Source organism: Antrostomus carolinensis, unplaced genomic scaffold, assembly GCF_000700745.2.
Source record: "Antrostomus carolinensis isolate BGI_N321 unplaced genomic scaffold, ASM70074v2 scaffold13021, whole genome shotgun sequence".
Classification (NCBI taxonomy): domain Eukaryota; kingdom Metazoa; phylum Chordata; class Aves; order Caprimulgiformes; family Caprimulgidae; genus Antrostomus; species Antrostomus carolinensis.
In genome coordinates this window covers 1-57,815 of record NW_010294873.1, presented here as the reverse complement: position 1 = coordinate 57,815, position 57,815 = coordinate 1, and the positions used below count along the sequence as shown (strand labels likewise).

General features: G+C 40.0%; 1 protein-coding gene across 1 annotated transcript; it reads left to right on the top strand.

Moving 5' to 3' along the window:
* Positions 1-3,497: 3,497 nt before the first annotated feature.
* Positions 3,498-55,431, top strand: LOC104517492 (MNAT1 component of CDK activating kinase; the record flags this gene model as incomplete). The annotated part of the gene is given in 8 exon segments (XM_010177788.2): positions 3,498-3,650; positions 5,714-5,787; positions 14,490-14,593; positions 18,797-18,937; positions 24,081-24,206; positions 53,980-54,101; positions 55,251-55,347; positions 55,349-55,431. Coding segments are annotated over 8 exon segments (900 nt in total), but the record flags the coding sequence as incomplete, so codon positions are not given.
* Positions 55,432-57,815: the final 2,384 nt, after the last annotated feature.

The following is a 57,815-nucleotide window of genomic DNA, read 5'->3' as shown; positions in this document are numbered from 1 at the left end:
TGTGTCCTTTTTGCTACCCCCATCAATTAGCAAAGCAGGTATTTGTTTAATATTTCATGGGGATGAAAGAGAAGAACGAGACAGATCAAACCAGTGTCCATGGAAATGAAAATGAGCATACTGATGTTTATTGTCCTGGTTTGGAAGACCAGGAGACTTCATTGTTCCTGGAGGTGTTGTGCTTGCTTTTGTTGGTGACATTACTAATAGTCTTCCCATGTTATCTGTGCACATGTAACTCCCTGGGCATTTTCTATTGATATCTTAATCCAGATTACAGGATACAAACTTAAATCGAAAAGATAATGAAAAACTTTAGTGAATGTGTGAAATAGAATACAGATCACAGAGGCCGTACAACCTCGGTGTGAAGAGTTGGCAATATCACACCCTGAGTGTTAGTTAAGACCTCATGTGAAGCTCTTGTCTTCAGACATACTCATTTTTGAACAAATGTATAGACTTGTTTTTTAAACATGAACATTTGTCATCATTAGTCTATGTATGCAGCATATTAAAAATTGCATTTAATATGTGTATATACACATATTAAAAATTGCTGATATAAGGCTCCTAATTTAAGAAAACAAGTGGCCACCTGTTTGGCCATGATTTGAAGGGGAGTTAAGCAAGTGTTTTGGTGCTTTGCTCACTTGGGGAAAGCCATGTATGATGTGTTGGCCAATAAAAAATGCACTGAATGATGTCCTGCTTCCCTGTCAGACTGCCCTTGCACTAAGGCAAGTGGAAAAGAGTTGGACTTGCAAAGAAATGAAAGGATCACCTGGATTTATGTGGCCTGTGTGCCATGAGGGAGCTCTGCAATGCCAGCTGTGGTGTTGGGGTGTCTCCCTGTGCTGCCTGGAGTGTCTGACTCTGCCTGGGTTGGGTACCTTTGGTGAAGTCACAAAATTTTTAATTTTTTTTTAAAGTCATGCTGTATTTTTAAATTTTACAGTACAAAAAATTTTTTTCAACTCACGTTTTGAAATCTTTATTTCAAGACATGAAATAATTGATTAAATCCACCTTTATTGAAATCTGTGTCCCTGGTGTTTGTAGATGCTCTGACTTCAGCGATCTACAGCGTTTCGAAACCAAAAGGAACTCGTTAGAGAGGGATTTGGGAGATGGCTTTTTTCCTTCCTCAAGAATCATATGGAAATGTGTGACCAAGCATGCTTGCCATTGATGGGAAAGCAGTTGCAGTTTGTGGGGGCAAGAATGACAGACTTGCCAGGAAGTGAGCTGGGATCTAACTGTGTATATTAAATCTGTCCAGAGATGGGGAGGAGGCAAGATTTGGTCAGAGTTCAGGTCTGCCCTTGACTTGTTCCATGTAACCCCTTTTGAATTCAGAAGGAATTATCTGTGAATAAATATAAGGGTGCATGTGCATGAGTGAGTGAGAATGTGATCACCCGATATGGATTCCCATAGTGAGGTGTTGACTCATCTTTTTTTTGTACAGAAAGCTATTTTCCAGCCTTAGAAACACTGATTCCAGTTTGGGAAGGCATTGAAGCATGAAACTGTCTTCCAAGGAGGAATTTTTTTCTGTGGTCAAGTCCTGTGTAAACTTGAAATGTCTTTGATTTAGGGAAAGGATGGGGTGTGTGTGTGTGTGTGTGAAAAGTGAAGTAGTTTCAGGTGCTACTGTCTGTGTATAATATCCTGCACATGGAGACCCTGTTCTGTTGGTCCTTAGGCAATACCGTGATAAAAAACCCCATACAAACACCTGCACTTGGATCCACCTGCCAAGTTCTGTAGCTTTACACTCCCTTTCCTATAGCTTAAAAATAGGAAAAAGAGGAGGCAGGGTTTTTTTTTTTGCTGTGCTTTGGCTGCTGTGTTGAGCGAGAGACACATAAACAGCCCGAGCTGCCAAAATGAAGGAGACAGTGAAACTGTCCTTATGTACGGGGCTGGTGCATGCACAGACAGGTTGGAGGAGGAAGGAGAAAACCCTTTCCCTGCCTTACCTTCTCTCTCACTTTTAGTGTTGCTTCTCCCATAGCGGCGAACTGATTTTGTTTTTTTCCAGCCCATAAAGAAGCATTCTTCTTGAGTTGATGGCCCAGTAACTTCTGAATTTCAGGCTTAGTGTGCTAAAAGGTTTGATCATTCCCTTCCTAGATAAATTGTATTTAAATGCGCTTGGTTTTCTAACTAAAGGAATTCTGGAGCAGGAAAATGTCCAAATAAATTCAAGGTTTGCTCTTTAATATTGGCAGCTGCTGTGCAAGATGCATTTTGAAACTGTAGTTCTACTTGTGTTAACAACAACAACAACAACAAAAATTGCTCTATTTTTTTTTTTTTTTTTAATTGTAAGATACAATTGCATTTGTTTTGCACTTTCTAATCTTGAAAACAGAAGCTGGGTAAAACTGGTTGGCTCTAGCCAGCTCTGCCTCTGTCAGTACTGGAACCAGTTTAGTTGGGGGTAGGTCAGCAGAGCAAAAGTTTTGTTTAAGGTCCTTCACAACCAGGTCAGTATTGTTTCTCTTAACTTGTTTAGCTTTTGTGCTGGGTTTGTGAAGGTACAATACAACTTAGCCCTTAACATACAACTGTTTTGGCTTTAATATAGCAAAGCTATAAATAGACACCCCCTTGCCTCCCCAGCAGTGGGAAATGACTGCAGCAGGTGTTGTCCTCTGCTAGAAACTTGCACATTATTAGCACCCAAGTACTTTTTTAAAAAAATTGATTTTCTTGTTGTGTGTTCTTCCTGTATTAAACGCCAACTGACTAGTCTGCAAGCATCTTGTTAAAATCTGAAATCTTCATTAAGACAAAAGAAATAAAATCAGAAAGGTATTTTTGGTTTCTTTCTGTGGAGCCTCTGTGTAAAGTATATTTTATATGCAATTTTAAAAGTATTAACAGAAGGCACAGGAGAGCTGCATAATGCTGGTCCCTGGTTGAAATGGTATTTTGGTTCTTTTACCTGGGTTGGGCTGGAGTTTAGCTCAGATTTGTTACAGCAGCTCCTCCATGGTGGTTCTGATGGATGCATGGAAGACTGCGGGCAGGACTTGTATCCCGGCTTGTGCAGAACAGGACTTTGCACTGTGAATGGCATCAAGAAAATAAACGGGGCTTTTTGTGCAACAAGATAATGATCAGAGTAAATAAGGATATTGCAGTTTGGTCCATGCAAAATGAGTTTGATGGTGTCAATAAACAAGCTTCCCCTTGACACAAACCCCATCATTGTGTTTGGATTAACTTTCAGTCTCAGCAAAGAGGCTGAGTTGTTTGGGCAGGGAGAATAAATGCATTTGTGCTGCTGAGATTGTTTCCTTTCAGCCATGGTGGAGAGCCCTTGCCTCGTCATCGCTGTTGGGTGCTGAAGAAATAGTGAAATCAAGGGGAGATGCACTGGTTACTTATAGTGTGTGTGTAAACAACAGAAAAGGGGGACAATCCTGTGTTTCAGTTACTCTTTAACATTTATATGCCTTTATACCCCTTCCTTTCTCCCGCAGATGTGAGAGCTGTGTGGAACTGCTGTTTGTGAGAGGGGCTGGGAACTGCCAGGAGTGTGATACCCCCCTGCGGAAGAGTAACTTCAGGGTACAGCTCTTTGAGGATCCTGCTGTTGACAAGGAAGTGGAAATTCGGAAGAAAGTGCTGAAAATGTGAGTTTCACCAGTTAAAAGAACAGAAGGTGGATGTGTTTAATGGATCATAGAATCACAGAATGGTTAGGATTGGAAGGGACCTTAAAGATCATCCAGTTCCAACCCCCCTGCCATCAGCAGGGACACCTTCCACTAGACCAGGTTGCTCAAAGCCTCATCCAACCTGGCCTTGAACACTTCCAGGGAGGAGCAGCCACAGCTTCTCTGGTCAACCTGTTCCAGTGTCTCACCACCCTCACAGTGAAGAACTTCTTCCTAATATCTAATCTAAACCTCCCCTCTTTCAGCTTAAACCCATTTCCCCTTGTCTTGTCATTAACTGCCCTTATGAAAAGTCCTTCCCCAGCTTTCTTGTAGCCCCTTCGGGTACTGGGAGACCGCTATAAGATCTCCCCGGAGCCTTCTCTTCTCCAGGCTGAACAACCCCAACTCTTGGGGATCACCATTTACAAAAAATTTACTTACTCCTCCAGTAGTACAGAGGAGACAATTTTTTTTTTTTTTTTTTAAGTGACAACCCATAAAACATTTAACATGGAGGGATTTCAGAGAATCTGATTTTACGCAACAACTGAGGCCTGAAATCTCAATTTAGCCCTGAGGGGTTCCTGCTTAGCATTAGAAAATGTTGGGTGTTTCTATGTGGTCTCCTTTGGTGAAGATTTGCCTCCTAAATGGAGATGATTAGATATTGAGGGCTACAGCTGCTTTCCCTTTGAGGGGTTGGACATGGGAGTGGGGCAATAAACAAGACCTTGATTGCTTTGTTCCCTGGGGACCTGTTCTGAGAGTGGGAGGCTAGTTCTCTTAAAAATGAAAATTGACAAAAGAGAAGCTATGTTCACATTGTTTTCCACTTCACACAGCAGTTGTTAGTGGAAATGTTACTAGGCTGTCATGAAAATTTGAGAGCTCTTGGTATTGAGATAAATGAGGTCTAAAATTCCATCTCGCTCCTTGTGGCCAAGAAACAACATTTTATAAGGAAAATAAGTATTCCAGTTGATGTTCTGGTAGAAGAGGGTCTGACAGAATGAAACAAACCTGGAGAGAGTTGTGTATGCAAAAATGAACGTACAGGTAAATTGTAAGCTTGGCAGGCTTTTCCTGAGACTTAGTTCAATACTAGATGAATCATATGATGTTGCTGAGGTGCGGGGAAATTGAGTCATTGAATACCAAGATCCTGCTGTGGAAAGTAGTAATAATTTTGATGTTTGCTTATAAAGTCTACTGAAGTTAACAAAAGTAAAACTGTAATGAAGTCAGCTTAGTTGACTGAACACGGAATGAAGTGCAGTTAGAGCAGAAAACATTGTAAAATGCTTGTCCTACTTAGATTTGCCAGATTAGTTTTTAGTAGACAGAAAAAATTGTCCCCAAATTGTAATTTGGCCTGAGTTCTCAGGATTAGATTTTTATACTCCTCAGTGTCATGCATCTTCATCTACAGAGCAGGCAGAATCTCAGCTTTATATTTTCTTGGGAAGAAGGCCTGTGTGTCCTGACTTCCAGAGGTTGCTCACGTTCTAGCCAGTTGTCCCTTCATCGTTTTACTTTGCAGCTATCGAGTGTTGGATAAATGAGTTCTGGAATGGTCTATGGATATGAAATGAAATAATTGTGTAGCATTTTCAGTTTGCTGCTGACGTATGCTTTCTGCTGTTGGCACAAAACCAAACTCCCTTTTCTGATGCTTCTAGAAAAGCTTTTCTTGTGGGTGTTACTGTTGTCTCTTTTTAACAGTTTCTCATGCTGAAGGGCTGGCTTGAAATTAGCGTATCCGAGCCTCGGTGCTCCTGTTTACCTGTAACCCTGGAGAAGGAATCAGCAAACAGTAGGCAAACTTAACACTGATTTATGCCAGGCTGGCTCCTTTCCTTTGAAACAAGCACTACTGTCTCTTTTTAAAGATTCTGTACATTGGCCAGTTGTGGGAGCCACAAAGCACCTAGTTGCTAAAACTAGGTCGATAATTAATATGCTTGCAGCAAGAGTCTTGTTGAATTGAAATTGTATCTTTGTGTGTTATATAAATACTTGTTTCTCTTCTCTCAAAGATACAATAAAAGAGAGGATGACTTTCCCAGTCTAAGTGAATATAATGATTTCCTGGAAGAAATAGAAGAAATTGGTAAGTCTTAATGCTTGCATTTTTGATGTGCTGTGCTCATGAGACCATAGGCTTTTATCTTCTGACTCAGCTGTCTATGAGAATGTCTAAGTTGAGTTTCTGTAATAGGATTTATCATAGTATCAGATGTTTATCTAATTACTTTTTTTCCTGTACATTTTCAGTTGTGTTTGCTGAACTGTAGGACATTGTTAAGTAAAACGTTTTATCTGCCAGAGAAGATATGTGATTCAAAGAGGAAGTAGTTCTTTGTAGCTGGAAAAGGCAGGCTTGCAGGGGACTGTCGGTGCTGCACTGGGAAAGATTAAACAAAGAAAGGAGAAATTGAAATTTTCATTATATACCCCCATTAGCTTTATCTACCGTGACAGAAGCCATATGGCGTCTTTCATCGTTTTTGCTTCTGCAAGTACAGTAGTTGAAGCTGCTTTGAAGCTGATGACCTTACATACCACTGTGGTAGCATTTTATGTTGCTGTGCAGAAGGAGAAGGTTTAGGAACAGACGTTGATTTCTTTCTCTTTGGATTAGTTGAAGCAGAACTTTGCCCTTTGGGGAAGGGACTATGTTGTCAACAGAGTTTATTTTCTTCTTAGTTAGGGTGACTTGTGATTTATGGTGGAGTGATGGATTTTGCTTAGAAAAACAAGGATGTTTTCAAAGCAGTGACTCCTAAATGGATTGTTTCTTGGGTTTTATGAGCTTCTGAGGCTTTTCTTTTTTTGTTGTGGAGGAAGAAGAGGTGACTTAGAACATGCAGGAGGTGCAGTGAATGTCATCTGAAGGAAAACATGGAGATGCCACTCCTCTTTGGTTTCTCAAAGGAGCCCTTGCTCCTCTTGTCACTGTGGTCTTTTGTAGAAATGTATCCAGTACACTTAACTTCTGTGAGTAATGTATCATGTTTTTGTTGGCATCAAAAGGATGAGGCTGGAGAGTTAAAACACGTGGCTGGGAAATACCAAGCACGCTCATATGGGTCCAAATATCTGGAGGAGATGATGTGGGTGTAGTTCTGTTTGTATATTTTCTTGGATGTCGCAGAGGAAGTGTGGAATGAGTAGAGAGAATGGTTGCATCTCAGCTGGAGGATCCTGGAGGAATCTGTGTGCTCATCGAAAGGAAAACTGCATTTTATTTATGCGGCATTAAATACAGGTTTCCCACTTACTGCTGTTGCAGGGGTTTTCAGCATCTGCAACGAGGGAGTTGAAGTTTTGCCTGAAATTGCCTTAACCTCATCAATTTGTGCAGAATGTTAGGATTCTCTAGCTCATGGGATTAGGTTGTTAAATTTCAAGTGATTCCAGAGCCTACACTGTTAACTTGGTTTAGAAGCAGCAGAAATCATGGCTGGTCTTTGTAACCGTGTGAAGAAGAGTGAATTTGTGAATAATTTTGCTGGCCCTGCAAGCAAATAATAAAGAAGCTTGACAGATAGAGTTGTTAGGAATTGGAGTTAGTTGCCTGAAAGAGGCACCTAAAATAGTAAAAGGAATAGGAAGTCTGACTGCCTCCTAGTTTCTTCATGTAGCAACCAGGGTGATGAGAAGACAGACAGGGTGCAGTCGGAAGGCTCTTAATTTTCACTGACACGGGTCACTTGTGATCTACTAACTTCAGGCAGTTCCACAAGCTGGAGGACAGGTTAGAGTCAACAACAGGGTAAGAATTCAAGCCCTGTTCTCCTTTCCTGGTGACAAAGCTCATTGCACACATCTTGTTCTCCCTAAGCAGTTCCCTGCCTGTGCTCCTGGGCAGAGTTCTCCACCTGGCAGTTGCGTGGTGACAGTGTGACTTTTTCCAGTGTTTTTGCTGTGCCCGTTGTGTGTGGCAGAGCTGAACCATGTGTTAAAGGTGTCTTCGACTCTGTGTGGTTACTTCACATTTTACTGCTGAGAGTATTTATTTAATTTTTTGTGTGTATGTGTATTCTCTGCTTGTTTGTGCATGTGAAAAGCTAGGCTGCAAGATGAGAAAGAAAGGGTATAGCCATGCAGTGCCAAGTTTTCCCCTATGGAACCACTGTCCAGCAGGTTGGCAGTAGCTGGTGGTGGTTGTTCAAGCTGTGGGTTTAGGAAGCTAGGGAGCCAAAGAACTGGTTTTCCCCTTTCTCCCCCTGCCCCAAATTTTAAGTTTTTCTGGGAGAGGGTAGAATTGCTGCTTTACCCTGTTTTCTTTTTGCTGATAAGTTTTGTTTGCTAAATTGTTGTGGGGGATTAAATGGAGTAGTTGCTTGGCAGAGACAAAATGTAAACATCTTGTATAAGTGTTCTTCATGTGACCCTGGCACAATTCTGATAGCTTTTCCAAATGTTTCAGGTAGGTCAACTCCAACATGTGCAGCAATTGCACTGTCTTATTCCATTGATATGATATATGACCTCACTTGAAACACATTTTCCCCCTTCATATCAGGATTGTTATACATACAGACTTTTTCTATTTAAAGAAAAGAGTTGGGTGGTATAGCAAAACTGTGAGAGGGGAAGGTCAAACAAACATTAGGGTAGTCACCTCTTACAATTTCTATTATAAAAAACACATTTTTGAAGTGGTTTAGAATGTAGCTGCTAAATAATGCTTTGGGCTAAAATATGTTATACAAGGTTTTAAATAGAAACCACATTTTAAAGCAAGTTTTCCCCAGAAGAAAAATCAGTTGGACAATTTGAGAACATTGTAAACACAGTTTGTTGTCATTAACACTAGGAAGAAAAATAAAGTTGAAAGGGTTAAAACCTGCCTTTGGGAAAAGTATGGACAACATCTATTGGAATAAGTCAGGTCTATGCCCATGTGACTGGAGGGGCAAGGTTAAACCTTAGAGTGTTGCCACTAGTTACAATCTCTGGACATCATGCAAATTTTGCTCGCTCTTTCTACAAGGTTTTCTTCTTCCCCAGAGTATCTCCACAGCCAGATTTTCAAAATGTGGTGTGTAAGCTGTCGAGAGCAGGGCCCGCCTCCCAGCACGTGTATACACACTGCTTGGCACCATTCTCCTGGTACCTGGATGAGGCCTCTAGGCATTACCACAACACAATTGTTAATAGTAATTATTGCTTTTTAAAAACATTCAGTACATTCAGCTTGAAAGGAAGCTACTGTATTGGTGCCCTTTGGATTCTTGTATCTCATTGCTCCTCTAAGACTTGATGCAATACCAGCTGCCTGGTGACTTGTCTTGCTCAGGATGTTTATCTCGCGAGCGATCCTTGGGTAGAAAGGATTTTGGTATCTATGATCACTTGTGGGTTGTGTTGTTTATTGTTTTGTGGTTTTTTCTCTGTGTGTGTGCACGAGGATGGTGTTGCTGGTCCTGACAGTGGGAATAACCCAACTGGAAATCAGGCATCTTTATAAAAGATATATTTCAACCATCTCATCTGAACAAAGATTTCAGTACCACACTGTTCTAGCCAAAATGATCTTAGACTGATGGGGCTGAGTGATTTCAATATTTTTTTACTATACTAAGGTATCTTTCTGGAAAATTATTGGCCCAATAAAAGATAACTGAGGATAAACAGAAATAATTATTAATACCTACCTAGATTTTTCTGGCTTAGCTGTGGGTTTTCTTTTGTTTCTGATAATTATTCTGTTATAATCACAGAAATGTTGATGGGAAGGGACTTGTTAAAATCTATTCCATCTTTTCTCCCCCACACCCCTCTCCTACTCCTCTTAAAAGTACAGGGCCCAGGCACAGAAAGCACCAACAGAAGGTGCCACAGTAGGTTTGAACTGCCCGGGCAGGCTGAGCATGTGGTTGTGTTTCCCTTCAGAGCGCTCTGCTCGAAGCAGTAGCTGTTCTGCCATTCCTGATCTCTAGCTGGCGTTTTATGATGATGATAAGGAAGGAGTTGTTTGTAGTAGGGCGGGAGGAATATTGTTTATAATAAACTAACACTACTAATTTTTAAATTTGCAGCTGTCTCATGCCAGCAATGCAGATCACACACTGTTAGTAGAGTAATCAGCTGCTATCTTGCCAGAGAAGGAAATGTTCCTACTATTCGAATAGCAAATATTTTTTACACGGTAACATTACTGTCTCTTAAGGCACAAGGAGTAGAAGTCACAGAAAATTTTCAGTGTCTCGGACTAAATCAGGGAAATTTTGATGGACTTAAAAGTTCTGCAGTGGAGTGACGTTCATTCATACTGCTGCGTCTCTGGACAAGTTATTGTGCCATACAATTTAAATTTTCGTCTCATTTTATTTTTTATAACTAGGAAAATATTTTTCCATTTGTTGTAGAACTGCATAATAAATGTTGTTGTTTTGAAAAGCAATGAAAGTCTCCCTGTAGAGCCTGAATTTCAGAAGTAGGGAGTCTTACCTAAATAGAATGAAATGTTTCAGAGAAACACAATAGTCTTCCTGTTATACTTCAACAGATGTCTCAAGGCAAGTCATTTTATAAACCAACCAATGTGAGATGGATAAGTAGATAAATAATTGTTGCATACAAAACAGCTTCTGTTTCTTTTCCCTGAAGGGTTTCAGGCCTCTTATATCGGCTTATGCTATATTTCAACATGGACAAAAAATAAGTCTGGCTTCTCTTTGAAATCTTTTCAAACTAGCCATCTGCTTTGCCAGTCATATTCAGATCTTTACCAATATTTTTTCAGGGTAGGTGTAGCATAGGAGTTAGAATTTCTTTAACTCTTTCTGGCTCTTCTAGTTTTATAACTTGTTTTATTGTATTTTTTTAAAAAGGGAACACTTGGAAGAATGATATTTAAAATAAATTTCTGGCAAACCCAAAAGCAGACCAAATAAAAACCAGTATTGCACAGTCCTAGCTATGTGAAAGGTAAGGTGTTGAGTATTAGTGACTGTGTTCTTTGATTTGATACTTGTTGGTTTTTATATGCCAGGTAACTTGTGGAGGGGACAAGGCAGAAGAAAAAGAAATAATCCCTGAGCTATTTTTTGTAGCCTAATGCCCTTTATAAAATGGTCTTGTCAGCTGTAATTGCAAGGATACAATGGCAGGAATTTGTCTTCCCTGGATATTGATGAAAAGTCGTTTGAAGCTCATGAAAAATACATTAGAAAATATGTTGGAAGACTTTTTGGCTGTCTAGTTGGCCACTGATAACCATGCAGTGTCAAAGAGCGTGGTTTGTTTTGCTGCTACAGTGTTTATTGTAGGAGGGAAGTTACTCTCTTCATTTATTAAAGGACAACTATTGACCCTGATGTCCATATAGAGACATATGGTTTTAACACCGTTGCAGCAAAATTGAGCTCTTCAGTATTTTAAGTCTTGAGATGTGGACCGTTTAGTGTTGAGGAGCAGATGCTTAGGACCAAGATAATGTTCCTCTTCAATGACTATGAATCAATACTCAGTGGGAGAAATCTGCTCTGGTCTGGAGGGTGTTGGAAGTATGAATCTTTCTGATTGCTGATGTCCTACCGTATCCCCAGGTGACAGAGTAGAATAAGATGGACAGAGCAGAATCAGCATGGTGTGAGCAGATCTGACTATTGAGAGGGTTTTACCTGTAATTTGGTTCCAACCACAGCAGGAAAACAGAAGGAGAAATAAACCATCTTTTACCTTGCTGTGAGCAAAGCAGTAGGCATTTAAGGTGGCTATGCAGGTGGATATTGAAGATTTCTTAAACATTGGTGCAGAAAAATCTCTTGCATGGAAATGTTACTTCATATCAAGTTGCAAAATAAATCCACTTTTGTAAGTAGTTCTAAATAAAGGCAGGCATCTGCACACGTCTAAAATTTGCCTGTTTTCCCCAGTATGAGTTTTAAATGTTATGGTTTTTGTTTTACAAATTTAGGTTGTGACTGGTAGAACCTATTAAAGATAACTGAGAAGGGAGGAAAAAAAAAACCTTGAACATTTCAAGCAGCAATAGTTGCAAAACCTGGATCATCATCTTATTACTGGATTATTTTTAGAGAAATACCCAAGATGTTCAGGAGCCCAGAGGCATTTGGCATCTCATCTTGCTCCTCCTCTTGCACCTGAAGGTGGCATCTGGGCATCCTGCTAGCACAGCATGTCTCATATCCTATTTCTTTCTCGTGTCGTCATTGAAGAGTTGAGAGACCTGATGTGTGGATTTAAGCTGTAGGAAGTGCTGACATTCCCATGCAGCTGCTGTCATTGCAGGGCCCCGGTCTGATTGTATGCCAGCATTTTCACATGACAATTCTTCTCTACCATAATACTCAAATATTAAGCTGCTTGTCAGCAGGGAATTGTAGGATGGGAAGTTGGATGTCAAATCTCCATTGAAATACTCAAAATATTGACTAAAATAATGTGTTTTATGAAGGAGATGCTGGCATAACCGGGAAGTGTATGTATGCTGCAATATGAAACTGGAAAACGTTATGCCTTTTGGAGAGAAAAAAAATTAAATACATTTGAAACGGGTAACTTGCTTCCAAAAACCCAGAGCTGAACTTTGGAGGTCTTGTTTGGGTTATCGCAGTGCCCAGAAGTTCCACCTGAGGTGAGATCCAGACTACAGAGATAGGTGCTGCATGTGGCTGTAGTAAGGAGACACAGCAGACTGTGCATAGGAGAAAGGAAGCTTTATTTACAGGTAGGACATCTCTAGTCTGGGGGCCCAGCGATTGGCCCAGGAACAGTAGCAAAGTTGGAAGCAGAACCCAGGTTTTGTTTCCAAATCAAATGCTTAAACCACAAAACCAGCCTGCATCTCAGATCACTTCTGAAGTGAGGATGATGGGCTTGCAGTGGAAGAGTTCAGCTGATTTAGGAGCCAAGCTGAATTAAAATAGCAGTCCTCTTGATATTGCTCATTATTTGGAAAACAGGAGAAAAAGTTAAATACAACTTTTTTGTTTCTTTGCTTAAAGTTAGAAATTTCTTCAGCTGTATCTTGTGTAGCTCTTTTTTGCTGTAGTTCAAGGAAGGACTGAATACTTTTGATAAGAAGAAGAGGATGTGATGGTTCTGTACTCCCGGAAAGAGAATATTTGTATTCCTCTCTGTACATTTCTCTTACTTCCCTTGCACTGTCTCTGGCACTTGCCTGACCCCTTTGCTAAGCCAGTTCAAGTTACTGGAGGGTTTCTGTTGACACTGCAAAGCATCCAGGGAGTCCCGGGAGTCAGAGCAGGGGAAAGGGCAAGACATGCTGGGAAGAGGGATGTAAGAGCAGGGCTGCTGCTCTTTGGCTCTACATCTGGGTTTGTAGAACTGAACTCTGGCATTTTGGACCTTCTTTGTTTTCTCCCCCTGCCCTCATTTGCTCCCTGCTTTGATTTCCTGCTGTTTCCTTTGCTTCTGTCAACTGGTTTGCCAGTCTAGACTATTCATGGTTTGGTTTACCTAGAACTCTCCTAAAAGTTCATTTCTGGCAGGTTACCCGTGGAGAGGATGAAAGAAGGGATATAATCTTTACCAAACAGACGTATGTGCTGTTCTGATGAGTAACAACACAGTCTTCATTCGTGCTTCCTTCCATTTCTCTCTAGCAGCCTTACACAAATGATTGGCAGTGGTGTAGGTGCCCAGGGTTCATTTTGCCCAATCACTTGTGAACCTAGGAAGAGAGAACTGACCCAAAACCTGCCAATTTTTGTGTTGGTGTTTCTGCTAGAACTTCCTTCCCTTCCTTAGGGTTTGAGTTAGCGCAGTTGCTGTGCCATTGTTGTGAAGGATTTATCAATGGCAGTGCAAATTTCTCTGCTGCTCCTGTAAATTTACTGTAGCCACGTGACAAAGCTCTTTGAGGCTTTCAGGGCTGTACATGAGCACTACTGGATAGCTTTAAGGCCATGGGCATGAGCCCAGCATCCACTCTGGATGGTGATCACCAAGCAACTTCCCAGTGATAATGGCTTTCAGTTGGAATTCACTTGACCCACAGTTGAACCAGTGACCTAGAGGTGAAAGGCTCAGGCATTGTATCAAATTACTAATCATCCAAACCATCTACGTGTTTCAAGCTGTTGATTATAGAAACTGTTCAGTTTCTTGAGATATCTTCTGTGCCATGTGTAGATAATTGGGAATGTTGTGCTAAAGTATGGAGCTTGCTGGCTGGCCGGCCCTGCTTGCTCATAATTATGTGAGATATAGTCTGTCACTATTGAGAGACATCAAAAGAATGTCATTTAACCTATTAATCGAGGTGCATCTGCAGATTCCTCATAATAAAGGTAATTGTACATTGGTGCCTTTTAAGTTATAAAGTAATGTGAACATTTCTTGTGTACCTGAGAATTTATACCGTCTCTGTAGTCTTTGTGCATGAGATAATCTTACAAAATGAAATTACTTAATTTCTGACCTTGTCATACTATCTATGTGTTTAATTTAATTTTACAGGAATCACTGTGTTCTTAGCTGTAACTGCTACTTGAAAAGGTCAATGTTTTATGAATAGTATTATGATTATTCATGTGTATCATTATCAGTATCACAAAATAGGATGTAGTTCTCAAATTTTAATCTCCTACAGATATGTAAACCTACAGGAACTCTGATGACTTCTGTTGAAGTTTGCAGTGGTTTAGCAGATTGAGTGTGCCTTGCTTTACAAGGCATATTTAAATAAATTCTCTTATTGTGATGTTTATATCTGGTGCTAGAAGGGTTAGAGAACATGAGTAGTAGTTCTTTGTCATAGTCGTGTATGCTGACCTAATACTTTTGCTTTCTGTCTTTCTAATATTTATGCAGTATTTAACTTGACAAACAATGTGGATTTGGAGAACACCAAAAGGAAAATGGAGCTGTACCAGAAGGATAACAAAGAAGTCATTCAGAAAAATAAGTTAAAACTGGTTAGTTAACTTTTTCTCTCCCCTACAATTTTTATTCCTTAAAGAATTAAAGGATTTTTGAGTGGAGTACTTTCTGTAATGTCTTAAAAAAAAGCCAAAGCTGAAGGCAGTATGCTGATGTTCTCTGATACTGATATTTAGTGCCGTGTAAAGAGATTAAATTGATAGTTGAAATGTAGTTATGCTTTATTTAGGAAAGGGCTTGAAAAGAGGGACAGGCAGTAAAGTCTGCATCTAATACATCACCACCGCATCTGTGCTGGCAGTGTCGTTGGACAATATCCAGGAGAGACCAAGTTCATTTCTATACCAGGACAATCATTCCATTCTCATCCAAAGGAAAAAAAGAATCCAGACACAGACATGATGAAGCTCCCAGGAGAGAGTTGTAAAATTGAGGGAAAGCACAGGTCTGGTTTATGCAAAATTTAAAATGAAAGATGTTGAAACAAACATTAAAACTTTTGTTCAAGAGCTGATAACAGTAACATCATGAGTATCGTATATGTGATCTATATGCAAAACACATGGTTCTTTGAAAAATCCATTCATTAAAATATGTCTCAGATATAATTTGTTCTTTAAAAATAAATTTGTGTGCATTTCTTTCTGTAAGAAAAGTTTAATCTGTTAAATATTTTTTCAGTATAAAAATACACATTGTTATCGGTTCTTGAAGGAAAATGTCTGCCCAGAGTGTGGCATAACAAGGTTTTGTGTTTGTATTCCAGTTGCACTAAGGACTTGCTTTCAAATCAGTAGGGGTGAAATCCTCACTCCCCTGAAGTCTGTGGCAAAACTCCCAGTGATTTCTTTAGCTCTAGGATTTCACAGGAGGAGATTGGAATCTGAAAAATGTTTGTTTGAACCTCTTCCTTTTAAAGGCAAGGAAATTTCCCCAGGGGTCCATCTCTGATCTGTTATCCTGTCTCTGACACTGTGCAATATCCTATGCTTCAGAGCTTGAAGAGACCTGCCAAAGCTTTGGCTACATGTCTTATTTTACCATGTAGGTGCAACCTCTAGGGTGGGTCACCATGAGAATAGGGTGCTTTGCCTGCAGCCCACCTTCCGAAGGTTCACGTACGTGACTCACGGGCAGCTTGTGCACCAGCTGTGTGATCGTATCAAGCAGCACAGTATTACTCTGTACCCACCCAAGCCCCCTGGGCCTTCTGCTTTCTGTACTCTACGGTCTTGCTGTGCAAGAGGGTGTCTGCTGGAAGCTGGGGCAAGCCTGCGTGAATCCAGGCTTACTGGAGATCTGGAGACATTTATTCTTTATTTCTTTTTCAACCTTTGAAACATTCAACATTTATTTTTCAACAATTGAAACGTAATAATAGACTTGACGCAGTTGCTATTACAAAAACTGCGTGATCTTGCCCATAAATTTACCCCTCTCCCAAAAGCTGAAAGGGTAGTTTCTCTAGCTCTTTTTGGCAGGTTTTGGAGTGTCTTTAATCCTTAAATGGTAAAAGGAGTCCTCATTTCTTGCGTAAACTTCTTATGCTAGTCATTGTCCCATCATTCTTGGACTGACATAAATTTTCCTGTCCACTGTAACAGTTTGCTTCTGAGGAATATAGATGTTCTCTGTTCCCCTTGGTGTTTTTGTTACTCTTTGCCTGTTCCAGTTTGAATTTGTGTTTGGCAAGTAGAAGGGACCAGAACTGAATGCAGTATTGTAGCCAAAGATCTTAACAGCCTCTTATAAAATATCACCATTTTCCCTTCTCTTCTGGAAATATGTTGACATACGTGGTCCTAAGACTGTTCTTCTCTTGTAGCACTGTCATATGCGAGGTTCAGAAGCCATAGTGGTCAAACAGTGCATCGTGTTTTCTCCTCTTTGGTTTCTAACTGATGAATTAATGTCTCCAAATCTATGGCCTTGTAGTTCATTTTCATCTCACTTCTGCTACTTCTGTCCTTACGACAAATCTTTCTTATAAATCAAAATATTAAGTTACTGAAGCAGTCACCTTAGAATTTAAATAACTGTTTGTTCTTCTGTCAATAGAAGCCATATTCTTAATCTCTGTATCCAGTTCCTAATGACCTTGCTACTCATGTATTAACCCATCTGTTAGATGTGTAGATTTGATGCAGGACTGTGCAGAGAAGAAGCTGAAGTAGACAGGTTTGGATAAAAAGGTGAAGAACTCTTTGGAGAAAGGGTTCTTGTCATTATAAATTCAGATAGATACATGTATGCACACACATACTTTTTATATATTTAAAGCCTTGCAGACTGGGTCGGCTGCAGTTTCCCCAAATGTGCCATCTTCCTTAAAAACCTGCTATTCTGCAGTTGTAGGATGACCTGTTACTTCCTACTTTGTCACTAGATGTTTAATTTCGCTTGCTGCTTTGTTCAGTCTTGAAGCAGTTTTGTCTGGATTTAGTAGTGTGAATGTGTTTAAATTTTCTTGATTGTCCTTTCTTGAATGTGGTGAAACATTACACTTTCTATTTAGTTCTTACCATTTGCCATCTTGACTTTACTTCAGGCTTCACCATGATCATCACTATTTATTTAGATGTTGGGACTGTGTCTACATTACCTTTGACACAACCCCTGCTGCCTATTGAACACCTCTCTTCTGTTCTACTGCTCTTCCTTTCAGAAATAATTTGATCTGACTTGTGATAATTCTTCCTTTTTCCTCTGATCTGGTCTGGTTTAGGTCTGTATATCATTTTACTTATTTCTGGCTATAATTTTTGTGGACTGGTTCTTCAGTCTAGGTCTGTTGGGACTTTCCTACAAGTTTTCTGTTTCAGTGCAAATTCCAGGCAGTCTTTAGATATAAACTTGCAGAGGCTTGGAATATCCTAAAGACCCTGAGCTCTTCAGTTCTGTTGACTGAACTAACTAGATCCCTTAATTCTCAGAAATAACCGCAATTAGCAACTAGGGGATTTGTTTGTTTGTTTCCTTTCATTAAATGCAAAGAGAATCCGGTTTCAGGTGGTCACTGGTTGGAGAGCAGCTCTTTAACAGTGCTGCTGCTAGTTACAAAATGAAAGCAGCTTCTCTTGGCTTGGTGGCAGGTGATGAGATCTGTCAGTGCTTGTATCCAGAAGGAACTGGGCCTCACTAGGACCCATTGGCTTGATCTGCCTGCTAAAGGGATGTTTTTCAGCATATTCTGGCATATATCAGATTGCTGTGCTTTATGATATGAATTTAGGTCTTTTTGTTACAGGAACAGATTTTACTAAGCTGTTGGCTGCAGTAATGTTTTGCTGAAACTGCTTCCATGGATTAATCATCCATTTAAGTTTTATAAAGTTTTAATGATTTCTGCATTTTTACTTAATCTGCCTTTGCTGGGAGATTTTTGCTGGGAAACATTTGGAAAATGTTTTCTATATGTAATTGTCCTATACCTCCTTACCACCCTTCATCTGCATAAAGTTGTTTAGCTGTAATCCTTCCCATCCCCCCTTCCTGTCTTTGACCCCTCCTCTTTTTTTTTTTACCCCCCTTCCACTGTTATTTTCAAATACAGATGACTTAATAGTTTACAGGTTAAAAAAGACTTCTCAAGAAGTAAATCTTGAAACAACAAATAGTCACTAGGTACTAGTTATTTTTCTTTCCTTCTCTTGTGGCACATGACTTCAGTCCAAGTTATAGGAAAAATTCCTCATTTTCTGCGAATGTGACTTTTTTTACAGTTCATGCTTAAGTATGCTTTAGCTTATAAGTTTCTCTGTTAATATTCACAGATTTGTACTTTCTTATTTTTCTTCTACACACAGTGTACGTTGCACACAAGTTGCAGCTGATGGGGGGCAATCAGGAACAGCATTGTGGGATTATATTTTTGGTCACCCACTTACATCACTTGAGAAGATGTGTGGGAACTAAGAGGGGGTCATTTTAGGGCAAAGGTATAAGGAAAAGCCATTGTCATTCTCTAACATTTACAGAGCCACGATCCAGATGGTTGGTTTCTACTGCAGAGAGCAGCAAGGAAGAGAAAAAAAAAAATCTAGTTTTGTGCTGAACAATAAGAGGAGATAAAATCATAATCCATAATGTCCTTAAATTTTACCTTAAAAGGTAGAATTTGTCTGCTTCCTCATTGCTTGGTCTGTCCTCAGTCCTTTGGTAGGCAGCAGAGCTGTGGGTGAGCTCTGTCCACCCAAGGAAGAAGGTTGCTATGAGTTGATTCCTAATTTTCATTTCAGACACGGGAGCAGGAAGAGCTGGAGGAAGCTTTAGAAGTAGAGCGACAGGAAAACGAACAAAGGCGACTGCTCATACAGAAAGAAGACCAACTACAACAAATGATGAAAAGGAAGAATAAGCAGGCACTCCTGGATGATCTGGTGAGTAACAAAACCAGAGGCTTTGAATGTTCAGTAGCAGAGCAAACAGCAAGTACATTGACATTCATCTCCACCATGGTTAACTGTGTGGAATTAACACGTTTGCCCCATTGTTTCCCTGTCTTGCATGTTTTGTGTTACTGTTCTCTCACCTCTCATTCATTTCAATGTTACAAACAACTCTGGTTTTGGTAAGATAAGGTCTGGAGGAGGAGTGTTTCTGAGATTCATAGACTTAATTGGACTTATTGCCCAGAATGTCCAGTGCTGGTTAGAAATTAATTCTAGGAAAGCATTCTTGGCTGTTTCTACACAAAATTAATCCTAGATAAGATTCTAACAAAGAAAAATGCAGAAGCATTTGAGTATTTGACAAAGCTTATTTTCCTGGTTCTACCTACTTTAATTTTTTTGGTTCATTTCTTACTGAGCTTCCATTGAAAGCTCTCTTCTTGTTGCTAATTGACATGTGGAGGTATATTTCAGAAACTGCCTTAGTGAGTCCAGCCACTCTACCAGTTTACTTATTATTTAACATTTGACTTCGTACCTGAAGCAGAGCCAGTATAAAAGTCCATGTTTCTCTTTAATTCCTTGACAATATGAAAGCCATGGACTTTGACTGTGATCTAGGATGGCGTGCATTAGCATAGCTGATATGGTGACTACTCTACCCTGAGCCTGACGGGTGATGGTTGGGGTTCTGTCATGTTCGACAAGGCCATGTAACCTCCTGCCTGTTTTTCCTTCAGCTGATGACAGTTGCATCTGCTTTGGTGCATGGCTGATCATGCCATTTGTGAGGCGGGTAGAGAGAAGTTGCTGCGTTGGTTCAGCCTTAATGTGAACTCTTTACCACTGCTGGCTTGTTAAGCAGTTCTGAATAGTGGTTGACAACCCAGTGTGTTGAAGCAAAGTGGTAACCAGGAGCTACTTCATGAGTTCAGCCACCTCTGCAAGGGGGAGATGATGGAGAAGAGGGGACAGTAATCTCATGAGTTATTTGAGCATTGGTCAATCCTTTTTTGAGTCAGAGCACCTAGACGATAAGTGGTCTCTTTGTATTCAGAAACTACTAAAATAAAAAGATTTCTTGCCTTGAGTGTGTCATGTTCTCTTACTGCAAACTTTTTGTGTACGAGTTGCTCCTTTTGAAGTGAACAAAGCTTGGATTCATTTCAGGGGTGTATAGAGAACTGAAGAAGAACTCAGCTGCTTCTGGAAATTGTGTTAATCTTGTCTTTGTCTGAATTTACTACTGATTCTGCATCTGAAATGCAATGATGATCTCTGGGCATAGAGAAGCTTAATAAATGTTATTTAAACAAGATTCATGTCTCAATTTTTTAATACACCTATGTGTGTACAGACATGAGTAGTGGATCAATTAATAAAATCACCACTATGAAATTGAATTTAATGGCTCAGAATAGGAATTTTAAACTGGTTTCTGACTTACTTCAGTCCTGTTCTAAAGCACATTCTTAATTTACCGGAGACCAGTGTGGTTTTTTGGTGTTTGTTTGGTAGTTTGGGATTTTTGTTTGTTTTTTGGTGGTGTGTTTTGTTTTTTTTTTTACAGAGCAGTTGGTTTTACTGGAAAGCTACTTTACCAGATGACTTGAGGAAAGAATGATTATAAATAATCCTTGAAACATAACCAAAATAGGTAGTTTTAACTGTGATTGCATATGTATTGCTATTAAAACATATATTAATATTCTAATAACAACAGGTGATTTTTAAAGGCTGAGGAAGGAAACTGGGCAATTTTAAGTTGCGTCTCTGTTTATGAAGGGGCACTGTCAACTTAGATTTGAGCCCAAACTTGTTTTGTAATACTAAAGGTTTATAAAACCAGCACTGAAGTATTTGTATAATGACTTACAAAGTCTCTGGAAAAACCAGCAGTTGTTAAACAAATAAACATTTCCTATGGTCTCTGAAACCCCTCTAATGCTGCGCTGCAAATCTGAAAATGAAGGTGATCATAAGTGAAACTTAGCTGAGAAATGCAGCAGAAGCCAAGCATAAGCAGCAGCAGAGTAAAAAATTACATTACCAAAAAAAAAAATAATCTTCTATCTGTGGTTGGTGGTACTGTGCTAAAACAACAGGGATTTAGTTCTGACTACAGTGATACCAGTGGCAAAACTGCTGACTCGGCAGGATTGTGAGTGTGGAGGAAGGTGGGAAGCCGACATTTCACGTTGGTTTGGAATAGTCTCTTTTGGATACATCACCTGGTGCTGGGAACCTACAGCCCACTTGACCTGGGTCTTGGTCATTTTTTTCAAGATTTCTTTATTTTTTCTCCCATACTGGACAGCAAGAGAAAATTTAAGACAATTTTTTTGTGTGGTGTGGGTAGAGATGTTGGGTCTTTCCTCTTCCAAGAAGAGAATTTTACCTTTGTTGCTTAAATCCTAATGACTGAGGAGATTCACAGTTTCTTACATATATTATCGTGGTATCATTTTGAGTAAAGGTCTCAGTTGTTTACAAAAGTGTAAGAGAATGGTGTCTCTTCTTGAAAGAGCCTATAATTTAGATAGTCCAGAGGCAGGGAAAAAGGCACAGAAATGTTTGGTATTTAAAATGTCGTGCAGCTGGCTTGGTTCCTGGTTAGCCTGAGGAGTGTGGTGGCTCGTGCAGGAAGGACTGGCCCTGGGGCCAAGGCTCCCCGAGCCTGTCCTTGGTGGCATTAGGGATGGGAAGGCCAGTGTCACTTGCTGGAAAGCTGAATGAGGCATCGTGGGTGGCTGAGGCTCTGCAGGCTATGGGAAGAGCAGTCAAGTGCCTTGCCTAAGCTGTTACTTGTTGCCTGTTTTGCCTCCCAGTACTAAATTAGGTAGATTTTATATTACCTTTATTACAAATCACCTCTTTTACAATAAAACCTCTCACTTTAAAAGCACGAGACCTTGTTGTAAGTTAGACTTGTAGCCTCAAATGCATTTTACATATTCTTGGAAGGGTTGTGTGTGTGTTTTGTTTTGTTTTGGTTTTTTTTTTTTAATCTTCTAGACTTGGATAATCGAAGCTGAGTAAAATATTTACTGAATAAACTCTCTCACCTGTATACAGAGGATTGTAGATCTGCTCTTAGTCTGCTGTGTTGTACGACTTGCCTTTACTTCTTCAGGAGCCCGTACTTCCCAGACGTGAGCAGAATGGCATTGCAGCATGTGGCAGAGAGGCAGGTTTTCCCTGGGCTGTGGCATAGCTTGGAGCAAGGTGCCTTAAAGACCATAAAGTGTCCCCACTTTTACCAGAACCTCAGAGGTTTTGGAGACAAATCTTTCAGAAATTTTTGCATATAACTAGATTTGTTCATACTGTTAGACAGTTTGTTTTCCCATACAGAAAATGGCTACTATGGATAAATGCTTTCAGGATTGGACCTTTCATGTGTGTTAATGGTTAACAGAAGGGCTCTGTGCATATTGGAAGGGACAAACAATCACAGACGTGGTGGCTTGCTGGCACGGTGTGGGTTTCCCACAGTTGTGTAATCTGGTTACCGGTCATTGTGTGAACTCTTGAGAAGTTGGTACAAAAATTGGCTTCCTTTATTGTATTAGAAATGCAGTGAATGTTTAAGGAATACAAGGGGGCAAAATGAACTAGTGAGTGCTTCATGCTCTTCCCTTCTCCCCCAGCCTTTTAAATCTGGTGATTAAAAGAATCTAACTTCCTTGAACTGTACTGTCAGCTAGCAGCACATGCTGCTGGATGGTGCTTACAGATATGTACAGCGCTTCAAAGATACCAACTTCGATGTAAACTAATGCATTAGTTGTCCAGATTTTCTCCCAGTTGTGCAGAAATTAGATGTCTCTTATTGTTACAATTTAGACTTTTAACCTCTTCCCTCCTCTCCTCCTGGTTAATCACAAAAACGTGAGTAGGATCCTGTGCCTTAGTTGTTGTATTTGTGACTCTGGACCAGATCTTGTCATGTGAGATTTTTCTGCTTTTAGCAGAAGTTTTAGTTGTAAGACAAAGTGAGTGTAACAAAAAATAGAGAGTAAGAAGGACTGGAGGGTGATGTGAAAAGTCCATGTACAACATGACTGTTCTTCAGAAGACTTCTCTAGGATACCATGAACAGCAAGGCATCTCACAGCATTAAAAACTTCCAGTTTCTTACCCCAAAATGTTAGAAGTGAAAAATCACAGTACAGTTTATTAAAGCTTGTTTGGTTTTGTGAGTAAAAAATATGGTTCATATTTCAGTATTTGCTTGGTTCCATGAAACAGAAGTATAAGTGACATTTGAGGGCCTTAGGAAAAAAATACTGTGCTAGAGCCATCCAGGAAGAATCCGTCTGAACTTCTTCCCTGTTCTGTTCTCAGCTTTATGGTTGTTCTAGCTAGGAAGTCTCGAGGATTTTGGTGTGCATGTGGATAGTCACATTAGTTTATTAGAAAATTACTTGGCTGATAATTTTCTGACTCTCTCAAGAATGCAGTACGTATAGGTATGTTAATAATAATTCTGTTGTAGGATTGTTCTGTTCAGAGAGTTTAAGTAGTTCATTTGCTTAACTATTAATTTTATTACTTTTTATACATTTTTTAAGAATTGGCTGACTTCCCTAAAAATAAGTTGGTGAAGGAGAAAATAAATATGCTGTTGGTTGCAGTTACAATAGTGCCATTGTGCAGAGCAGAGCAAGGATCATTTCCAAACGGCCTCAGGTGAAATCTAATGGGAAACAATTTCAAACTGGTCTGAGTTCATTGGTAGAAAGAATGTGTCTTAGATAAACATCTGATCCAAGTTATACTACTTGGTATTATTCCTTCTCTGATTAAGTTCTAATTTTTTTTTTTATTAATTTTAATAAATATAGTTGCATTGGCCATTTGGAATAAGGAGCCTGTTATATTGTCTTTAATGTGGATTCTATAAAAATGGTTGTTTGCAGGTTACTCTGATTTATGGGTTTGCTGCAGCTTTTTCTTATTACTGAAAATGGTCGTTCTCTGTAAACTGTTTCTCGTAGGGAGGATACTCAGCGTTACACTGCTCTGCTAGCGATGGCCTTTCAGACACAGCTGGCAGTTTTGAAGAATATGTAGCATTAATTAATATTTGTTTTGTTTTAGCATTTAAATTTGTTCCTCATATTTATAGGAGAGCTCCAGTCTTCCTGCTTCGCTGCTTTTAGCTCAGCATAAGGACAGATCTACACAGCTAGAAATGCAACTGGAAAAACCCAAACCTGTCAAACCAGTCACGTTTTCCACTGGCATCAAAATGGTAAGACTTGCTTGTTTCTTTTTTTTTTTTTAATGCTTTTCAAAGATTTCAAAGATTTCCTCAAATGAAATTTTGAGATTATTTAAACTCGAGTTGCATATTATATGAAATAGACTGTTCTTTTCTGATTATATAAGTAATTAGGAATTAATCTAAGAATTTTATCATTCTGATAGTTGGAATACATGAAATATTTTCATCGTGTAGTTGTCAAAAAACAAGCTATACCTTTTTCCCTGCAATGTTGTGCTGTACTCCGAATTATTTTTTGTCTCTCATTTGTGTAACAGTTCTGGAAGTTGAAATTTTGGAGATTCAAGAAGAGGTTGTGCACTCTTCAGGTTTTAAGCACTGGAATAGTCTTAGAGTATGAGACAGGCAATTTAGAAAATTATACTTAGTGGTTAAGGATGCTGTTTTCATTGTTACTGGAATCTAGGAGGCAACAAGTATTTTTTCAAACGTGTTACTGCACGGTGACAAATAAAGATCTGTCAGCATTCCTGTTCTTCATCACAATCTGGTACAAGTACACATCAACCTGTGTGGAAATGCAAATTTTCGTGGAGGGGTTTTAGGGGTGAGAGCATGAGTTACAGATCTTTTTTGCACCTAACTCTGAACTTTGTTTAGATTTTTAGAATTGTATTTTAGAATTGATAATGGTAAATGATGTCTTGAAAATAACCAACATATTCTACACCCTCCTCAACAAACCAACAAGTCAGCAAAGCAAAAACCTTTGCATCAGACTAGTCTCCCATCCATTAAGCAATTTATTTTGTCAGGGATTTCTGTGCTGTGTTCATTAGCTCCAGAGAGTTCACAGTGTAGAAGCATTTGCAGCTTATTTTTCCAAAAGTACTTTCAGCTTTTACAAAGTTGTGCAGATTGGTTTTTTTGTTTGTTTGTTTGTTTTCCTGTAGTATAAACCCTATCTTCTTCCTTTTTCTTTTGAGATCTAAGAGTCTGGGGGAGATTGATATGCTTAGTGTGGTGTTTTCTGTTTGTGCAGAAAAGCTAGTGGACAGAAAGTGTTTGTTGTTGTGTATAAATATATTTTAACTGAATGCCCATACTTTTTCTTGCTGTTAAAATATATTGTCAGAATTTCTTAAAGCTGTTGACCTTTCTTCTGGGAAAAGGAAGAAGATAATCTTATGCCACGTGATGAGGACAATGGAAGCAGTTTCTAATGCATTTGTAAATGGATATTAAATGCAGTGTGCAGTAGTGGACATTTCAGATCTGCAGCCCTAAGTAAACTTCATCCAGGAATGGTGAAAGACTTGAGTAAGGCGATTTCTGGTGTCATGACATTTAAATCTTAACATTTGGAATAATAGGGGATACTCCAAATGACTGATTGTTACTTTATCAGTGTTCAGAAAGTATGAGTAGATGACTAATTTAATTTGTTCGGTCCCAGACAAACAAATGAAAAATCTCACCCTGACTGACTTTAGTCCTAGATTAAAAAAAGAACAACTTGGAAAAAGATTTTAAGAATAAATGCAGTTAACAGTGAAGTTAAGGAGAGGAATATTTGAAGCTGGTGACTATTTATGGAAAATGGATTACATCAAGCAAAACAGCTTTTACACCGATGAAATTACAGGTTTTGTTGAGAAAGATGAATGTTTCCATATTTTCTTTATAGGGTGCTTGATGTAGTTATTACATCACATTGATTTTTAGAATTATATAGAAATTACATTGCACAATAGTAACAATATTGAGATTCTGTACAATAAATGAATTAACTGGCTGACTTGTAATTTCTAAAATAGTTGCTGGTTGCCACAGCGTGGGAGTATTTCTGTGGGTGTTCTGCTCGGACACAGTTCAGTGTTTGAAAGCAGATGTTGAATTTCTATGGATGACATGCAAGCTGGCAGTTTACAGGGCTGCTTTGACAAGCTGGCTTCATTTGAATGAAATGTGTTTTAATATGGCTAAATGCAAAATTATAAATAGAAGAGTAAATAACAGGCTCCGTAAGGAGGATTTGGAAGTTTAGCTAAGCAAGTAAAGCAATTTGACCCTTAGCCACAGCGTGTGTGTGTGTGTGGGCCTTGGATATGTGAATAGTAGTACAGCAATAAATAGGGAAGGACTTTTCCTTCTGAATGCAGTGCTGGGAAGACTCATGGACTGAAGAATTCTGCCAGCTGTATTCTGAATATGAAAATCAGAACACAGAGGAGCTGAGCCACGAAGGTCTGTTCCAAGGCAGAAAGATATGCTTCGTACTGGGTTCTGCCTCTAGTTTAGGAGAAGGTTAAGAGATGACTCAGTTTACAGTAAGTGCCTCCTCAATACAGAACTTGCCAAATCTGAACAGTGCGACAGTAAATGTGGCAAGAACCAGTAACCTTAGTTAAACAAATGGGATCTAAATAGGAACTGAAGGAACAAATAAGACCTAAAGTTCACAATGTTCCGCTGGTTAATTGGCCTCTCTGTTAAAATCGACTCTGGAATGCGATGAAATCTCTAATTCTTGATGTTTTTCAGATCAGGACTGGGACGCCTTTTGGAAAGTTCATGTAGTCAAATGCAAGTCGTTCAGCTCAGAACAGAGTTAGTTTTGTAAAAAACACTGCTTGTTGTATCTGATTTGGTGCAGTTGATGATCCATGACTGTGTTCTAGTGACAGCATAAGGTGAATTCCTCACCTGGGCTCTCACCTTACGAGATGCTTAATGTGTTCCAGGTTGAATATTTCTCTAAAAGCCTGAGATGCTCAGTCCATTTGTTTTGCATAGTTGTACACTTGGAGCAGGTAGAACTTTTGTTGCACTGCCCTTCAAGGGTACCCCTCGTTATAGTTGCTTTGTTCCTCTCTAAGCCATGGGGTTCACACCGCTTACATTGGTGGGGGCAGCTCTAGGGGAGTACTGAGAATTTCTTAAAAAATACAATGCTAATTAATGCTGTGTTTGGCTCAACAATTCTGCAAGCTAAGTATAGTTTCTGTGGAGGGTCTGTTTTGTGCTCACTGTTAGGGTTTCGCAGCACACGTAGTGAATCACTATGTATGTTTTTTTTCCCCTGTGTTTTTTTTTTTTTTTTTTTTCCCTAATACTTTGGCCACTGGTGGATGTTTTCCTTAATTCTGTTTCAAAAGAAGGAAATCCAGATAGAGCTAGTTGAGATGCTGGCTAATCCAGAGCTTGTGTTTACACAAAGGCTATAAAAATATGCCTGTTGTGGCAATCCACTTTTTTTTTTTTTTCAGCTTGAACATGAGTGTTTTTCCTGGGATGGTCTTGGTCAGAGATATTCTTCAGCCTGACTGATAATTGGACATGTTTCTCGGTTTCTGAATTAAGAGGCATGCCCATTCTAGTCTCCCGGGTAATGCTCAAGGAAGTTGGCTCATTTAAGGTGTCGTATTAGTGCTGTGTAGTTCCTATTGCAGGGGGAGGAGGGAGTGTCTTGCACTTGTAAGCTAAGCAAGAGCATCCCCTATAGCACAAGACAGACAATTAGCTCATGGGGATAGTGTCTCCTTCATTTTTCATTTTGTTAAATTTTTTTTTTCTTTCTCCTTTCAAATGGAAACTGCTTTTTTTCTTTGCAGTTTATTTGCTCATTAATTTTTGAATTTTATTTCTGTAAATTATATCATCTCTGCACGAAGCATACCTTCCTAATCAGTCAGCTTTGATTTACTTCTGTAAGTGGGCGAAGAAGGTGCTTCACTTTTCTGCTTATCATGCTCATCATATTAAGAAATAGGCTTTCAGTTTATCTGAATACTTTAAAAGTATTATTAAATCTAATCTCAAATCAGTGTAAAACCACAAAAGATACTATTGTTCTTGGTTGTTGCAGTAGTGCTAAAAATACTATTTCCTGTCAATGCTTGTACTTTAGATTTTAGTAGCCGCCAGAAAGAGCAAAGGTTGTCAGAAATGAATGACATTTGTAGCATTTTTAGGGCCTCTCAGAGTGTGCAAAACAAATCTAAGGTCTGGCAATAGAACTGTTCTTCTGTTTCTTGGTGCATATCATGACCATTTCTGACTGGGAGGTGGCTTTAACGTAGAGCTAATTTTAACATGTAAAAGAGGTGCTCGTATGCATTGCACACGAGTGGCAGTTTGCAAATGCAGCCGGAATTCACTTCATTACAGTAATTTAGTTTTCTTTTTATGTCTCTGGTGTTTACAGGACTGTAGGAGCCTTTTGGTGCTGGTAAATCTGTGCGATTGAAAATGCATAGGAGTGTGGATGTATTTAACTCCTCTTTAATTCATTGGGAACATGCAAACCTTTTGAGTCTGCAGCCCAACTAGTTACATGTTTGTATGAATAATAAAAAATATTAATTCCTTAGACTGGCTCAGATGCATGCTCTCTTCAGCTGTTTCAAACTGCATGCCCCATCCCTTTGCTGTTCCTTCCAGTTTTGTAATGCTCCTTTGCTCCCTTCCTCCAGCCTCCTAAGAGACTTAGCCTCTAGTGATGGCATTCTTGAAGTAATTTAATGTAGTTAAAAACTCAATTACCTCTAATTGGGTTGCCCAAATATGCAGGAAAAGAGCATAGGTGTCCTCTGGCCTGCTACTACTTGGGAGAGTTTGTCTTTTACATTTTATACCCAAATACCTCAAAACTAATATAATGCATCATTGACCGTTCAATTTCTATCATGGTTTATGTTCATAGAATCATAGAATCATAGAATAGATTGGGTTGGAAAAGACCTCCAAGATCATCAAGTCCAACCCCTGATCCAACTGCAATTACTATATCATGGCACTAAGGGCCACGTCCATGTTTTATTACTTAATAACAGTGGGAATATTTATTAATAGAAATATTAGTGCAGAGTGTTGTAGATGCTTCGTCATTACCAAGATGGTCACTACCCCTCTGAATTTACAGTTTAAATAGATGTGTCAGGGAGGGAGGGGAACCATATGCCCAGGGGGGATGTACTCGCCCAGGATTAGGCAGCAGAGCAGCGGCGGAAGGAGGAATAGGATCCAGCCCTACTAAATTCCTAACCTCATGTCTCTTCCGCTGAGCTGGGCTCCATCTCCTGTCAACAGCACTCCTGAATGGCAGCGAATGAAGAGTGAAGCATCTGCTTTAGCTTCTGCTTCCCTGTCCAGATCACAGCAACGATGTTACATTGAACTTTTCTGTGTGTCTGAATATTACCAGGATTTTATTCCAGTTCTTGTAGTTTCAGGCTCTTAGCAGCTGAGTGCTGGGGAGAGCAATGTGCAGTCTGAAGGAGCCAGAGCTTGCTGGAGGGAACAGTCGAATCAGTATTTCAGAGGAGTGGATCTGTGTCAAACACAGGATGTCTAGGACACCTCAGGAATGCACGTTACTACTAAATTGAGCATAATGAATGTTAGGGAATAGATTCCTTGCAGCGTTACACTTGCAGTATTATTCTAATGGGAAATAACGTTCTTATTTTATGTTACGTGGAGCTATTTCTTTTAAAACATTGACCTCATCAGCTCAGGTCAAATTAACTGTTCTTCATTATTGCCTTTTCCTACAATATTGCTTCCTGTGCAAACAACTGCTCAGCGGCTGCTCCTGTTTTTCAGTCTGTTTCTTTTATAGCTTGTGGAGCAATTATCCAAAATCCTGTTCTAAATGCAAAAAAGTCTGTCAAAATACCTTTTTAATCAGTTGAGCTCCTTCGAAGTTGCTTAGACATATGCCAGGTACTGTGAGGTAAGTGAAGTGCATGTTGCACTACAGTTCAGACTACAACTATTCTGTAGCACCCGAGTGTGCTTTGCCACCCGCTCTGTGTGACCGGGAACTGTTTCAGCCTTCCAGCCTTGATCTGCCAGTTCTTACTGCTCTTGGTTTGGTTGGTTGGTTTTTTTTTTTTTTTTTTTTTTTTTTTTTTTTTGTTTGTTTGTTTTTTTTTGGGGGGGAGGTTTTTTGTTTGTTTTTTTAAAAGTGCTTTTAGTATTTGCCTGAAGTTTAAAAATAAATAAATAAATAGAACCTATTTCCTTCTGTCACTGTTAGCTCAGCTGGTCTATCTTCAGGCTGAAACGCTTCAGATGGAATTGATTTCTTTGAGATGTCTGCCAGTCTTAGTTTAATCGGTGTTTTGTTTTTATCTTCATTTGGTTCATGCTAAGCACATTTCTCTTTTGCAGCTGGGTGGAATATTTCCCTTTCGCACAATGCTTCATAGTTTAGAATCACAACAAAATCACAACAGTTATTTTCAAGAGGAGGTAGTGTGTTTAGGTGTGTCGATTCTCTCTGAATAGATATACTTGTTTTAGAGAGTATGTGTGTAAAGGTAAAATTTTCAGTGGCACTGAGCATTATTTAGGCCTCCAGGCAGGAGTCTGGCTGAATTGGTGCTATGTGGCTGCTGCATTCATTGCTCCTGCGGCCGTGGTGTCTGTGTGCATGGTGGCTGTATCCCAGCTCAGTGCTCGGGCACACTGGGCTGGGTGTCAGTCCCATGAAGCAGAGTCCCATTGCAGAGGAAAACCAGGTATGCTGGCAAGAGGAGAGTCACAGCGTTTTCCAGCAGGTTTCTGGATGAAGATGCTCAGAGAACCAGCAGTGCTGGCCAAGTAGCTTCCCTGGAGTGGAGCTTCTGTGTATTTGGAGAGCAGGTGCGCATAGCCCTGTGACACCAGCTCTGCTAGTGGGATTCTGCAGTTGTTAGCACCCTCTCATGATTCCTAGTAAGAATATATATTGCATTTTGCTTTAATTTTTAATTTTTGTCATAAATAACAATATTTTGTTTTTAACAATGAGCATAACATTGATCCACTGAGGTTACCTGTTTCTGAAAAGCCAAAAGGGAAGAAAAATTGTGGCTGCTGGATCTCCACCATCTCTGACAACACATGGATACAGAAGTCAAATATATGAACTAAGGGACACCAAAAATGCTGAATGATCAAATTCATTTCAGGGCTAATGTGCTGGATTTTAACAGTGATCTAGAGTCCTGTGATCCACACGCAGCTTGCTTAAATCTCATAGGATTATATATACAATATGCGTGCAACTTCTGAGTAACATGATGGAGAATGATTAGCAGTAGTAAATATATTTGTTGTACTAAGTCTCTAGCCCTCTATTTAAATAAAGATGCTTTGTTAAGAGTCAAGCACATACATGTAGAACTGTGCTTGAAGTTTTTCAAATCTGGTTTTGAAGTGTATGCCAGATAAACTTTATTTAAGTGATCTATCATCGGAACACTTCCTGTGCACTCCAGCCCACAGACTGAAGTCTAAAACATTTAATTGGGTTCTGGCCTTACTAAGTAGTTACTATTATATCAAAGGGCATAAACAATAAGCACATTATGCTGGCTTAATTAATTTTTTTTTTTTCCTAATGTGGGTAAGAAATGTTTTTTGGGGAAAAAAAAAACCAAAGTAAATGACAGTATTTGTCATTTCTCCTCCCCTCATTTACACAGTGCTGGCCTTGGGAAAGGAGACTGGATTTTGCAAATGCAGTTCTGTGTCTCCCCATACCTCTTTGCAGGATTTCTGTTTGGAATGCCTTAGGAAAGATGCCATCATTGAGAAACTGTTTGGACAGACATAATCAGAACTGCTTGACCTGATTCTGTTTTATGGTTGGGCTCTCTTATAGTGCTCTGTTAGAATAAATATTTGTTCATTTGCTTGAAGGCTCCTTTACATGGCTAAAGCAGCACATGTTTATGTACACATATTAGTATAAATACAAATTAGGCCCATAAGTTTACACAGCTGTAATGACTGGAATTTAGTAAATGAAGTAGTGCCAACAGTGTTAATTGTACAGGAGTGAACAGCAAGACAAATGTACTCGTTAGTAAAATGACTGTAGCCAGCAGTGGAACAGCTCTACCCTTTAGCTGTCACTTTTTGCAATGGAACTGTTCTTAGGGGTTGGCTTTTTGAGGTTTTCTTTTTTTAAAAAAAAAATTATACAGCTTTTTGTTTGGATTTTTTTAATCTTCTATTTGATTTATGGAGTTGCCCAACAGCTTGCTTGCTTGACTCCTTACCATCACATTTCAGAAGTACCTCTGTGTGTCATGCAACATGTTGTTTTGGTCCCATGAAAAGATGCTGCACAGGATGAGGCTCGTGGAGAGAAGGCTGCTGGAAGGGTTCAGCCTGGCTGTCCTCTGCTCCCCTGCCCGTATGGGAGCAGGCACTGGGACAGCACAGCAGGAACTGGGCTCTAGGTCCTGACTTAGGATGCCCAAATTCCATCCTAAGCAACAGCCAGACGTGCCACTAGCTACAATAGCACAGAGACACGTTGTAAAGTGATCTAAGGAAAAGGCCATTTAAATCAGCCAGAGATCTTCCTATTTCTGAGTCTTATAGCTCTGAATATGCTATTGCTTGAGTAGGTGTTACTGTGAGCAATAAGGAGAGATCTGAGTGAAAGAAAGAAGGTGGCTGGGAGGAGAGTCCAAAAAAACAGCTGGCAGGGAAATAAAGAATAATAAAAAAATTCTCAATCATTGTTTGTTTTGGAAAGATCCTGCTTTAAGCACATGGAAATACTTTACACATTTGAGAAGTGCTGACTTCCTACATGCCTTGTGAAGGAACAGCAAATCAGTCATATAATGTAAACACATTTATAGATTGTTCCAATATAACTTTTTTCAGTGCTGCTGTTCTTTTTAACAAGATACAATTTAGTGCATATATGCTCTTTTGATGCTATGCTTTGGCCAAGAGTTGCAAAAATCGTAAATGTTAAATATTAGAATTTGTGTTAAATGAACGGTGCAAAGTTATTGAACCACATTTTTCATGAAAAAAAAAGTTGTTAAATAGTGCTGCTTGATGCACTGTTTAAAAGTAAACATACCAGAAAGTAGTGCTGGGGTGAAACAGAAATAAATAGCTTGTCTAAAAGTGGGAGTATAAGCGGTCCCATTATGGCTTGACAGAGATGATATAAAAAAATGAGAGCAGACAAAGTTCCTCTGTAAGGGTGGAATTTTAAGTCAAGGAAGAAAAATGAATAAAATCAGAAGCTTTGGTGCAAAAATTGCAGTGAGTATTTGTGGAATTGTATAATCATAGTGCTGGGTGGGGGTCTGGAGAGGTCATGGGGTCTTTCTTTCCCCTGCTGTAAGGTAGTCAGGGACACTTCATGACAGGTACCTGTCTAACCCGTTCTTGGAGACCTCTAGAGATGGAGACTCTGCAGTCTCCCTGGGCAGCCTCTGGTAGCACTTACTGCCCTTGCTTTTGCATTTTAGGGGAAACTTAGAAAATGTGCTTTGACCCAATGCAAGTTCATTTTCTGCATAGGTAGATGGCAAAAGCATTCCTCTTTATAGGAACTTATTGTGTACTTGAACATGACTATGTAAAGAGAATGTCACAGAATGAAACATTTTAGAATTTAATCTTAAAAAAATAGTTCAGATGCCTTAATTGTTACTTAACAATAAAAGCATTGATTTATTTTGCAAACGGTTGATAGACTGTCTCCATTCTGCAGACTTGGATCTGAAATGACATTTATCAGCTGAGAAGAGGACTTTTTAGAGAGGAAAATTGTTTTAAAGAGAACAGTAAGAACATTTAAAGAATTGTAGTAAGAGCAGTGAAAACCTTGAAGCCATTTAGGGAAGCTAAAGTGGTAAATCTGTATATGTGCACAGAAGAATATGTACTTTTTCTGCCATGATCCTTTTTCTTAGCGCTCGTCTGCGTTTGTGAGAATGCTACATGTTTTCTTCAAATCCTTTCTTCTGGCATTGCTGATCAAAGTAGTTTTGTGTCATCCCTTCATCTTTATTGTTTACCTGGAGGAAGGTTAGTGACCTGGAATGGCAGAGCTGGGCTAATGGCTTCACAGATTCCTCCAAGTCAGCAGGCAGTTGGGTTGTGTCTGTCTGGTTTTGGGAGACTTGCCTATCAGGTATGTATGTGCAGACTTATGTCACAGACTAGTTTTATGCCTGGTTATTCAATTTCTCAATGAACTAGAGTCTATTTGCTGAGGTTGTGGAGTAGATTCGCCTTACAGCACAGTGAAAGATCTCCCATATGCCTGTATTTTCTTCCTTGCCTGTTCTCAGGGGCCTTCTTTGGACAAATTTTGGGTTTGTACAGCCTACATCTGGCTTTTCTGAAATTCTTGCCAGACTTAAAAATCATAGAATGGTATGGGTTGGTAGGGACCTTAAAGATCATGTAGTTCCAACCCCCCCCTGCCATAAGTAGAGGACACTAGAAGGGGACCCAAGAGGAGGACAAGAGGGATGGCCATAGTGGGAGGTAGTCGCTGGAAGAAAATGTGGCAGGGAAGTTGTTATCAATTGCTGGCAGCAGCAGCAGTGGGTGGAGCATGGGGTCAGGGCTTGTAGGGGTGGGGAAGAATAGGGCAACAGGTGAGATGGATGGGGGAGGAGGTGGGGACTTGGATGTGAGGTGCTTTGGAGGGCACAGAGAGATGGAAGGGACGTGGTGCCATCACTCTGAGGGGGAGATTTGTGGCAAAGTTTGACAGAAAGGTGAGAATGAGAGGGACAGGGGAGATTCAAGGAAGAAAGGCTGAGGGGCATGGGATTGGGAATTATAGGAGAGCTCTGGGACAGAAGGATTTGGGGAATTGGGGGTTCTGGTACTTATTTGTCTGGATGAGTTCCTGTGTAAGAAGTGTGGTCTCCAAGGGCAGGAGGGGATGGTGTGTGCACACTTGGGTGGTTTCAAACATGACACCCCTCCACTCTAATGTTAACAAGCGTTCTGGCTCTTGGCAGGCTTTCCCACAGCATCTTCTGCTTTGCTTTAATCTCAGTTAGAAGGTACACCGGTCTTCCTAATGTATTCATTCCCTACAAGGAAAAAAATCTGCGACGTGTTGATTGAGGCCATGCTGTGTGTGTGTGTGTGTGTGTTTACCACCTTTCTGCACCTTAACTCGTGCCTAGGTGAACACAGCAGATAAATGAGTGTTTGCTACAGGATCTCAGAGGAGCCAACTTTTGAGCACATTTGTAAATTAAAAATACCTTTAAAAATAAAGACATATTTCAAAGGAGCTGTTGAGGGCCTGGGTTTTCAATAGTCAGCGCTCATCCAAGATGCACTCGTATTGTGCTAGGGTACTTGCAGCAAAAGATATTTTGGATCAAAGAGACAATGTTCTGTACCAAGGAAACTTCAAAAGTAATTTTCCTGAAGAATGTTTGTTCAGGTGCAGAGGGTGGGAGAAGGGAATATTGTTTTAGGCAATTGGTGTTGGACATCAAAAGGTGAATTTCCCCATATACACCTAGTGTGGACTCAGTGTGTCAGTCAAGGTGTTGCTGGAAAGGAATATTCACAGCATTGACTACTAATGAAAGAGAAATTATCCTCATGAAGATGTGCCTTGGTCTGTGAAAGTTTGGCTTATCTGTATTCCTCCTATTTTTTTTAAAGAAGAAAAAACTGAATAATGGAGTGTATCAAAGTGAACAGTTTGACTATCTTAGTTTATTGTTCTGCTTTGCTTGAACTTAGTTGCTACTCAGTTAATCCATTGTATTTTGGGGAAATACGAGGCCAAGTTGTAGTTTGTGACATGCATTGTAGTTCAGCAGAACGTCTGGCAGAGCAGGAAAATCCTCTGCCTCTTGCAAAGTGGATAATAGCATGCAAATGTGTTGTATTTTATACAGGTTCTTTTTAAAAAGTATAAAATATGTAAGAATATTATGACTACAAAGAAACCTGCTTTGACTCACTTAGACAAATGTATGTAGTGGTATGGGCAGGAAATGGAGGGACAGAGAGCACATGTGGAACCATCTATCTAAATTAGCTGGATAGGGGCCAGGAAACTGGAACATGCAACATTTGCAATGATTAGTCAAAAATGAAATGATGGGTTTGTGTAAGGAGAATGATTCTTGTATTATCCTGGGACAGTGAGGTGGATCCTGCAGGAGACAGACGGTGTGTTTAAAGGTGGTGCATGTGGAACTGGAAGACAGGGGAGAGGTAAGTAGGTAGGAGGGAGGAACAATTTAAAACTGAGGGCTGTGCGCAGGAGGAAAGCAGCCTATATTTTTAGGTCTGAGGTTTGTTCTCCCATTTCATCTCTTGAAAGAAAGGTAGAAATAAATAGAGCACCGCTCTCTTCTCTAAAGCATAGAAAGAGACTCACAGAAATGTGATCCTTCGCAAGACTGTCAGAGGCAGCGCTCGAGTAAACAAGAGCTGCTGCTCTGTGCTGTGTAGACGTGCTGACAGATCTAAAAGGGATCGATGTGGGCATCTGATCCTTGCCGTCGTCAGGCAGTCTTTGGCACTGGGGCTTAGGGCTGCCTGCGTTTGTGTACCTGTGGGCATGTGTACATGACTAGCATAAAAACAGAAAAGCCACATGCATCCAAGACTCTGTATAATAAAGATGTCCAGCTTGTAATGCTTCCCTGGGATAGGCCCTTTGAGTTCAGACAAGCAAAGTTTGAATAATCAATTAGTAAATACTGAAAAGAATTTTCTACCTTTCCAAAAAGGTGGCAGTTTCTGTAAGAGCATGATGGTAGTGATGCTGGGAGTGGCAGTGTTTTCTCCACTTCCATTTGGAGTGGGATTTGAGCTAGATCATGACTACAAGTTCAGAAAAGGGATAACCTGGGGAGTTTTATTGTTGGATTTTCCACAAGCCATACACAAACTCTAACATGGATAGAGTTGGAGGCCTTCAGTGTTGTCTGCTTGACAGAGAAGATCCTGGCATAGATCTTCAACATCTAGATCCTGGGGCTTAAGGTCTGGTGGCACGATCTTGGCTGTGCCTGTACACCAAGGATTCCCCTCTGTGGTTGTTCCCAGTAAAACATGGTTAGGGTTTTCTTTCTTTGTGGGGGGAGAGGAAGAGGGTTTGACTTGAGAGCTGATGGGAGGGTGTAGAGGAGATTGCAATGGGAACTTAATGCTTCCTTCATCTTTACCCATTCTATTTTCACTTATTCACCTTAATCTGCCTCTTCATGGGATGGTGCCTTCAGTTTGAATTGCCATTTTAACTTATGTAGGATCTGAAGCCTAGACAGAATTAGGCCAAGAATTTATCTCAAATCAGGCAGTTCTAAAATCTGTTTGGAATAAGGGGTTAAAAAAACCCCAAACCCTTAAGGTGCAGTTTATACAAAAGTCTAGTGTTGTATCAGTTTAGTTTCATTGCTAGTCCTGTGTACAGCATCTGCTTTATGCTAATTTTTAGCCTGTTTTGTGTCTGGTTAGTTAAGTGAATTTGAAATACAAAATTAAACAGATATGTCACTTTTAGAGTAACAGTATTCTTGAAGAGTGCTGTATTCATTTAACTGTTGTCTGCTTTTAAAGTCTATGTAACTAACTTCAGCTGTAGCTGAGGTGCCAGGTATAACTTTGGCATTAAGTCTGTTTATCTCCTAATTGAAAACCTTTGGATTTTTTTTTTTTTAAAGGACCCTGAATAAAATAGTGGTGGTATCTGGGCTATTTTGTATGTCATGACATAAGAAAAGTATAAATGTGGCTGCATTTTAAAATAATTTTTATTTAGTTTCTTTTTATTTATGAAGAGGCAAAGTACACAGCAACTGCAGCTTTTCAAAATGTGAAATTTCTTTTGAAGGAAGAAACCTCCTTTAGCAGTCAGGATACTTTATTTTTGTTGTTAAATACAACACTACGTGACTATGCTGGTTTACCTTCTATTATCTTCAGCCCATCTCTGCTCTGTCTCACTGGTAGCATCAGGCTTAGAAATGAATGAGTGAGCTGTGCTGGAGGTACAGAGTTGGACCTACAGGTGGGAAGTGAATTTAGACTGTAAAAACCACTGCTGCATATTCTGCCTCGGGAAACCTCTGTCTGCAGCTTGGGAACTGTGAAAGTGCAGTACGGACCTAGGAAAGGTGGGAAGGAGTGTATTTTCGTATATTTTTGTATAGGGAAATTTTTGCCATTGTACATTCTGTTGTCTTTGGCTTTGGTGTCCAAAAAGAAGAAGCAGGAAAGCTAAGGAATGGCCAGCTGAGACTTTTAGGAAGGGCAGAGAGAACCCATACCTGCCATCGCCTGTGGGTGACAGGGAGAGACACACACAGCAGCTCTTTATTTTTGTAGTCGAGGTATGTGTGTGTGCATTGTCAATTGTCTGTGACAGCTGACGTTGGGGGGAGGGAGCTTTTTAGGGGAATTCAGAGATTTAGATCAGGGAATATTTATTTGCTTGAATCAGAATGCTTCATTTCCCATTAATACCAGGTGACTATCAGATAAAGCCAGTTTGAACGTGATTTTTGGACTGGAGTATCAGTGCAACTTTTGGTGGGTTTTTTTTGAGTTTCCCTACCTTCCCTAGCAGGGAACGTTTTGCTTAAGGATCAATTAGAAAACACAAGGGAATGTGAATAATGTGAATTATAAGGTTACTACTCTGACCACTTCGGTAGATATGTTGAATTTATAAAATCTACCTTTTTGACAATTCTTTTATGCTTTTCTATTTTTTTGATTCAACTAATCTTGAAAATTTTTTTTATTATTTGCGTAAGGGCACACGAAGTACTAAGCTAAGATCACAGAAAATAACTTTGTAAATACTTTCTTACTGTTCTGAAATCTAATTAAAAACCTACAAACTTGGTCATTCATCATTTTACTCTAGGAGTGTATTTCTTATGGAGACAGTCTAATATCCTGCAGTAACTTCATGGCATTACAAAAATAATTAATGGACCTTTTAAGGGCAGTGTGTGTTGCTACAGTGTGGAATAATACTTCAGTGTTGTAAGTGAATGGTGTGCTAGGAAACTAATCCCTCATGTATAGTAACAGGAAGTATGAATATTACTTACTAATAATAATATAAAACACCTTACCACACATGCCTTTTTCTGGGCATGTCTACTTTTTCGTAAACAACAGTGAATTTTAATTACAGAAAATTGGTGAGAAGCAAGGACAGTTTGTGTTTAATTAAGAAGATCTATTTATTTAAAAGCCTTCAGAAGTTGTAAAAGATGGAACTTAGCTGTATGTGAGGGATGAATGTTGTGCAATAATGCCCCTTCATTCCCCTTTCATAATAAATCTCCGCAGAGTATTCATCTAAAGGGCTGGATGCCAAAAAGAACAGGTTCGACTTGTCTGTGAGGATTTACACCACAGTAAAATGCACAACTGCTTTTGTAGAGGTCATTGTGAAGGTCACGGAGCCAGTACACGCTGCTGAATGAGAGCAAGCCTGTAACAATGGTGTGAGAGGTTGGACTGGGTGAAATCAATATTTAAAACCTCATATGAAATGTAGCAATAAGCTGGGATCGTTAAAACACATGACTTCAAAGCATGTGTGCTGTTTTGCAAGAAATGAATGGTCTCTCTTCCAGCAGCTTGCATCTTGTACTCTCCACTGAATGTAACTCCTAGGTCAAAATACAAGAGTTTGCTCGACTCTGATAATTCACACTGGAATAACTTAGGGTGTCTAATATATACACTCTTAAACCACTAACGATTGCCTCTCTATCCAGTTTAAAAAAAACCCCCATTTATATGGAAGTGGAGTTAATTACCTGAAATTTGGCACACCTTTTCTTAACAAAGTAGGTCTGAGTTTGACCATAGAGTCACTATGTCTTTAAATAAAAGATGATGATCATTTCAAATGGCAACCGTCCATCCGTGGGGTTTAGTGCAGAGATTAATTAGTAAACTTTGGAATGCGCTACAGCAAATGCAGCTGATTGGCAATAGCATGTGGAGCAGCAACTGGTGGAAAGCTAGTGCTGCTGAGCAGCAGAGGTATTTCCAAGACGACTTAAGAGTGCTGTGATGTGCTACGCTTCAAATGGCACTGTGCTGATTGCATCAAACCACTGGTTTTCTATTTATGCAGTTTAGTAAATGCACAGATTAAAGAAATCTGTTGGTTGTGCATTTGGAAAGAAAACAAGTTCTCTGTTACTGTTTTGATGTGATTAGGTGCACTTGATTAATAAACAATGCCGCCCCAAACACCAGTTTACAAAGGATTGTGGTTTGTCTGCATTGTGTTTTGCAATTTTTTTTTTTTACTAGGAAGAAAAATGTCAAGTGTACTGTCGAATGCTGAGATATGGTTTATTTGAACAAGCTACTGAAGTAAAAACAATTAATTCAATGACTGTTTCAGTAAGCTATTTATTAGAATTCAAGTCTACTTTTTAAAATTATACGGATTAGAGTATATGTGTTTGCATGGTTTATAATTGCTTACTGTCTTCCTTTTAAAGTTTTAAATACATGATTAGAGAAACTTGTAAACTTTCTCTATAAATTAGCTTTCTAAGGATGCTTGATCTATTTGGTATGAGTAATGGACCTCATTACATGTAGTCCCTAGTGGAACTGTGTTCTCAATTTGTGTAGGCCATGGAATTGGGGCCCAGATAATAAAATTAAGATGGTTTACGTAATAAATAACTACTCTTGAGAGATTACTTGGAAGCCTTATATACTTCTTAAAAATCTCTCTTAATATTATTGTATTAGTCTCTTGATGCCTACCTTCGGTTAGAGAGACATGGCCAAGCATCCATTTAAATCAGTAAAAAACCACACCAGTGTCAGTGGGTGTTTGCTTCAGAAATGGCCCATGCAGCTTGACTAGGCTGGTAAAATTAATCTTACTGTGCATATCATGAGCATTGAGCAGAAGTTTAGTGGGCTAATTAGTGGTATTGCTGAAACAGTCGTATTAAACATTTTCATCTGAAACCGGCAGAAGTGCTCGATCTCATAAGATATGGATCATCTTGGCTTTGACCCAGAAAACCCTCAAGCATGTGCTTTAAAATTAATCAAGGATGTATTCCTCTTGGCTCAGCTCTCAGCTTGGTTACTTCGTCCTCGTTGCGTTTCAGTCCCAAGGGCCCGTCGATCCATCGTGGCAGATCTGTGGACCAGGCAATAGCAGATGCTGGTATCTAATACCTGGTGGTGAGCTGCTCGACTTCTGAGCTGTTGGAACGGTCTGCGGAAGGACGAGGACCGGAGTCGTCAGGGTGCTGGTGTTTCTCTGGAGGCCTGTTTCTGCAGGTCTCTGCTTCCTGGGCCGTTGTGTTTGTTGCCATAGGTAATTGCAGTGAAGCGGATGGGCTCAGTTTACGCAATCAAGTTTAGGCTTGCTTGGCTTCCTTGGGCTGGACTTGCAAGCCACAATCCAGACAAAGTAATTGGTATGTGGCTGCTCCTTTGACTTTGCAAGGCTCTTTGTGTGCTTAAAGCTGGGTAGTTTTCTAAGCTGAATCAGTGTTGCTGAATCTGAGTCTAAGCCCTGAGTAAATGTATGATAAAATTTCCTGTTAGCAAATAGATTTGTTAGCTTGATGTGCCTTTAAATGAATCCTGAGTGTAAATGTGCACAGCACTGGGGCATTACAGCGTCTTGCAAAATGTTCACTGATAGTTTTTGTTAAAACCTGTTTAACTAATGGCCTTTGATTATTTGTGTGTGTGTATATATCTGTGTGTATGCATATATCCCAGAAACACCCATGCACGCAAAAAGCATCTCATTTAAAAACACAGTATTTAAGCAGTGCAATCAGCTCTCTAATTACTGAGACTTGGTTATTTTCTTAAAACACAATTTGCTGGGTGTATGTACAATAAGGGCATCCAAGTACATTACCAAGCATTATGAATAATTAAAAGCAAACTGTAGCCCTTTACAGAAACAAATGTAGGTGCGTTCAGTGATGCATTATCCTCGCTGGGCTGCTGTGATGCAGCTACTTATATGAATTACAGGGTCGCCTTTTAGTATTGGTCTAAATCTGAGATATGAAAGGTTAAACAAATCTGAATTTCCTTGACAGCAGCAAACAGTCACTGCAACTCCCTACTTTTCCTCATGCCCTGGAGCAGACCCGTGTAGCTGCTGGTGTAGCTGGGGGTTAGGTGATTTCATACACTGGGCTGCTCTTAGGCTCTGGCAGCCTTTTTTTACTTGTAGGTCTCTTAGATGCACCAGCTATCAATGCTCAGGCCTTCAGTGAATGTTTCAGCTGATGCAGCAGCCACTGTGAAAAGGAGATTGGGGAAAGAAAAGTCGATGCAGTGTTGTGTTTTAACTGTGACCCAAGATTAATGTGAAACTAAAGGAAAAAACATGGTTTTCTCACTCTGTTACCAGTTGATAAAAGTCTATGTTGAGAGCTGGGGCAAAGTTATTTAGGCTGCTGGTGATTTGAAGGGTTTGATTATTTGTTAAAGATTTTAGATATGGCCTTGCCATCTTTTGCCAAACATATAATTTTCCTGAGAGTTATACACCTTACCTTAATTTTCTTTTTCTTGTCAAATCTTGGACAGTTCAAAACCAAACCCAAGAAACCCAACCTGGATTATTAAGCCAAACCTGCTGTGAAAGCTTCTTGAACAGTTTGCCTTGGCACGATGAAATTAAAGTGATTATAGTCCAGCAATGGTGAGGGGGGAGAAATATGCCTCCAAACTGCCAGCACTTGAGGAAGGAAACACAAAAACGTGTTATTATTCATATGGACTCTAGAGTTTCTGATTTGCTCCCATTGACTTGAGTGATACGGTATCAGTTACTCCGATGCCTGTAGCGACGAGTTTGTGTTTCACGTAGCGAAGTGGAACAGCGATGCAGATGCACAGTAGCCCAGTGTTGCTGGATGGATGGCTTCCAGGTAGATGGAGACTTGGACTGGCCAGCCTAGGAGACAATTCTTTGTGTTCAGCCAAAAATCAGCTCTTGCTGGTGAGTCTAGAAGTGTGTGCGCGCGCGCTGAGTCAGTCTCTTGTATACCTGTATGATTGTACCACTGATTAGGCTCAAAAGGCTTGGCAAATCCTATTTGTGTGGGAAGCTCGAGTGCAAAAACTTGCCTAATTTACTTTATTTAAATCAATATAATCCTGCTTAAGGCCTTTTGGAAAGCACATCTAAGTGAACAGTGTTTTAAGTTAACACAGTGTCTTTCGTGCTCACAATAAAAGCTAGTTTCATTTGAAAAGGGTGTGCTTACGGTTACCTTATACAAACTTTTGCCATATTAAACGTGGAAGAACTCAATTCTCCTGCATGCACACATTGGCTTTTGTGAAATTTGTACTTAGAAGATTTAATATCTTCAAGTTTGCTTTATGATCAGCAATTCTTTGAACTCGCAAACAAGAAAGTGTGGATAACTTCAAATATCTATTTGAAGTCTGATTCTAAGGAATGCTTATGTTGGTTTTGACCTTATAATGTGAAGTTTGATCTCTGTCTCAAAACTGCAGTATTCTAGCGGAAATGTAAATACAGTCTGAACTTTTTTTAGGTATCCAAAATACACTCTGTCTCTTAGAGACAGGGACTTTATTCCAAAGATCCTGGATATTCAAACCATGAAAATGTATGTCTGTTCACAAAGGCCCTGATTCAGCAGCTGATCTCTAATCAGCAAAGCTCACTTGCATGTGCTTTCGTTCAGGAGACACCAATCTGTGGTGGTTTGGACTTGGATATAACATTTTTGGTAATTGTGAAGCTTCATAGAATAGAGAAGGGCTAAGGGTGGAAGCTGACTGAGATGATTTAGAGTTTTCTATAAGCCCATAAAGCTGCAAGTTGTCTTGTTGTGTTTGGTTTTGAAAAAGCACTTATTAACTACTTTGACATCTCACTTTTATTCTTGAACATCTGCTTTAGATTGTTTGCCATAAAAGTGTAAGAATTAATCTTGCCCTCGTTTTTGTTATTGCTACCAGAAACCAAGCTATTTTTATTACTTCTTGTATAGTGATTTGGACCCTGAACTATTTTCAGAGTTAAGGAGAAAATGAGTTTTTTCTTTTTCTCCCCTCTCTCACATTCCCCACAAGCTCACAGGTGAAGTTAATTAAATTATAGTTTTTAAGAGCACAAAGATGTTAGATATGGCTTGTTAAACTGTATAATAAGCTCTACTTTGCTTTATTTGGACCAATATTATGAGTTTTAAGGGAATTCAAATGATCAGCTCATTTTGGTTTGTTTCTCAGAGCAGCAGCTGCTCTGAGCCAGGGTAAGACATTTGCATCATCTGTGGAGAGCTTAGTACATATTTTACTGTATGGAAATAATATATGAAAGTCAAAGAAATTAGAACTTTCCTATGTTTAGTCCTTTGATTAACAAATGTTCTTAATGCTTGTTCTTGGGGCTTCCTTTTTCTTGGTTTACAGCTTGTTTGTGTTGATTCCCAAGAAGCAGTAAGTAGCTATGGAATATGATGTCAGTCCTTATCTTCAGCACGCTGCATTTGAGTGATTCTTTCCCTGTGTCGTGTATTATTAAATTTCAGGGCATTCTGCTGATGTGGGTTCATCCAGTACTTATGTCAGAGCATATAGTAGTCTTCCTTTCTACAATGGGAGTGTTGTTTTTAAGGCAAAACTGTCTTGTTTTAAGCCTGTAGCAGGAAATACTCTGGCAGCCTCTCTGACTTGCTCCAAATCTGATGTTTGTGCTGCAGTTGCTTTCACAGCAGTCTCCTCTTTCAGAATCTGTGGCGACACTTGCTTTTTCTTTTTTTTTAAATATGAATACAAGTGTTTTAGCAAAATGTTTCACAAAGGAGCCAGTGAACAAGATAAAACAAATGAGGCATCTCTTTATTTTATAAATAGATAAATAGAATATTTCTGGGACTAAGTGAATTTACCGTGTGATTGTATTGGTGTTTTGCTGACAGATTTTATTTTCTCTAAGTAAGATTGTAGATTTTTTCTTTTTTCATAGCAGGAACCATTCCTTTTTGTACTAAGGATGCCTTCGATGTTTCTGGTTGTTGTGCTTCAAGGAGCTACAAAACCATAGCCACTGAAACCAGGGTAATGCAGTCAGCCATCGTAGTTCTTGAGTATGTGGAGGGACTCAATGCTCTTGGGATCAGTCAGGGCTTACAAATAGACTTTCTGATCCTGTGAAGTTCTGTGAATCCTGTCCAAAGTGCTGCTAAAATTCAGGTGCTTTTGAACGCTACTGTGAATGCTGTCGTGTGTGTGTGGGGGGGGTTTAAGTAATAGTTAGATATAGCTGTTTAAAACATAGATGGAAACTTGCATGGAAAGATGAAGAACTTCTCCAGAAGGACAAAAGAGTATGTTTTCTGCAGATTAAAAATACAGTTGCTTCTGCCCCAGGGAGTTTTTTTGTTTATTTTGACAAAATTAACATGCGTTTTCAAAGCAGCGCCGTGAACCGTGTGTTACGTTTGCAGTGTGTCTCTTCCTGTCCCCAGAATAATTGGCTGATGGCTACTTGCATGCCCTGCATGCAAATGAGGAAGAAAGCCTAGAAATAAACTACCTTCCACTTTGTTAAAAGCAGTAATTTGTTAAGTAAGTTAGTATCTTGCTAACACTTTTCAGTTTTATTTTAAAATTTGTCCACAAATATTGTGAAGGCTGATGCCTGATGATGCTTTTCTTTATTTTTCTACTTTAAAGTTCAGTTTTTCTAAATCCCTCCTTTTTATCTTTTTGTCTGTTTCTAATAATTCACTCTGATGTTCTCTCTTCCTGTTTTTCCTATTCTATTCATGCTTTTCCTTTCATCTGCCTTTATTATCCTTTTCTTCATATTTTATTCCTTTTTTTGTCCCCACTGCTATAAAAACTTCCCTGCTTTCTTTTGCCAGACAGTTATCAACCGTTAGCAGTCCCTCCTTAAAAATCTAGCTATTCAAGGAATCTCACTTTATTTCTTCTCTTTATCAGGCAGACACAGGCCATGCTGAATGTGGTGTTCTGCATCTATCAACATTTATCTGGGTCTAGGCTTCAGTAAAACGGGGAATATGTCTCTGATTTTCACACATACCCATGTACACAGAGTTTCTTGACTGAGGTCAGCTTTCGGTTTGGTTTTGTTATTTTAAGCAGTCTTTTTTTTTTTTTTTTTTTTTTAAATCATCCATCAAACTACATTCCTTAAAAACGATACTGTATAGCTGTGGCTATTTGGATGTGGGGGGAGCTGCTTTAGACGATCCCAGGAAAGAGCAGATAGTACAGTACAGCAATGTCTGCTTCTTCATGAGCTTCTCTTCTACTAATAAAGTAGCTGATTTTTGTAGCTTCTCCTGTTCTCCAGGAAATCCTAAATAATTTTCTTGCATAATGGAGGGATCGTATCAACGTAACACTCAGCTTTACTGCAGCAAAATAAGAAAACCAGTAGATTCAGCTGTACCAAAACTCAAACATTTGCTGCTGGTCTGTGAGCAACACACAGGTATTGCTGTGCTCTGACCTCCATCGGTGTGTCTGTCCCTTGCTTTATGTTACACGGCATGATACACAAAGTGGTATTTGTCAAATTGATTTCTATTTCACATCCCTTGAAAAATTAGACCCTTAATGTGGGTACTTAAAACAATATTATATTAAAGCCTTTAATCCTGTAATTAGACTGGCTACTGCAGAACTTGTGCTTTGTTGATAGCCAGATCGAAATGATCAAGGCTCCAGAAGTCTGATGGTAGAGATACAACAAAAGTTTGCTTAATTCTGCTTCATGTTGTATTACTAACATAGCACACTGGGAACTGGCATAACAAACTGAACTGAACATTAACTTTGAGTCACTGGTAGTGATAGTTTGTCTCTGGAAAATGGAAAGAACTTGTGGTTGTGCCCTGAGATGGGTCATGTCGAACCCAGTGAAAACCAAGGTATGAAAAAGAATGTGTGAGCTGATAGCGAGGTTTGCAAATGCAGTTGGCATTCCCAGGATTTCCAGATACCACAGCAGCCAACTCATGGCACAGCTCTTCAGTCTAGCTGAAAGTGCCCAAATAGGTACCACGTGCAGGGGGGAGATCCTGGGAACCAGAGCAAAAGGTGCAGAAGCAGCTGAACTTCTGCATAGAGCACAGTGGATTGCAGACAAGCGAGTAAGCGCTTAGGAGCCGAGACCTAGTTGGGAGCAAGATTGAGAAACAAGTGCTGAATACCAGGAGGGTGACCTGTGGGTTTATTAGTTACATGAAAATGCTGTTGTGGTTTAATCCTTTGTTTCAAAAAACAATGCTGTCTTGTGTACCGGGCTGTCCTTTGAACAGTGCCGGAGATTTTGAGGAAAACTCGTCAGTTCCTGCCAGAACTCTGGAGTCTCTGAAAACGAGTGAGTGACTCGTTGCAGCAAACATCCAGACTGTCCCCTGAATCCGAACGGGGCTCCAGTAGCCAGCGCTGGAGAGGACGGTACCAAACGGGCACTGTGATCCATCGATGTGAAGAAGGCACCAGGCTTTTCTGTGAAGAGAGTAGTCACTAAATCCTGGTACTGGCGCTGACCCAGAAGATTTGTATCTTGGCGTGTTAGCTGGACACAGCCTTTCTTCTGAGAGATTAGAGAAATATGGCTTTTTGGCAGGAGCTTAAAGACGAGTCTGATCAGGTAATTATGTGTGTCAGAAAGTTGTGAAGGAAAATTTTGAAGGCCAGGAGAACTGATGTGTGATTGAGCCCAGGTCACTCTGTGGTTAATTTCACAGGTACCTGTTTGCATGTAGCTAATCGCATAAATCACATATGTGACCATTTCTGTTAATAGCTGAGTTCTTGCTGTGTTTCTGCAATTTTTAAAGAAGGCACATCTTTTAAACCTGTTGTGGCATTCAAAAATCAAATTTGATTGCTGGGGAGGGGAGATCTAAATTTAGTCAGGTTGCTACTAGGCCTCTGAAATCATCTACCCCAGAGAGAAGAGAGGGTGTGAAACTTATCTATCTTGTCCTGCCACGTGTGGTCAGATTCTGGTTTTGAGATCAGCTGGAAAACTTGGGTTGATTTTGGTGGTTTCTGTGTCAGATCATTTGTACTCTTTCTGTCTTGCTACTGGGATATCCCCATAGCACTTTTCACAATTGAGTAAAGAAGTGAGATTTATTGTTGGTTTTCAAGAGCAGAAGAAAAGTAGTTGGTTTCAGATATTGAAGTCTTTGGAAAAGCCTCATTGGCGTAGGAATTTTAGGCCAAGAAATGGAATTATGCATTTTAGTTTGACATTTTTCATGTTTATTTTAAAAAGTTGTGGAAGACAGGGAGGGTAAAGGTTAAAATAATATTAACTGAGCCCTCCAAATCTATCAGTTTCATTCTCCTTTTCCTAAGTATTCCTGTAGTTAAAGTAAGTAGTTAATCAGAATTAGAAAGGCATATTAGCATTGCTGACATGGATTTATCAATAGTGAATTGGGAGGGTGGGAACTGAAAAAAAACCCAACAAACCCAAACCCCAGCTTTTGGCTCAGACTGCATTGCCTAAGATATTTGCATTAACATTGTTCTGTAAGAAATTCTATTAACATGAAATGTTTCCAAAACCAGAATTCTGTTGTGAGCTTAACAGTAGAATAGTTTCCTAAGACTGCTTATACTGAAAATGTAAAGGAATTTATAGTATTAACATTCACTTGGAAGCATTTGGATAATGACACACTGAAATGACAGTGTATCAGAAAGGGTCTTTGTTAACCTTTCCATCGTGCTGCGCACAGCTGAGGCGATGCTCAGGGTGTGTTTTAGCAGTGTCATGCCCTGGCATCTCACAGTGCTCGGTTTCTTTTCGTCTAGCTGTGCCCTCCTTACGCCGGGCTGGGGAAGGCGATGGTGAAAAGAGTTAAATAAAAATAATGTTGCTGCAAAGTGACTAAATAAGATGTCACACATAAATATGAATATTTCTGTGATCTGATGTGTGCTGTGTTCTGGTAGTGTGGTGATAACAGACCTGAGTAAGTTCCCAAGCAAAGAGAAATTAAAAAAGCAAAAAGATTGGCTCCATCATCTAGTACAGAAACATGCTTTGTCTGGACAAGTTTTACTGACCCCAGTCTCTGGCTTCTGTCTCTTGCCTGGGGATGTTTTTGTGGCATAGCTGTTCCTTCTCTTTCCCCTACTAGTACATTTTTGGTGTCAGTCTCCTTTCTACTCCTTCTTGGCACTTCAGAGATTTCTGAGAAGACTGGGAGTTGTTATTTCTTTTTGCTGCTGAGGGAGGGAGGTGAAGGAAGGCAATGTCATTTTGGAGACAGGGAAAGGAAGAGACAACAGGACGGAAGAAGTGTGAACACTGCACTTTGAGCTGATATTTCTGGACTCTCTGTGCTAAAATAACCTCTTTCTGCTAGCAGGCAAATACTGATATACCTGGCATTTGCCAAGAGTCCCCCCCCCAAACCCCTGTGTGAAAGGTACATTATAATTTTGATGTTCTAATAGCTGTGACTTTTCCTAAAAGGACATAGTTTTTGTTTAAAATTAACTCCTTGTCATTGCAAGGACAGCTCTTCTCTGTATATAATCCACAGCTTTTTTTTTTTCCCCCCTTCATGCCATGTTGTATCACAGCCTGAAACAAAAATTGGCTACTGCTTTTGTTTCTTATTATTTAAACTGAGAGATGTCTCTAACAGTATATCTAGGATAGTGAAAAGTAAATCAGCCAGTCTGTTTTATTTGTAATGCAAAGGCATTATTTAAACCCCTCTCCCAATTTAATGTCTCATCTAAAACCATACGGTACATGAATGGAAAGTCAGTTCCTCACAAATCCATTGCTGTGCAGTCTTTTACATAAACAAAGTCACAAGGATAAGCAAATGCCTTCCTTCTAATTAGCAGTGTGTTTTGTGGTTCCATACATTCCAAAATGTAATAGACAGCTACGGTGCCTAAAATAATCCCTGAGAAAAAACTTGTATGCCTGGAAGATAGGGGTGGGAGGGAGGGGAGGCAGGAAAATCTGTTGTCTGTGTTCTTGGAAGCCTTTTCTATCTCCATTTGGATACTGTCAGCTTCTTTTACACAAACATTACAACATCCAAGGGGAATTAGAAATACTTACCCATGACCACAACGTCAGATCTTAGGTTTGTCAGGAGAGAGCAATGCAAAAGCAGGATCTTGGACCCACTGCTTTCATTTTGGTTTTAGCATGCTGATAAATGCCTCCTGATGCTGGAAAGAGGTAAGGCTGGTTGTCTAGGTGGAATACAGGAAATTTAAAAATCTTACCTCATAGATGTGAAATGGTTTTTGGATCTGTAAAAGTGCTGTGTAAGTCCTAAGTAACAGTTAGTGTCTCTTGTGATGTCTCTGAAGTTACACAAAAGCTTCTCTTTTATACCAGTCTTTTATGAACTGGCTAGGGACCACTCAGGACGGAGAGATAAAACTGAGATGCTACTGGTCAAATGGCTTTTAACTGAGATAATATCGCTCAGATTGAGCCTTTTAACATCAACAAAATTTTTTGTAAATGCACCTTATTCCAACATCAGTGGAAACAGGAAAGGCAACATTTGTCACTGGTAAGTTGTCATGGGTTTCCATCCCAGCCTTTTTTGCACCGCTCTGTGCCATACCCGGTGTTGTGACCACGCTGTAACCTGCACAGGGCTACACAAGCTGGAAGCCCCTGTGCTCAGGAGCCTGCATGGCCACACCTCTCTAACTACATTGCGAGGAGTTGGCAGTGTAGGTACAGCCTGTTCATATCCAAAACATCTACAGAGCTAATGGGGTTGCAGGGCTTGACCAGGTTTCAGCCTCTTTTAGGTGGGCGTGTGTGTTGTGACTCTTATGCTTCCATCTAACCCTTTCCCAAATCAGGGCAGACTAAAATCCAGTTGTAGGAAAAAGCCTTTACAAGGCTGGGCAGCTACGGGCAGGAACAACAGCCAGTCATGGTTTGTTCCCCCCCCGTTGCTAAGAGGAATGTAATCTATGTTGCCAAGCCCATCAGCTAACATTGTGATTTTGGGAAACAAAACCAAATGAGCTGTGTCATACAACTGCACCATCTCCTTGAGGTGCAGATCTGCTGGCTGGACACAAACCAGTGCAGTCGTTTTGCCGTGCAAAATTACGTACTGGTCCCTAACACTTGCACGTTGGCCCTCTATGCAGGTGAGGAAGGTGTAGGAGAGGCCAGTGCTTTGAAACTGATCTTGATGAACCAGAAATGAGCTGTCAATATTTAATGGTGGAGATAATTGACTGTTGGACTAGTCAATTGACTAGTAATTGACTAGTGCCCCCAGGCACTTACCTAGGGGATGTGCCTGGACCTTTATAATCTGAAACCTTTAAGTCTAGATTGGATGCCCTTCAAAAGAAGGTGCTTTGACTGAACTGCCAGTCCATGGGCTTTGTACAGGAACACAAAATATCCTGGTCTGCGCAGGACAGGAGATGAGCTCAAGGATGGACAGTTTCTATATGCTGCTTCTCTTCCCATGTTCTGCTTCTGCTTTCTGGGCCACCACAGCGTGTTGTTTTCACAATACTGTGCTTCACAGAAAGGTCCTGGCTTGGCTTGGTGGGTTCTCCATGACACAGACACCACTGCCCACCATCCAGTTTGTGCTGACCAGTCAGTCTCCCCACCGTTCATAGGCAGATCCCTTGCAGTTACTGGTTGACCATCCGAAAGTAAATGACCATCATGATTCCTTCTGACCCCTGGCACCTTGGGAACCGCACAGAGAGAGGGGAAGACAAATGAAACATTTTCATCCTGTCCTCCCAGGAGTCCCCAGACAGAGGTGGGCATCTGTAGCAGCATAAATGGTGGTGGGGAAAGAGGCTTGTGATGAGCCTGGTCTATTTGTTGGGAGCCTTCCTGTGTCTCTTGGCCAACGTTGGCAGAATTCACTTGTTAAAAAAGTGTTAGGAATGCACCAGTGGCAACTCTGCTAACAGCGAGCAGCTGTTCTGGTGATGCCCTCCAGAGTTGTGGCTCCTGCAATCTGAGCTGCTCCTTTTTTCCACACACAAGTAATTTCCCAAAATATTTATCATGGTTTTGATCTTTGCCTGAAACTGAATTTTCTTTTCTATGACTGGAATAAAATTCCAGCTCTGGATTTGGAAAGACTGAGGCTTTTCACTCACCAGGTGTACATGTGTAAAATGTTGACATCTCTTTTTTTGCTTAGAGACAAAGATATTGTTAAAAATTTAAATCTCAAAGTCTTATTTAAACATTAATTTCTTACAGTGAGTGTAACACGCCCACATGAACGTTGTTACCAAACATAATATTTTCATAAACTTGAATAGATTGTAAATTGACAACTTCTAGCAATATAAAAAGACCTTGCCTTTGTATCATAATATATCATGAAATGGGATTAACCTTTTTTTTTTTTTGAATGTGTGATTGCCTGCTTTTAATGTCGCAGCACTAGTTTGTGGCACAGAAATAACAGTATGCTAACTGTGACAGTGGAGTGGCTCATGCCTGACTTGAGAACTTTCTTCAGCAGGTTTTGCCTTCAGGACACTGTCACCGCAGCGTTGGGTGATAGCAGCGGCCCTGCCAGGCTCCTGGGCAGCGCAGAAAAAGGCCAGAACTATCTGTTCTCATCACACACACAGAGCTGTTCCAGTGGAAAACTCGAGCTGCTGATATTTCCATAGAGATCAGCCTAGATCCATGATAGGACTTCTCAAGGACTTATGTCTTCAATTTTTTTAGCTATTTTCTGCAACTCTAAACAAAAATATCCATGTTCCAAATTCGGAAAGGTCGCTGTCCTCAACCACAAATTTAATTAACAGCTTTCCCTTTCTACTGACTTTTTTTTTTGTCTCTTCAGTTAATTTTAACCCAGTGTCCCACGTTAGGAGCTTTTAGTTTCCACTTGAGCGAGTAGATACTTACATGAGCGGCCCCAGGGAAGTGAAGCTCAGTAAGTGATCACCAGTGGGAGCCAGGCTTCTACGCAGCATTACACCGTGGAAAGCTTCCGATCTCCTGTTGCAGACAAAATGTCTACAAAAACAATACTGCTACTTTCCTAAATTCCTGCGTTTTGCAGATGTGAAGCTCAGTTTCTGCAGGGGAAGCTGGGCTGTTTTGGGGGAGCTCATAGGGCTCTGTCTTTTTGCTGCTGCTGCTAATTTTTGTGAGCACCGTAGAATAGAGTAGAAAATTGAAACTGTGTGAAAGATCAACAAATCAGTGTAGAATGTCACGCAGCAACATCTGTTAACTTTGGCTCTATCTCATATCCTCCTGACCCCTCCTTTCCAGCCACAAGTCTCCTGTTTTGTGAGAGCTCAGAGTGACAGGGACTTGGAGCGGGGAGAAAAATGTCTAGCTGTTTCTCAGTGGTCTGAAGGGCTTGCAAAAGTACCATCTGGAATGAAAGTTTTATGTTTGTGTGTTTCTGTATTTTTAGTTATGAAACAAATGGGAATTTGCTGAATGAATTAATTGTATTGCGCTGTAAAATTCTGTCTTGAGAGCCATTATATATGGGAGCTTACAAAGCCTGCGGAGAGAAATGAAAGCGGCTTCCCTTTCTAATTAGGGCTTTCAGGAAATCATTGATTACAGAATCAAATAGGGTTGCTCAGAGACATTTGTTTGATATTACTTCTGATAATCGAAATTTTTACCTAATAATAATTTTATTAGTGACACTGGAAGCAGCTGCACTCTCTAACAGTAAGCCTGCCTTCAATAAAACTTTCCTCCTTCCTTCCTACCTTGTCCAAACAGTTATAGCTAATGAAACATTACTTCCAAAATGTAGATCCCAGTAAAAAAATTAAATCATGAAGAAATGAGTGATATAATAGATAGCATGTTTTTAATGGAATGGTCCTTGTCTGGACCAGGTTAATGGTATCAGCTTGTTCTTGCATTGCATTTCAGAAAAATCAAAACAAAACCTTGACCTGATATGTAGAAATATTTTACGTTATTTATTTCTTTCTTTTAAAACAGGGTCAGCATATTTCATTAGCTCCCATTCAAAAACTAGATGAAGCTTTGTATGAGTATCAGCCTCTGCAAGTGGAGACATATGGACCACAAGTTCCAGAGCTGGAAATGCTGGGAAGGCTGGGGTAAGTAACACAGCAAGTTTTAATTACCATTTCATGGCATTATAACTGAGACTTTTACCATCTTCAGTTTGCCAGCATGCAGATTTTATTTATTTATTTTTTTTTTAAGGACCTTAACGAAATATTAGACTTCCTGCCCAACCAACATTTTGTTTGGGTGGATAAGCTGAATTTTTTGGTCCTGTAGCCTTTATAGATCTATTGAGAGCTGGACTGGATTGCATTAGTGTTTTTAAGGTTGTCCTTGGCAGTCATAGTGAAGTAGCTGTTCATTTTCAGTTGCACGGTATTAAAAAATAAATAAATAAAAATCTGGGGCTTAATTTACCCAGCTGTAAGCCAGTAAAAATATTAAAGTTGGGCTGTTTGCCATGGAAAAGGGTAGATTTACTTGTCGACTGCTGTCTACAGTCAAACTGCGTTTGTGAGAAATGAAGCACAAAGCTTCACTTTGTCAAAAAATATAATACAGGGCTGATCCAGCAGCTTGGCAGCATCATGGTGTGCAGCCATGGTCAGAAGGGGTACAGCAAACCCAGGGTAGTGGAGGCTGGGAAGTCCAAAGGTGACGTGTCTGCTCTCTGGTGATGTGTTTGTAGCTGAAACGTCACCTGGAAGTGTGCAGCTACCGGGATAGTGAGTGTCACCCAACTCGTCATGGCCTAACTTTCAAGGTCACCAGCACTTCTAGTGGCTGGACAGTTATATGGCAGAATGAAAGTGCAGGCTGTCGAGGCAAGAAAGAGTTTAAAAAATCATAGAATCATAGAATGGTTAGGATTGGAAGGGACCTTAAAGATCATCTAGTTTATTTCTGACTGTGCAATATGGGAAGACTGAAGCCACAAAGTACTGAGCAAAGTTGAGACATTTTAGTGTGCAGTTTCAGAGACCACTGAAATCCAAACAGAAATCCCATTTAATTCACTGGCACAGGAAAAATTGTATCTCATCCAGAAAATGATAGAGGCAGATAGACTCTTTTGAGGAAATAAGCAACCTACCGGTGCTTCAGAAAATTCAAGCCTGTCTGGAACTGGGGTTGTCTCCATTTTTGTTGTTTCTGTGTCCTCCTGATGCCTGTAAATTTTATTACCTGATATCAAGCTTCTGAGACCAAATACTAATTAGCAGTTTAAACTTGGGCAGAGCCAGATTCAGCCTTCACCACCTGTTTGGATGGAGCACAGCTGTGAGGGACCTCCAGTGCGAGGGGAGCTCTGAGGCCCCCTCAGCCCTAAGCCTCATCACAAATGAAAACACTTGGGGTGGGGAAAAAGATGATTTGTGTAGGGAGGATGCCCAGTCCCTTCGCCTGGTTCCCTGTAAGGTGAGTGCTGGTGTCCAGATCTGACAGGAGCCCTGTGCTATCCACGTCCATCCCATCTAACTGCCTGTGACACTGGTTTGAAGGCAACTCAACACCTTGCCAAAGAAAATCCTTCAGACACTGCAGTTGCATTGCAGTGTCTGCATGTGAGTATATTTGGAGCAGGGTTTGCAAACGACGGTCACAGACTTTTCTTGGAGATGCTTTGAGACACACGTGCTATTTTTTTTTGACACATGTGCTCATTCCTCTGAGCACAGACAGCCAGGGTTGTTGAGCTTGGCTCTGGAGGTGATGAAAGAGTTAAGAGCAGCAGGGGTGCTGGGTGGCTGTGGTAGCAAGGGGAGGTGTGTGGGTGGGTTGGTGGTGCCCACCAGAAGAGTTCTTCTGAGTCCTGAGGCTGTTCACAATTCCAAAACAAATATCTCCATGCTGTGGGTTCCTAGCCGGTACAACTCTAACCCTATTCCATGGGGTGTCTGAAATACCTTAAACCATGCAAGGCTGTTGGTTTATATATTTGTGTTTCTGTGTTTATATGAACTCATGCGCATTTCCTGTTGATGATGAATGCTTAACTAATGTGCCTCGGCTTCTGCTTTGGGGTTTTTCAGGCAGCTGCATACAGCTGCCTGGGCGAGGCAGAAGGGTTGGGCACAATGTTACCCACTCCTGATAAAGGTTTTTCTTAATTTTTTCTTAATTTGGACTCATATAAGGACAGGTTAAATCTAAAATTATTTAATTTTATTTGTTTCTCCATCTTTTCATGTTCTTAATAATTTTACAGGTTGCAGTCTGGCTATTTATTGCTACTAAATAGTTGCCTTAAAGTGCAGGCTGTTACCTTCTGTGTTTCTGGAGTCAGAGTCATTGCAAAGACAATGCCAACGTGAAGACTATGGATTTTCATAGTGTAATTTACTGACTTTTTCTTTTTTTTTGGTACAGTTTATTATCTTCAAAACGGTTAGTAAAATGGGCTTTTTGAATATTCAGATCTTAATCTCTTGCTTTCTGCAAGACTCACTTCAGGTTTTGCCATCAGTGTTCCTATGTCTTTCTTGGTAAACTGTTATAAGGAAGGAGACAGCTGTCAAGAAAGTTTCCAGCAAAGAGCAGGAAAAAGGATGACTCCTCAAGGGATCATGTAGAACATTTGTTAGGGATTTTTTATAATTAAAAAAAATAAAAGCTTTTTATTTGCTCATTAGGCTTTACAAAAAACTTTGTGTGCAGTCCAATAAACTTGATTCTGCATCCTCCCACTGCTGTTCTGTATGGATTTTGCATGTTTTGCAAAAAAGGCAATTTATGTTCCAACTGTTTTTAGAAATTTGTTTTCAGTTTCTCTTGGGACTGTAAATTTTCTTTCTGTATACTGCAGAAAAGCATTACAATCCTTATGATGCATTTTTTGCTGTTGTTAGAAGTCTGGAAATAAGAAAGAAATTGATATCCCCCCCAAAACAAATGACTGGTATGATGTGTAGGGGTTTGTGTCCTTCAGGGAGGCTCCCCATTTATTTTTTTTTTTTTAATGGGGGAAGATTTTTCTGGAAGTAATGAAATATAGGCAATAATCCTGAATTACATGGCTTTCTGTGAGCAACCTGCATTGCACTAACTTATAGAAAGTATTTAACCTTCTGGCAGGGGGAGTGAAGCGCTCTCAGAGCCAGCCTGATAGAGGTTCCTGTGACTACATGTCTGTGGGGTTCCTGCAAGGAAGTCTCTGTGGCTGATGGTCCCATGAGTACACACTGAATGTGCCAGGTTGGTGACGGTTTGATCTGGGTGGCAAAGATCACTTTGGGTGGTCAGCCTGTGAGGCCAGATCATGTCTGTCTCAGCTGTCAAATGGAAACATGACTTGAAAGGAAGAAGGGGAGAAGACATGTATGAGAGCATCTCCCAGACCTATCATCCTGTCCTTGGAGAATAGTGGGGTCTCGGATCTCTGTAACATACCTGTCCTGGAGGCAGCTGCCTTGTCCCTCTGTGAAGATTAGTAGTCCTGGGTCTGTGTGACTTGGTCACTACTCTAAATTACTGAGGTGTTCAGTGAGGTGTACTGTGAAATTATTGGTTTCTGGTTGGAGTTGAAGGCAACCTGCTGATTGGAGTCACATTTAGAGAGCCCCATCTTATCAAAGGCCCTACTGGCACTTCTGGTGTCACCAGAAATGGTTAGGTTAATGTAGTTTGACTAAAGAGGGGAGTGTCATCTTTTGATTCAAATTGGTCCAAATGTGTTGAACTGCCACAGTCATTGCAATGCTGTGCGACCTACCGGGGCTCTCGGGGAGCAGGGGTGTGTGGTTGAGAGAGAGAGAGAGGGAGTGTGAGTGCCTGGATGCTCCTTCCTGGGAGTGTTGAAGGCC